Source organism: Microtus pennsylvanicus, chromosome 1, assembly GCF_037038515.1.
Source record: "Microtus pennsylvanicus isolate mMicPen1 chromosome 1, mMicPen1.hap1, whole genome shotgun sequence".
Classification (NCBI taxonomy): domain Eukaryota; kingdom Metazoa; phylum Chordata; class Mammalia; order Rodentia; family Cricetidae; genus Microtus; species Microtus pennsylvanicus.
The window spans coordinates 141853905-141923833 of record NC_134579.1 but is presented as its reverse complement, the minus strand read 5'-3'; the positions used below and the strand labels follow the sequence as shown (position 1 = coordinate 141923833).

At 51.3% G+C, this 69929-nt stretch overlaps 4 protein-coding genes across 4 annotated transcripts in view; 3 read left to right on the top strand and 1 right to left on the bottom strand.

Annotated features, from left to right (window-relative positions):
* Gipr (gastric inhibitory polypeptide receptor) overlaps positions 1-5225 on the bottom strand; it is an 8803-nt gene extending 3578 nt beyond the window's left edge. The window contains exons 1-8 of the mRNA XM_075958701.1: positions 5163-5225; positions 4686-4782; positions 4057-4164; positions 3452-3555; positions 2756-2859; positions 2472-2616; positions 535-694; positions 277-337 (exon numbers count right to left, since the gene is read on the bottom strand). Coding sequence (XP_075814816.1) covers positions 277-337; positions 535-694; positions 2472-2616; positions 2756-2859; positions 3452-3555; positions 4057-4164; positions 4686-4782; positions 5163-5225 — 842 coding nt within the window. The remainder of the gene's footprint in view (positions 1-276; positions 338-534; positions 695-2471; positions 2617-2755; positions 2860-3451; positions 3556-4056; positions 4165-4685; positions 4783-5162) is intronic.
* A 10798-nt stretch (positions 5226-16023) lies between these two features.
* Positions 16024-45846, top strand: Eml2 (EMAP like 2). The gene is given in 23 exon segments (XM_075990063.1): positions 16024-16209; positions 16212-16334; positions 18725-18943; positions 19035-19158; positions 19259-19366; positions 21400-21428; positions 21922-22051; positions 24363-24512; positions 25745-25814; positions 25896-26006; positions 29535-29630; positions 30786-30920; positions 32792-32891; positions 35651-35805; positions 35908-36033; positions 39932-40063; positions 40508-40575; positions 40929-41017; positions 41211-41308; positions 41864-41951; positions 42339-42434; positions 43167-43297; positions 45441-45846. Coding segments are annotated over 23 exon segments (2550 nt in total). The 5' UTR covers positions 16024-16163; the 3' UTR covers positions 45567-45846.
* A 6409-nt stretch (positions 45847-52255) lies between these two features.
* Positions 52256-63547, top strand: Gpr4 (G protein-coupled receptor 4). The gene is made up of 3 exons (XM_075990053.1): positions 52256-52362; positions 61042-61142; positions 61653-63547. Exon 3 carries the CDS (start codon positions 62365-62367, stop codon positions 63454-63456), a length of 1092 nt encoding a protein of 363 aa, XP_075846168.1. The 5' UTR covers positions 52256-52362; positions 61042-61142; positions 61653-62364; the 3' UTR covers positions 63457-63547.
* A 5384-nt stretch (positions 63548-68931) lies between these two features.
* Positions 68932-69929, top strand: part of LOC142859730 (optic atrophy 3 protein homolog) — an 18541-nt gene continuing 17543 nt past the window's right edge. The window contains exon 1 of the mRNA XM_075990039.1: positions 68932-69199. Coding sequence (XP_075846154.1) covers positions 69058-69199 — 142 coding nt within the window. The 5' untranslated portion in view covers positions 68932-69057. The remainder of the gene's footprint in view (positions 69200-69929) is intronic.

Genomic DNA, 69929 nt, shown 5'->3' with positions numbered 1-69929 from the left:
GTAGAACTGAGATACACAAATCTCCCCACCCCCAGCCACATCTAATCAGGCCGGGTCCCTCACCAGGCCCTGCCCACCCTCTTTAAGGCCCACCCACATTTCTTTAAGTCCCACCCACCCTGCTTTTCTGGAGACCTCCTAAGTCACCTTCCCCAGCACCTAGCCTCTTTAGACCCCGCCCACATTCTCCACCTGGTCCCGTTTCCACCCTCCCTGCCCTGATCCCACGTAGCTCCGCCCACAACCCAGGCCCCGCCCCTAGGCCCTGCAACTCACCGCGTATTCTCCAACAGGTACCTGACGATCACCCAAGGAATGACGAAAAGCACGGGGGCCCCTGTGCAGACCCCGATCCCCGCCCCCCACCCCGCCGCAGCTGTCAGCGTGCACACGAGCCCCTTTTCAGGCCCAAGACCCGCGGAATTCTTCAACGAGGGGGTGGGAGGGGAAGGCAACGCGGATCGGTGGGACAATGGGGGAGGCGAGTTGTACTGGGCTGGACAGAGGGTTGAAGGGCACGGAGTTAAGGCTCACCCCAGCCAAGAAGCAGGTAGCAGCGGAAGTTGCCCTTTTCTGAGCCTCCTACGATCACCAGCAGATGGTGCAGGTACACACCCTCCACCAGCAGCCAGGTGTAGTTGGCACCCACGCAGTACTGGGTCACGATCTGGGCCGTGCGGCAGGCAGCTAGGGCCTAGGGAGCCATCAGACAAGAGAAATCAAGGCAGAGAGGTATCCCCAACTCTTTCACCAGCAGCCTCATCTCTATTTTATTATTTGTGTGCATTCCTTCGTGTATGTGGTAGTAGGTCTTGAACCCAGGGATTCCTGCTTGTTAGGCAGGGGCTCTACCACTGAGCCATACCCCTGCCCCTCATTGGGGGACTCTAGGCAGGGACTCTACAACTGGGTTACATCCATTCCTCTTCTCTTTGAGTCAGGATCTCAATACATTGTCCAGGCTGTCCTTAAACTTGTTCTGTAACCCAATAGGGTCTTAAAATGTCAATTCTACTCAGATTCCCACATTCCTGGGACTACAAGAGCTTCTGACCAGACAGGGCCCGTCTCCATCTCTTTCTTGCTTTCAGATGTTTTCCCATGGGTCCCCAGCAGATGGTTTATCTCACCTTATTCCCTTTCTGTTACGGACTCTCCCACACTGACACCCTAAAAACTGGCGTTGTCTAGTTCATCTCCACAGTGTAGTACCCACAGAATCCCAATAACTAGCCTTTGCCACCCTAGCTCCTAAGAACTGAACTCCTGCACTTAAGAGCACTGGCTGCTCTTCCAGAGGACCCGGGTTCAGTTCCCAGTACCTACACTGCAGCTCACAACTATCTGTAACTCCAGTTCCAGGGGATCTGACACCCTCTTCTGGCCTCTGGGGACACCAGACATGCTCTTGGTGCGCGCACACACACACACACACACACATTTACATGTAATACATATATTTAGGCAAACAGTCACACGCATAAAATAAAAATAAAAAATTTGAATGTTGCCGGGTAGTGGCAGCACACGCCTTCAATCTCAGCACTGGGGAGTCAGAGGCAGGTGGATCTCTGAGTTCAAGACCAGCCTGGTCTACAGAGTGAGTTTCACAACAGCCAGGGCTACCCTGTGTCAAAAAAAAAAAAATTTAAATGCCAGGCTATGTGACCACAGGTGCAGGAAGAGCAGAGACCTTTCAGGAGTGGGTTCTCTTTGTCCATCATGTGGGTTCTGGGGATTGAACTCCAGTCATCAAGCTTGCTATCCAGTGCCTTTATGCACTGCGCTATCTAGATGTGCTTTTTTTGTTGCTGTTATTTAATGTATAGAGGTGTTTGCCTGCATGCGTGCATGTCTCTGCATCACATGAGGGTCAGAAGAGAGCACAGATCCCCTAGAACTGGAGTTAGATGGTTGTGAGCTGCCATGTGGGTGTTGGGAACCAAACCAGGGTCCTTTGCATGAGAGGTCTGTGCACTTTACCACTGTGCCATCTCTCCAGTCCTGGATGGATGACGCTTAGTCTTTCATTTCATTTTCCCAGCACTGGGCTCTCCTCCAAGACCCTCACATTTCTTTAAAAAATTATTAAAGTCCTATTTTTTTATACATCTGTTGACAGCCCTGAGTTTCACCTTCCTATCCAGGAACAAATTGGTACCTTCCAAATCCCCCTCACTGGATTTTTGGTTTTGTTTTTTTTCAAGACAGGGTTTCTTTGTAGCTTTGTAGCCTGTCCTGGAACTAGCTCTTGTAGACCAGACTGGCCTTGAACTCACAGAGATCCACCTGCCTCTGCCTCCTGAGTGCTGAGTGCTGGGATTAAAGGCCTGAGCCACCACCGCCCGGCTTCTCCCCATTGTTTTTTTCCTCCCATCCTGCTCCCATACCCTCTGTACACGGTGATGAGGAAAGGTATGCTCGCAGACGGGAAACATCTTGGTCCCACCAGAAAGGAGAAGATGGAGTACCTGGCTCCACAGGGTAAGAGTCTGATCCTCTGTGTAGCGGCCCAGTGCAGGCAGCAGCCGGTCTCGGGTGAGGATGGCCGCTGCCCGCAGCATGAAAGACGTGAACAAGTTCATGTGGATGTAATTACGAGTGCAGTGTAGCCGCCTGGAGGATTGGAGAGACGAAAGGGCTGAGAGTCCCTGCAGAGCTGTCCTCAGTCATCCAGAGGCCCTTTCACCATCCCCTAGCCCTTCCCCTAGAGCCACCCCCTCTCAGGCCTACCACACCCAGGCTGGGGGCGCACCTGAACAAACTTAAGATGAGGAGGGCTAGCAACAGCGTGGCCAGGGACAGGGAGTAGCCGACTGTATACACGACCTGCAGGCGCTCCAGGATCAGTCTTTGGTCCTGGTGGAGACATGGAAGGCAAGAGAAATCATGACTTTTCCAGCTGGTCCAGAGTAGAAGGCAGGGCTGCCCAGCAGGCTCCCTGCCCCCAGCCATAGCCTGTTCCCTGTGGGGAAAGTGCCGCTTTGTTCTCTGTCCTTTCAACGTGAAGCATCCTGATTTTCTCCTTGAAGCACCGCTTGTGCTATTTTTTTTTTTATGAGACAGGGTTTCTCCATAGCTTTTTCGTTCCTGTCCTGGAACTAGCTCTTGTAGACCAGGCTGGCCTCGAACTCACAGAGATCCGCCTGCCTCTGCCTCCTGAGTGCTAGGATTAAAGGCGTGCGCCACCACTGCCCGGCTATTTTTTTTTTTAAACAGGGTTTCTCTGTAGCTTCGGAACCTGTCTGGGAACTCACTCTGTTTAGACCAGGCTGGCCTCAAACTCACAGAGATCCGCCTGCCTCTGCCTCCCGGGTTGGATTTTCATTACTAACAACCCAGAGTTCTACTCTGTAGAAAGAGGTGTCAAGTTGGGCCTGAAGCTCCCGAGGTCTTTTTGGTTTGCAGCTCTCCCCAGATACCCTAACCTGAATCCTTCATCTCTTCTCACCTGAAAGGCCCCATTCGTCTCTGGACTCTCACACTGGGTGTGATCTCTCCAAGACCCCCACTGGCCATCACTGCCACACTGGCGGAAGACATAGCCTGCAGCCACTATGGGAACATAAGGGATGGGATCAGAAAAAGGGGCATGGAGTGGTTCACCACAGTAATCTTGACAACTGGGAGGTCGAGGCAGGAGGAATGCCATGAGTTCAAGACCAGCCTGGGCCCTGGAGTTCGCTCTGCAGGTAGAGTTGTTGGTAGAGCCTGGGACCACAAGTTGAAAGGATTACTGTAAATTGATCTCTTTATTTTATTTTATTTTACGTGCATTGCCATGAGTTTTTCAGACCCCCTGGAACTGAAGTTAAGGACAGTTATGAGTTGCCATGTGAGTGCTGGGAACTGCCATCATCTCTCCAGCCCTAAAGTTGATCTCTTATCGTCATACCCCTTAGCATGTGCATCCATCCATACACACAATAAATTAAGACAGGGAAAATAAAGTGTGTGACAGAGCCCAGAGGACACAGACATTAGGAAACACCAGGTTTGACAGACAAGGTCACGAACGGGAGCAGGAGGGGTTGGGTGAGCTGCCCGGCACCTCACCGTGGCGATACCAGGGCAGATACCAGGGGCAGGGCACCTGGGCAGTGGTGTTGGCGGCCGCGTAGTCCCAGCAGACGTACGTGTCGAAGGACCCGTTACAGACCACGCCTGAGGGAGAGGGCGACAGAGCCAGAGGCTAGAGTAGAGGGCGGTCCTAATTTTTCTTTCTTTCACACCTCCAGGTTGCTATCCCCTTAGAGGGCACAAGCTCCTCTCACCAGACCTCAAACCCTTGCCTCCTCCCAGTCCCATCGCAGGCTCCTTTCACCAAACAAAGCCCAGGCCCGTATCATGATTATTTCGTCTAGAAAGTTCAGTTATCAAACTCCATCCAGACCCTGCCCATTGGAGTGCAGGGCCCGCCTACGACCCTTCCCACTTCCCCTCCCTGGAACTGGCTCTGTAGACCCAGGCTGGCCTCGAACTCACTCACAGAGATTCCCCTGCCTCTGCCTCCCTATGCTGGGATTAGGATTCTTTTATTAAACTGAATCCAACCCGGGTCATCACCGCTTACCCGAGCCAAACCCCACCCCACACATCCTCGAAATCGCCCAGATTTTTCTTTTCAGCCGCCAGCTCCTTCTCTCAGCCCCTCCCCCCCTGCTGGCCCAGCCCTCTAGTCACACCTGAGGGAGGATCTGCAGCCTCCAGGGCCTCCTGGCACTCCCTGCCGTAGAGCTCCCAGCGCTGGTACAGCTCCGCCGTCTGTCCCTCAGAGTCTGTCTAAGAGGAAAGGGAAGGGAGGAAACCCCCCTCGACGAGGACAACCCCCTTCCAGGCAGCAAGCTCGGTTGGGAAGGGTCAAAAGCACTCATTTTTAGAGATTTGGAGGGGCTGTCCAGTGTTTTACACAGTACTCCTGGGTGGCTTAGAAATCTTTTCGATGGAATCGGGGTGCCTAGAAAACCGCCAATGGATCTGATATGGGAGACGGCAAACTTTTCAGAGAATCAGAGGAGGGTGGTAGGTGGACCCCACGGGAGGACTTGTATGAGCAGAAACTACCAGACTGCAGCGTGGGGACGGGCAGCCTCAAAACTCTCTTTGTGATAGGGGAAGGCTTAAAACCCTCCCGGACCACCGGTGTCTCTCTAGCTCCTCACCTCCGCCCTCTGGAGTGGCAGCCCCCACAGACACAGCAGCAGAAGCCGAAGCCTCAGGGGCATCCTTGAAAGGTGATGGAGACTCGGCCACGCGGAGGTGGTTGGGTTGGAGGGTCCCAGCGCAGAATTAACACTTCAGCCTCAGCCAGCGTTCACCTGCCAGATGCACATAGAGTCTGAGGCCACCTCCATTTCCGCACGTGAGGATTTGGGGTGGGGCAGTACTAGGCGCGGCTTCCAGTGGTTAAGTGGGGCTGAGATCAGCTAAGCGGTTCCCAGGCCCTCCTAAGTGTTGCTGAGGCAGCCTAGGTAGAAGGGAGGGGTGTTTGCTGAGGGGCCTTTTGCTGTAGAGCGGTGACAGGCAGAAGCGTTGGTGTCACCCAGAGGCTAGACAGGAGAGACTCGGGAACCTGGGACCTTCTGGCGGGTGTGGGGATGGGAGGGATAGAAACCATCAGTCAAATCTAGAAGGGAACTTGAAACGACCTTTTGAGTTCCCATCCTCCCAGTGCAAAGCGTTTTTAAAATTAGATAGCAAACCTTCTTCTAAAACTTTCTTGGCTTTGGATATATAAAGCCCAGAGTCAAAGAGACAACGTTTTCCCAGCATCCAAATACTGAGACATTAGACTGTGGGTTTCTGACTTTAGCGTGCTAAACGCTCTCTGAAAATTTTTCTAACCACAACCATTACCCACCCCCACAATGCGAAAGTGGGGTTTCAAGAGGGAATCTCAGATCTCTAGGAGAGAGAGAGAGAGAGAGAGAGAGAGAGAGAGAGAGAGAGAGAGAGAGAGAGAGAGACTCAGGAACAATGAGAAGCGCAGGAGAAAGGAGAGCAAATAGCAAAAAATTACAGAAAAAAAATGTGGGCTGGGAGACAGAAAGAAGTGAGTGGGGACAGAGAACAGGAAAAGAGTAGAAATAAGCCCATCAAAGAGGCAGAAAGAGACAAAGGTAGAGATAGAGAAACAGAGGCAGGGAGAGATAGACCCCAGGGCAGTGTCTTGATGAGGAACCCCTTACCTGTGCCCAGTCCCGGCTCCCAATCTCCTTCTGCCACAGCTGCCCTGCCTCGCCAGCCTGAGCTCTGCAAGAGGTGACGGGCGCCCAGCAGCCTGGGGTGTTGGAGGGGGGCGGGGTCAGGGCGGAACAGAGAACGGGAACGGGGAGCTCTAGGGAAGAGTGGGAACTGGGGAGCAGGCACGTTTATCACAGCCACTCTGTGTCACGTAGGAGCAGCCACACAGTTATGGTCCGCCGACTCCCCCCCCCCCCGCCCCGCCCCGCTCCAGCCATAGAACACACTATCCCTCCCATTCAGCCATTCACACAGTCTCTCACAGGATTCCAAACGCGGAGCAGGAAAACGGCAGAGACTCGGAGTGCGACTCTGTGAGTAACAAGTTCACTCACAGCTACATAAGCGGGACACGCTGAGAGAGCCAGCCTTTCACCCACAGGGACACGTGGCTGTGTGCCCAGGGCCGTGGACATTTCACAGATATGCATCCAATACTCCTAACACCATGGTCTTTCTGTTGTCATTCTTTGGTGGACGGATATGTGTGTACATGTTCATGTGTAAGGGTGTGAGGGCCAGAGGACAACCTCTGACGTCATTCCTGGGTGCTGTCTACTTTGTTTTGGTTTTTCAAGACAGGGTTTCTCTGTGTAGCCGTGACTGTCCTGGAACTCACTCTGTAGACCAGGCTGGCTTCGAACTCACAGAGATCTACCTGCCTTTGCCTCCAGAGTGCTGGGATTAAAAGGGTGTGCCATCACACCTGGCAGGTGCTGCCTACTTTGTATGTATGCACATATATATGTGTGTGTGCCCAAATGTCCTCACAAATGTGGGTGCCAGAGATCAGCCTCTGGTGCCCGTTTTCAGGTACTGCCCACCTTTCTTTCTAAAAAAAATGCACATATACATACACATACATACATATACATATGTATGTGTATGCATATATATGAGACACACACACACATACATATATATGACAGGTTTGCCTGGCGGTGGTGGCGCCACCAGCACTCAGGAGGCAGAGGCAGGAGGATCTCTGTGAGTTCGAGACCAGCCTGGTCTACAGAGCTAGTTCCAGGACAGGCTACAAAGCCACAGAGAAACCCTGTCTTGAAAAAAAAATATGAGACAGGGTATCACTGTTAGGCCTGGCTGGCCTGGAACTCACTCTGTAGACCAGGCTGGCCTTGAACTCACAGAGATCCTCCTGCCTCTGCCTCTCCAGCACTGGGATTACAAACACACTACCCAGCTTTACTTGCTGCTGAGAATTAAACTCAGTCTCTATGTATGTTAAGGTGCATTGCAAGCACTTTAGCAGCTGAGCCATCCATGGCCCCAATCCTTAACTCGTTGGCTTTGTTTTAATTTTACGTGTGTCTTGCTTGCATGGATGCTTGTGTACCACATTCATGCAGTACCCAAGGAGGCCAGAAGAAAGAGGGCACTGGAACTGCAGCTACAGATGGTTGTGAGCCTTCCTGTGGGTGCTGAATACTGAACTCTGGGTCCTCTATAATAGCAGCCAGCGCTTTCCAGCCCTGTTTTCTTTGTTTGCTCTTCCTTCCTTCCTTCCTTCCTTCCTTCCTTCCTTCCTTCTCTCTCTCTTTCCTTATCTCTCCCTTTTCTTTCTTTCTTTTTCTTTTCTTCTTCTTCTTCTTCTTCTTCTTCTTTTTTTTTTTTTTGGTTTTACAAGACAGAGTTTCTCTGTTATAACAGCCCTAACTGTCCAGAAACCCACTCTGTAGGCCAGACTGACCTAGAATGCACAGAGATCCGCCTGCCTCTGCCTCCCAAGTGCATGCACTGCCACCCTGCTGTTTGCTGTTTCTTAATAAAACAGAGTCTTACTATATAAACCAGGTATCCTCCAACTTTGGATCCTCCTGCCTCAGTCTTTCAAGCGCTGAGATTCAGATTTAAATTGAAAGGCGTGTGCAACCACGTCTGGCTCCCGGGACCACTATCAATAAATAGCACAGACACCACACTCAATAGAGCGCATCATGTCAGATTAGTGGCCACTAGTCTGTATCCCCCAGGAGGACAGGAACTGGACAGCTGAGATGTTACCCAGAGCAGGACCTCAAGCAATGGAGTGTTCAGGACACAAGTGTGTGTGTGTGTGTGTGTGTGTGTGTGTGTGTGTGTGTGGTGATTCACACAGCCATTCAGTCATCTCTCAAACCAAGCTGTAAGTCACACACAGTGTCACACACATCCACAAACACTGTCACCCTGTGACACAGATTACAGTATCCCAGAGTCTACACCACTGTTCTGGCCACACTCACAAACCTCAGACATCCCGTGTAGGTTCCGGGGATGGAATTCACATCATTAGGCTTGATGGCCGGCAACTTTATTCACTGAACCATCTTGCTGGCCCACGTCACTTTTTTCATTTTGTGAGAAAGGATGCTATGTGGTCCAGGCTAACCTTGAACTCATCTTCCTTCTGCCTCCTATTGCCAGATGCTAGACTTTCACCTGGGGGTCACCACTTCCAGCTGAGGTTCCACAGCCAGTCATACAGTTACCTGCCCACACACTGTGATTCCCACTGCCACACATTAACACGAAGTCTTGAAGTGGTCCCAAGGTTACAAGAACCTACATATCACCCATGTTTTTACAATCTCTACTTCTGGGATCTTCCTTCACCCCAGATACAGGGAACATCTGTCCATGGAGCGTAGGATGGGGAGACTTGGAACCAACTACAAGAACTCGGTGTCTACATCTCCCCCCAATACACACCGCCAGTTCAGGCTGCTCTCTTGGGATCTGTTGATAAGTAGGACAGAGGCAAGCCTGCCCATTTTGCAGAGGACAAGCTGAGGCCCAGAGGCCCCAGGAAGGGCAGGGGGTGGCCTGAGGTCCGCATCAGAAGCAGGGAGCAGGGAGCATGGGGAGGGTGAGGGTCCCTACCGCCTGGCCCCTGGGGGCCTCTGTGCTCTCTGCTCCACATTCCTGGCGCCATGTGGATCCTGGGAAAGTATCTGTTCCTGAAGTGGAGCGTGAAGAGGGTCTGAGATTGACGAGCACCTCGTGGACAGCTGGGGCTGGGAGATCCTCTTGGGCTTCAAGAGAGCAAGGGCATGAAGGTCACTGGACTGGAGAGGGAGGAAGGAGTGGGACTGGGGTGCTCAGAGGGGCAGTAAAAGAGCCCAAGTCCCAGAAAGATAAGGAGGGGAAAGATAAGAGGCCAGTGGTGGTGCACACCTTTAATCTCAGCACTCGGGAGGCAGAGGCAGGCAAATCTCTGGGAGTTCATGCCAGCCTGGTCTACAGGGTGAGTTCCAAGACAGTTAGGGCTACACAGAGAAACTCTGTCTCGAATTCCCCCAAAAAGAAGAAGAAAAGGAAGAGGAGGAGAGAGATGAAGGATGGGGAGAAAAAGAACTTGGTGTGCAGATTGGGGCAAGAAATCCTGAGTTTGAGGTCAGCCTGTACTCCGTAATGAGACAAAATTTCAGAGAGAGAAGGGGAGAGAGAAAGGATGGAAAAGGGGAGGGAAAGGAAGAGGAGGAGGGAGAAGGGAGGAAGAGAGATGGGAGAGAGTGAGCCTGAAAGATGGTCTTGAGGGGGCAGAGACCCCTCCTCTACACCCTCCTTGAGAAGCTATAGTAAGGTGCCCATGTTCCTGTCAGTCACCCCTTCCCCCATGATCCTGTAAGTAACACTAACAAAACTCACTGAATCACGGCAAAGAAACCCACAGCGACACACAAGCAGAGGGAGGATGGTCAGAAACAGGAAAGACGTGAGTCAGGAGACAGGGTGAATACAACCAAAACACATTATATATGGACATGCATATATATATATATATATATATGTGTGTGTGTGTGTGTATACATATAGCTGTGTATGATTAACATCTGCTAATAAAAATCTTAAAAGGGGCTTGTGAGATGGCTCAGTGGGGAAGTGTGCTTGCATGCTTGCCACCAAAGCTGACAGACGACCTGAGTTCAATCCCTGGACCCCATATGGTAGGAGAGGAGGAACCCACTCCACTCCCACAGCTTGTCCTCTGACCCCCGCTCATACACAGTGGCAGATCCACAATGGCACAGAGACACACAGATAAACAAACACAAATATATGTATATTCAATTTCCAAAGATGTTCCTGAAGACAGAGAGGCGTCCTCATGCCCTCCCCCCAGTGTCCACTCTAAGTGAACACAGGGCAGGCTTGTAGGACAGGAGGGAGAGGAGGGGACATCTGTCTAGGACCTTGACTGGCTCCTGCCCAGCCCCGTCCTCTATCTAGGGTCCTTGGCATTCTCTCCTGAGCTACTCAGCTGCTCCCAGGCTGCACCATGCTGCAGCAGCCCACCCTTACCGCCCGCTCTTCCCTGAGACTTAGGCCCTTACTACACTCTGCTTGCTTCTCCTGCATACTTGGCTCTTCCGGTCTCTAAATATAGCCTGTTTCTCCCAGCGGCCAGCCTATCTTCTCTCTGCTGGTCCTCCCCACTCTTCTTGCTCCCTCTCCCTCCCTCTCTCTTCTTCTCCCTCTCTCCTCTAAATCCCTCCTGTCTAGGGGAGCATAACAGAACACCAATGCCAGCACTCTGGAGGCTGAGGCTAGGGGAGCCCTGTGAGTTCAAGGCCAGCCTGATCTGCATAGCAAGTGCCAGGTCAGCTAGGGCGACATGGGGAGACCCTGTCAAAAGGACCAAACAAAACCCCTGGATCTCTCCTTTCTCATTTTCTCTAAGCCCATTCAGGGTTTCTGTCTTTCTGAATGTAGGTACTTTTCTCTCGTACGTCTCTTCAGTCTCTCACTTGACTTCTCGGGTTTTTTCTATCAGTCTTCCTCTTGCTTTGAATCAGTCTTTTTTGCTTGTCTTCTTATTGTATTTATTATTGTTATTATTGTTGCTGTTCTGGCCCTTGTGCATGCTAGATTAGTACTCTAACAGCGAACCACACCCTCAGCCCCTCATTGGGGGATTCTAGTCAGGGGCTCTACCACTGAGCCACACCCCAGCCCCTCACTGTGGGATTCTAGGCAGGGGCTCTACCCCTGAGCCATGACCTCACTGAGGGATTCTAAACAAGGACTTTCCAGTTAAGTTATAACTCTTACCTCCCACCACCCCAACATACTTATAGCCCAAGCTGACCTCAAAATCACCTCAGTCCTCAGCCCCCTCTGAGATTCCAGGCATTAGCTACCACAATTCATTCGTCTGCTTTAAAATCTGCTTTATTTAATTTTGCATCCTGGGAATGCAGCCCAGGGTCCCACACAAGCAAGGCAAGCTCTCTGCTTCTGATCAGGCTCCACCCTGGGCCTATTCTTGTCTTCTAACTTCCCTGAGTCTCTCCTTCCCTTCCTGTCTTGTCTGTGGGTGTTTGTCTGCTTCCCTCCATTGTTGCTGGTCCTGGCTTTCCTGGCTCTTGTCTTTTGTCCCTCTGGCTTAGAGCAGTGACCAGACAGTGCCCCAACTTTGGAAGTGACAGTAGGGGGAAACTAGAAAGCCTGTCTTTCCCCCCACGGGGCTGCCCAGCCAAGCAGAGCTGGAGGGCATCAGGCAGGAGCCTGGGGTGCTGGCAGATGGTGCAGGGGAAATGAGGCAGAGAGATATGGGGAGAGGAGGCGCCCCGTGGGGCCTGAGGCCAGGAATGGGAGGGAGAGATGGCCCCTGAGGTTTAAGACTACAGAGATATGGGACTTGAAGGATAGAGAGCTAGTGAGAAGCAGAGAATGTGATAGGGGCACGAAGACACTCTCAGGGAAACATGGCCACTCACTTGAGGAGCTCCAGAGGCAGAACCTCAGAGAGAAGAGAGGCCAGGAGGCCAGAGTCAGAAAGATGGTTTCACAGTGACAGAGAGCTAGAGCCTGGACATCTAACTCAGCCACACACAAGGGATTCCTGGAGGAAGGAATCCACGGCAGGAAAAATGGAAGACAGAAGAGACCCGGAGAGACAATGTCAAGAGCTTTGGGATGTGGCTCAGTGGATAGCATGCTTGCCTAGCGTGGGTGAAGCCCTGGATTCGATCCCCACCAACAACAACCAGCTAGTGCAGATAATCCCAACTCCGGGGGTGGGGTGAGGGGTGGAGCTGGGAGGGTCGGAAGTTCAGGGTCATTTTTGACCACTTAGAGTGTTCGAAGACAGCCTGGCCAACATGAGTCTCAGTCTCAAGAAAAAGTCAAGGGTTGAGTGAATTTCAAAGAGATAGAACCTCAGAAACAGGAAACCAGGGAGATGGGGATCAGGCCAGACAGAAACTCAGAGGGAGGGCACCTACCGAGAGGGAAGAACAAGGAGACAGAAATATGACAGTATCCAGAGAGGGACGACAGGGAGAGACAGAGTCCAAAATGACAAGACTGTACCAATGCCCCAAAGTCAAAAACCGAGGGAGTTGAGGCAGATGCAGTCAGCTCCCCTTAGCCTCTTCCCGTCCTGGGGGTTGCCGGTATCCATAGCGACCGACCCAGATCCCCAATGCAAATATTGTCCAGGCCAGAAGCAGCCGCAGGGCTGTGTTGACATAATGTCTCACTGGGTGGGGTGTTGGCCCTAGAGGCCAGAATGGCGGGCAGACAAGAGCGGCTCTCGGCTGGGGCTTTGTAGATAGATAGAGCCAACCTCCCTTCACTTCCAAATCCCCCAGTAAACTCCCCTTCACCCTACCCCAGTGGCTGAGTCCAACTATCCCGTACTGCCCCCTGGTGGCGGTGCTCGAGGCTGGGCTGTCCCTACAAGCATGGACGTGGAAACCTGGGCTGAGGGTGTAGTCCAGACCAAACTTCCCAGAAGAAGAGGCAGGAGGATTTGTAGATTCTATATTCCGTATTCTAGATGAAGACGCCCAGAGAGGGGAAGCCTCAGGAAAAGAGCTCATGTACATTGCCAGAGAGTGCCCCTGACAGCCAGTTTCAAAATGTAATTTCCAGACTGTGAGAAAGCACATGTTCACCTGGAGAAGAAATTAAAAAAATAAAAATAAATATTCTATCTACCCCCACCCGCCTCCTCCAGCGCAGGGACCCCCTCCCAAGCCTGGCAAGGTCCTTGACATCTCCCTGTGAAAGCACTTAGGAGAGAACAAACTCCATTAGCTGTACCCAGACCCAGCACACGGAACACTTCACACCCAAACGCTCATCCAAACTGCTCTTCTCTTCTGGGAAATGGATCTCCCTCCCTCCGCCATAACCTACCAACCTCAGTTCCAGGCCTTACTCCATCCTCTATGCCCAGGATTTGCTCCCCTCCCCCACAACATGGAGCCCAAAATTCGAACTCTCCTAGGCTCCCAAAGTGCCCTTTCAAGAGGGCCCTACCCATTAACACAGTACGGTCAGTCTTATTCCACTGTGTTTTGTTGTTTTTGTTGTTTTTAAAGTTTCTATTGTGTTTATTTATTTATTTATTTAGGTTTTTTTCAAGAAAGGGCTTCAAGAAGTCTTGGCTGTCCTGGAACTCACTCTGTAGACTAGGCCAGCCTCAAACTCAGAGATCCGCCAATGAGTGAGAGTCTGACAGGTGACTGCATGGCACCTGCTGGCCGTTATATACTGTGTGTGTGGTGTATAGTTATTACTAAGGATGTGTGCGTGTGTGTGCATGTGTGCATGTGTGTGTGTGTGCATGTGTGTGCATGTGTGTGTGTATGTGCATGTGTGTGTGCGTGCGTGTGTGTGCATGTGTGTGTGTGCGTGCGTGTGTGCATGTGTGTGTATGTGCATGTGTGTGCATGTGCGTGTGCATGTGCGTGTGTGTGTGCGTGTGTGTGTGCGTGTGTGGTGTTGGGAATCAAACCCAGGGCATCAAACTTGCTAGACAAGGCAGGGTCTCTACCACTGAGCCACACCCCAGCCCCTCACTGGGGGATTATTTTGGTTTTTTTTTTTTTTTTTGGTTTTCTCGAGACAGGGTTTCTCTGTAGCTTTGGTGCCTGTCCCAGAACTAGCTCTTGTAGACCAGGCTGGCCTCGAACTCCCAGAGATCCGCCTGCCTCTGCCTCCTGAGTGCTGGGATTAAAGGAGTGCGCCACCACTGCCCGGCCTTCACTGGGGGATTTTATGCTGTTCCTGTGTGGATGAGTCATGCCTCCAGCCCTTAGTCTTTAGAGGCAGTCTCTTTATGTAGCCTGGGCTCATCTTGGACTTGTGATCCTCCTCCAGAGCGCTGGGGTCATAGGTGTGTGCCATCATACCCGACACTTAGGAAGCATGTTGAATGAGGGAAGGAGGTTGGCATGACTATATACATCACCTGAAACTGAGGCTCAGGCTCACACAATCGGAATGTGGCAGACATGTACCCAAATATTAATAAATCTGGTTCCTAAAGCTTGCTGTGTGCCCAGAAGTGAATCCCCTTCTGCTCTCAGCCTTCCTCCTCTTCGCGGCATCTGGGCTCCACTAGGAAAGGACCTTGCTGTTGAGCCTGAGGACCTTGCCTGATGACCTGAGTTCAGTTCTGACTCCAACACCCACATGTCTACGTGCACACAAGTGAATAAGTGTACACATCAAGAACAAAAATATTGTCTGGAGGTGGGATCTTGTGGTATATGCCTGGAATCTCAACACTGGAGTGGTTGGTGGTTGGAGACAGGAATATGAGACTCATTAGAGTTTGTAGAAACTCTAACTCAACAGAGAGCCACCTGCCTTTTCCTCCCAAGGGCTGGTATTAAAGGCATGCATCACCACCACCAGCCAGGCTGAGCTCCCAATCCCCCCTCCTCGTCTTAAAACAAAACAAAACCAGAAGTGAAGGGGCAGCACAGTCCTGTAACCCCCAGAATTTGGGAAGTGGAGACAGGAGAATAAAGATAAAGCGTTCAAAATTGGCCTACATGAGGCTACACAAGACCCTGACTCAAAAAAGCCACAAAAGCTGGGCATGGTGGGGAGGGTTTTGCCAGTAAACACTTGAGAAGCTGGAGTGGAGGCAAGCCTGGGCTACCTACATAAGGGGGCAGCCTGTCCTCGCTCATATATACAAAACAACAAAACAATGCCAATTGAACCCCGTGGTCTGGGTCATGACTTGGAAAAGGCGATCCCATCTTCTTTAAATCTATTGTAAGGTTTTGTACCCCCTCCTTCTCTCCTAGCTCCGCAGTTTCCGAGACTGCTCTGACTGACACCGCCAGCTGGTCCCAGGCTTTACAATTGGGTCTCTGTCAAAATACGGACTGGATAAATCGTTGGTGGGAGACTAGGACTGTAGGGGCGGAGCTAAGGGCCTCGATGGCTGAAGTGGAAAGGAAAGTTCGGGAGGGGCTAATCGACTTGAGGGGAGGGAATCTAAATTCTGGGGGCGGAGCTCACCCTACCAGAGAGTCTGGTCCAAGTTTCTGGTCCTTGGATGTTCAGGGGGTGTGGCTAATTGTTCTAGGGGCGGGAATAGAACTTTAGCTGCTTCTTGATTTGGGGGTGGAGCTAATAGCCGTTGGGGGCGGGTCTAGATCTAATAAACAAGGAATGAGGACCTGGCTAGGATACAAGCTCAGGTTATAGGATAACCTGTCATATTTGAGATTTCAATGTCAGGCTCTGGTCGTGCGAAGGGACTTATGGGAAATCATATAAAAGATTTCAGGGAGGCTTTCGGGAATAGAGGAGTGTCTTCTTTTACCCCATCCTCCTTCCAGAACTGGGGGCGACACTTCGGGATGCAAAGCAGGAAAGACCCTGCCCCTTCAAGCCCACCCGCATCCCTATTGGCGGAGGAGCCTGCGCGACAGACTCTTATTGGCTCCTAACGGGAGAGAAGGGGGAGTGTAGAGAGAATACACTCCGGTTGTGGGAGGGGCCAGACAGTACCTAGGGGGACCCGGACGCAGCCAATCCTGACCTGAAGACTGTTGGGGGGGGGGCTGACAGAGCAATCTCTCGACCCCCTTTCTGGGCATCCTAGGGGATGACCCCAGTGCCAGGCTCAGAGCCGGCCGCCTGATGCTGGGTGGGCCGAGCTGGGGATGCTGGAACGAAGGGCGTTGCTATGGCAACGGGAGGCAGGGCCTGGGGGGGGGACCGGGCCCGAGCTGGGGCTGCGGGGGCCGGCGGTGGCTGTGGCGGGGCAATGGCGGAGCGCGGCCCGGCCTTCTGCGGCCTCTACGACACGTCCTCGCTGCTGCAATACTGCAACGGTGAGAGCCCCCTTCTCAGTTCAAACCTTGGCCCCACCCAGGGTTGGACCTAAGGCTTCCTTCCCCAACCCTTTTTTTCCAAGTCCTTATCTCCTCCCTTGTGGGAGATTCCTCCTTTCTCCCTGTCAACAGACTCCTGACCCCAGAACAAGGTCCTCCATCTCCAAAGCCAGGATCCTGCTCCTCCCACCCCCACCCCAACATACACCTGCTCCGAAGGTAGCTAGACAGAGAGAAGGGGAAAGATCCTGGAGGTGCCTATGTCGGGAAGGAGAGTAGGCCTGCGGTGGGGAATCAACTGAACCTGGAACTCTTTCTGGTCCTCAACCTTCTGGGACCCTCTGTGTTCGGGCATAGCAGGGGGAAATGCTGACTTGAGGGCTGGCCATGGGACCAGTAAAGCGCCAGAGGACTCTCTGTCCACTATTTCCCCCAACGTCAGTGCTGCCCCTCCCACCCATGAAGAATCCTTTTTCCCTAGACAAATGTGTATGCCACCTGAAGGGCCATTTTGGTGTTAGGGGAGCTGGGCTGCAGGAGTGGGGAAATAAGAGAAGTGAAAAGTGGGTGCTGGTCTCTGGGCCAGGGCAACAACCAAGAGCTTGAGTCATGGGGTGGGACCATCAGACCAAGAAAGGCCTCAGATCCAAGCTGGCCACTCAGGGTCACTGTGCCCCCATGTCAATCATCTCGGAGTTTGGAGGTCACCCCTCCCCCCAGGAACACACCCTTGGCTAGGGACCCCTAGAGTTGGCAGAGGACCTAGAAATGTTCATTTCACCCCCCTCTGCCGTCTAAAGGTTAAGGATGATAGGGTCTCTGAGGCGGGATCAAGTTTGGGTTCTGCCCCTGATAGAAAAAGAAAAACTGTGTCCTGAACAAGTGACTGGGACCTTCCGGGCTTTAGTTCCGTTGCAGAAGCAGAGACCACTAAAGTCATCAGAGTGGAGGAGGGTGGGGGTGGGAACAGTAGCTACCATGTTTAATGGTTCATCTTATCTGGGATTTCTGTGGGAAACACGGTAAGTGCAGAGCCCAGCTCTCGTGTATTTTCAATTGTAATACTATTTATAGTAGGTAGAAAATGGGCTCAACATAAGGTTGTTCGATGACTCCCACCCCTTACTGACTGCGTGTATGGCCCTTAGCTTGTCTCTTATTCCACCTTTTTCAGTTTCTTTCTTTGCAAGGATCGCCACGGGACCCTAGAACTTCCTGATAGGGGTCTCAAGTCTCTGCAGGCCCTTTCCCTTCGACCTGGAGAGCCCCCTCTCCCATATTCCCTCCGAAGGTCCAGACACAGGACCTACGAAGCACTGGATGGGTGGGGGTAGGGGACAGAGTGGCAAGGCCGGGCAGGCGATTGGACCACGGAAGGAGTAGGAGGGGAGGGTCAGGAGTCTGCAGTGCAGGAGTCCAACGGACAGGCGGGGCTGGCCTAAGGGATACAGGACTCGGGATGGCAAGTGCGACCTCCGAGCCGGGTTACTGTTCCTGCTACCACCTTTACTTGGAAGGGGCTGGAAGCCAGGATCTCCTAGATTCTCTCAGTAATGAGTCTGGGTAGGAGTGGTCCAGGAGGGAGGCAGAGGAGGGCCGCCTGCCTAGAATCCCCCTCCCTGGTGGGAGGAAGGACGGGAGGGGTAAATGATGAGGGAGTCATTTAAACTGCAGCAATGGGTTGAAAAGGAGAAGGGGAACTAAATCTGGGTAGGGGTACAGAGGTAACATAAAGTGGGGGAGGGGTTGGAGGACAGAAACTCTGGGCTGGGGAAAGAGATCGTGTGTCATCTCTGCCCTGCAATCCCCATGTCGGCCGCCAGGGGTCACAGAAGGTCTGTCTTTATGGCTTTTTGGAGGGTCGAACTCCTTGGAGAGGGGAGAAAAGGGAAGAGAACACCACAGGACCTTTTGGCTTGAAAGTCTTGGATACAGCGAGAGAATGTTGGTACCCGTGACAGAATATTGATATTCGTCAGAGAACGTCGAGGGCGCGTTCTAGAACGTTGTCACGGGGAGTGGGTTGATGTCATCTTAAAGTGCTGATATGACTTAAAGATATTTAGCATCTTAGTCACAGAATCTCAAAACCAAAGTGAGGCCCTGGGATTGGTGGACTCTGCCTGAGGAAAAGGGACTTCCCCCAAGGTCGCATGGCCAGGGCACTGTGGCAGAGAGAGGAGGTGGGGATTTCCTTCCTCCTTGCCGGAACCCTCTTCGTGGGCCCATCTCCAAGCATCCCCATCGAACCCAGGTTGCAGGAAAGTCAGAGAGCTTGGCTGGTCCTGACAGTCCCTGAAAAACGGAACGGACGCTCCTGGTCCTTGAAGGCCCCCACACCATCTTCCCCCGGGTGGTCCCCTGCAACCCGTATCTCCTCCGCTTTCTAGATGATAATCTGTCCGGCACCAGTGGCATGGAGGTGGACGACCGCGTGTCGGCGCTGGAGCAGCGGCTGCAGCTGCAAGAAGACGAGCTGGCGGTCCTAAAGGCGGCGCTGGCGGACGCGCTGCGTCGCCTGCGGGCGTGCGAAGAACAAGGCGCGGCGCTGCGCGCGAGGGGCACCCCGAAGGGCAGGGCGCCCCCACGTTTGGGCACCACCGCCTCGGGTATCCTGGTTGGGGTGGAGGGTGTAACGAGGAGGGCTGGAGGCACGACCTCACGCTCATCATCTTCCGTGCTCTAACCCCATCACTCCAGTGTGTCAACTCCTGAAAGGCCTTCCCACCAGGACTCCCCTCAATGGCTCCGGACCCCCGCGTCGCGTGGGTGGCTATGCCACCTCTCCATCTTCCCCCAAGAAGGAGGCAAGCTCTGGGCGCAGGTAAGGCAAGAAAAGCAGGTCTCTGGCCTCCTCTCAGACTTTGCTGGAGAACGCTGCACAATCATCGCGGGCTCTGCCCTCATCACTCTGGTCTTTTCAGCAGCAGTCGCCGCTACTTGTCGCCTGAGCGCCTGGCCTCTGTACGTCGCGAGGATCCCCGTAGTCGAACCACATCTTCCAGCAGTAACTGTAGCGCCAAAAAAGAAGGGTAAGTTTAAAGGTGGGGCGTCAACTTAAGACAAGCAAGAGAATAAGCGCATGGGGAATTAACGTCAAGCCACGATGTTATAACCTAGAGTGGGGTGAGCCTGTTCGCAAGGTGGGAGCGCAATACTGGGGTAGCCTGGTCAAAAAGGAAAGCCTGGAGGGATGGAACTAATATTGGGAGCCCAGTCAGCATTGGGAAACGGAACTGGAACCTAAGAAGGCCTGCGTGGTCAATGGGTCGATAGAGGAAGCTAGGGAGGAGCCAGGCGCATGGGTGTGGCTATTAAGATAAAAGAAAGTTCCCTTTGATTCTCAGGGTGGAGTCAGGGCTCAAGACTCAGAGTTTCTGTGGGGAGTGTAAAAATCAGAAGTAGGGGAGTGGTTGGGATTTGGGTGTGTTAGTGGAGTTAGCGTGGTAGAATCAAAATCTAGAGTGGGGGACAGACGGGAACCCTACTTGGGTAGAAGCTACCTGGTATAAGTGGGTGTGGCTTAGGGATGGGCGGGCCTGTAAGTGGGCGTGGCCCAACCTTATGGCGGTAGCTTGGAGAACTGGGGGATAGCTTGGAGCGGGTCCTGTGAAATTGATGGAATCAGGATGCCTAATGAGACCCCCCCCAAAATGAGGTGGGACAGCTATCTGTTATTAATTAAGAGGGAAGCAGGGAGTGGCCATGGTTTAAGCTTGTAAATTACAGCAGAGGCTGAGGCAAGGGGAGTGCCCGAGTTTCAAAGCCAGACTGGGTTACACGATTATATTGTGCGTTCAGTCCAGCCTGGATTACAATGAAACCCAGTCTCAAATTTATAAATAAATAAATAAATAAACTTCAAGAGGGGTCATGACTCTGATCCCAGGACTTGGTAAGAGACGGGAGGATCAGGGTTCATAGTCATACTCGGCTACTTACCGAATTTGAGGCCAGCCTGGGCTACTTGAGACCTTCTCTTAATAGAGACACAGACACGGACAAAGTCAGAGCCAGTCCAGGACTAACGGGTGGGTGGGCGTGGTGGTCAGGTAGCTAGGGGCGGAGTCAAGGTGTAAGGGTGGAACCATGGCACAGCAGGAGTGGCCAGGACTTGAGAGTAGACTACAGCAAGTCTGAAGCAGGTTTCAAGTCGTCTGAAATAACAATAAACACGCCCTGGGTCAGACACTTGGGTATATTAGCCACTATCAACCTCTCAATCGCACTGGGAAGTGGTTTTTCTATTCCCGTTTTTTGAAACGAGGAAACCGTTGTTTTAGAGGTTGGGCAACTAGTTCATACTTCTAGAAAGAGGGGAGATCTGAGCTCAGGCAAGCGCGTCTCTGAGTCAATGTGGTCAGCCTTCACCTACCCTTCACCCTACCCAAAGGGCTTGGTGTCTGGACTCCGTGGGCCGGGCTATTGGACCGGGTGGCACCTGGCGCCTGCAGGGGTCCGCTGCGGGGGGCGGGGCAGGGGCGGTGGCGCCGGCGCCTCCCAGGGCCGGAAGCGGCGGGGCCGGTCCCGGCTCCACCTCCGACCCGAAACTCCGTCAGCCGCCGCCATGAGTAGTTTTGGAGCTGGGTGAGACCCTCTCGTAGCCCCCCCTCCTCCCTCCTACTGTCCTTTCTCTCCTCTGGAAGAGGAGGTGGAGACACGCCCCTTCCTCTGAACAATTCTTTGCTTTCCTGACTGCTTGAAGTTTGGGGTGCTGGGGGGAGGGAGGCGAGGGACGCTGGGAGCATTTTGCCTCCTGGGAGGGAGGGTCTCTAGTGACCACAGTCTTCCAGGATCGCGAGCCTGCCGCTTCGTACTGTGTGACCCTTGGCGGTCTCTGCCTCTCTGGGCCTGTGTCTTAGGCTCTTCAAGCTCTAACGAGCAAAGCACAGGGCCTGCAGAGAGGTAGCGCTCCGCTCCTGACTCGCCTGGTTATTCGTTGGAGGCCCGCAGAGCCAAGGGGTTTGAGGGGTACTTCCTCTCCTATCTTATCTGCCTGCTAAAACACCCATTTTCTTCCCTCCCCTCTCTCTCTCTTTTTTTCTCCTGCATCTTTTCCTGACAGGAAAACCAAAGAAGTTATCTTCAGCATGGGTGAGTGGGGAGGGTGGGCGTGGTTTCACTGACTGTAGCCTGCCAAAGACCTGGGGTCCTGGCTACTGGGCCTTTGCCTGTCTGGCTTCATTTTATCCACCAGTTAAAAAGAAAAAGAAAGAGAGAGAGAAAGGAAGAGAGAAGAGGGTGGGGAAAGGGGGCAGAGGGAGGGAGGTGTGGTCAAAGCCAGGAACCCTGCATTTGGGAGGCTGAAGGCGTTTTGGAGTTGAAGGAAGGCTAGCTCGGGCTACATAAAGAGATCCTGTCTATATATAATGAACTGGCTGCGGCGGCTCACACTTGTAATCCCAGCACTTGGGAATCTGAGGCAGAAGGATCACCTTGAGTTCCAGGCCAGCCTGGGCTACACAGAGAATTCCAGGCCAGCTGTAGAGACCCTGTCTCAAATAACAATAACGACCTTAGTAACGTTCTTGGAGTGGGGACAGGCCTAGGGCTGGGTGGAACCTGACCTCTGAGGCTGTCTTGGCAGAGGAGGGGTCTGTGAAGATGTTTCTGAGAGGCCGCCCGGTGCCCATGCTGATCCCAGACGAGGTGGCACCCGCCTATAGCCTGGACACCCGCTCTGAGCTGCCCTCCAGCCGCCTAAGGCTAGACTGGGTGTATCCTTTGGCTATGCTGTCTGCCCTCTTGGAAGACAGTAAATCTCAGTGAGGGACTTTCGGGAAAGAGGGGCCTGAGGCAGGGGTCTCTCAGGCCCGTTTGGGGGAGGTGGGATCAGCTCAGGGAGCCCAGAGAGAGAAACAGAATGGCTGCAATGACCTCTGTGAGTTACTCATCCGGGGAATATTTGGCACTTGCTTGTGAGGTAGGTTGTTGAACTCCCTGTTAGTCAAGGACGATCCTTAGCACTTGATCTTCCCTGCCTGCACCTTCCAAGACCTGGGACTGCAGAGTAAGAGCGCATCACTGCACCCGGCTCTTGAGTATCAATCAGATAGATGTCAGCCACCGTGATCAGTTTCCCTGTGGATGGTCTTCACAGATCTCAGCTTAGGAGTGGAGAGTTGGGGGCTGGGGCACATGGGGTAGCCCTGGAACTCTCTTTGTAGACCAGGCCGGTCTTGAACTCACAGAGATCCTCCTGCCTCTGCCTCCTGAGTGTTGGGATTAAAGGCATGCGCCATCACCGCTCAGCTATAAAAAATATTTCTATGAGAAGTTTTCAGTGCTGGAGGGCTATCATATCAGGGAGTCACAGTTCTCAAAAAAACAAACAAAAAAAAAAAAAAACAAAAAACAAAGGCTGAGAATCCAACACCCAGGAACCAGCCAGAGAAGAATTAAAGGAAAAACCTTCCAGACTAAGAATGCCATGGGTAAAATGACTGGGTGGCCGCAGTGAATTTGAACCGCTTGGGAAACAGAAAACAGCCTTAGGGGGTGAGCTGGAACTGTCTGTCCTGCTTCTGGCTGACTGTGACCTTGGAGAAGTCACCTTCCTCCCTGTGCCTCAGTTGGTTGTTTCCTCTGAAGACTGTATTTTTTGACCTTAGGATCCCAGGACTGTGGGATTATGGGTAAGAGGCAGGGCTTGGGAGGCTGCATTTTAGATGGTTTGTTGGATAAAGCTCTTGTTTCACAAGCATGAGGACTGGAGTTCTGATCCTCTGTACACTCATAAATGCCGGGTGGGCATGGTGGTAGCCTGTGATCATGAGGTAGAGTCATGATTGTAGGGGCAAGCAGGCTAGCTAGCTGGAACTAAACTCTGGATTCAGTTAGAGTACCTGCCTGAATGAAAATGAGAGTGACTGAGGAAAACATCCAAAGTTAAATCAGACAGCCACAGATGTACACACACATTTATGCATACCTGCACACACTCATGCAGACATGTGTGCATACAACACACATATACACGCAAGAACATTTTTTAGAGATGCTGGCTCTATAGTTCAAGAACCACACATAGAGATGGATAGAACTCAGGTAAGTGCTATACAAGCCACTGAGCCACACCCCAGCCCCTCACTGGGGGATTCTAGGCAGGGGCTCTACCTCCTAGTCTCTCACTCATGGAGTCAAGGTAAGGTAGTTTATCTCTAGGTAAGTTTATCTCTTGCCTTAGCCTTCTAAGTGCTAGAATTACAGGTGTAATTCCCACAGCCAGCTCTCTCTTCTCATAAGGCACTGTTACTAGGTTTAGGGCCTATGCATATCATGTGGGATGACTTCATCCTGAGATCCTAATCACATTTGTAAAAATCCATATTTCATCCATGATTGCCACAATTGATGGGGAGGGTCAAGTTGGGGACCTAGCAAAGCGTGGTGACTTTAGACTGTAATTGCAACCCTGAGGAAGTTGAGGCAGCAGGATTGCTGCCAGCTGAAAGGCTAATCTGTGCTACTTTGTAGAATAGTGTTTACAAGCAAACGGGGCCGTGGAGAGAACTCAGTTAGAAAGTGCTTGGTGTGCAAGCGTGGAGACTCAAGTTCCATCCACAGCACCACAGAAAGATGAGACATGCTTGTGGCTACAGTCCCAGCACTGGGTGGGGTAGAGGCAGGAAGATTCCCCGGGGCTTGCTGGCCAGCCAGTCTAGCTGAATCTGTGAACTCCAGGTCCCACAAGAGACACTTGTGTCGAATGAAGATGAAAAAATAAATATAAAGCTGGGAAGCAGCTGGGGAGCACACCCAACCTCTAGCCTCTGCAGCTGGGGAGCACACCCAACCTCTAGCCTCTGCAGCTGGGGAGCACACCCAACCTCTACCCTCTACAGCTTTCTACGGTTGTGAATGTAAGCTCATATACAAACACACAAACGGGAACTTATATTTTGGGAACACCATGGTTCACCCTGCAGAGGTGGGGTGGAGACAGGAAAACATTCCAGTGGCCTTATGACTCCCAGTAAGCCCAGAGGTACGGAACAGGTTCCTTAACCCAGCCCTGGGCGTCTGCAGCTATGGCTATCGAGGCCGGGACTGCAGGGCTAACCTTTACCTCCTGCCCACCGGGGAGGTGGTGTACTTTGTGGCTTCCGTGGCTGTGCTGTACAGTGTGGAAGAGCAGAGACAACGACACTACCTGGGGCACAACGACGACATCAAATGGTGAGTTAGGGAAGAACCCAGGCTTGGGCGTTGATCCAATCTGTACCTCCTGGGGCTCTTTCCACATGGCTGCCAACATGGAGTGTGGAGCAATGCCAGCTCTGCACAATGAGAGCACCTGCTACCCCGGGTGGAATCTAGTGGGAAAATAAGCGTATATAGTGTTTGTTTTTTTTTAATGTGCATTGGTGTTTTGTCTGCATGTATGTCTGTGTGAGGGTGTCAGATCCCCTGGGACATTAAAGTTACAGATAGTTGTGAGCTGCCATGTGGGTGCTGGGAATTGAACCCAGGTCCCCTGGAAGAGCAGCCAGTGCCCTGAACCACTGAGTCATCTCTCCAGTCCCTTTGGTATTTATCTTTTTTGTTTTTTAAGTGTGTACGTGTGTGTATGTGCCTGTTTGTATGCACACCATGTTTGTGTAATGTCCCCATAGTTTATCCGTAGTTACAACAGGTTATCAGCTGCTCAGTGTGGGTGCTAGAAGCCAAATCCAGGTCCTCTGGGAGAACAGCAAATGCCCTTCCACTGAGTTCTCTCTCTAGCACACGAGCTTTTATTTTCTCTATTGTGGAAGGGTCTCTACTTAGCCCAGGCTGGCCTGGAACCTGCGGTGTAGCCAAAGCTGGCCTTGAACTCATGACTCTCCTGCCTCAGCCTCCCTAGTGCCGGGATTGTATAACATGCCTGACAGTTGTATCAGATAGACTGATGCCCTCACCCAGTGTTCCAAGTTTTTGCTTCTTTGAAGAAAGTGACCCAGCATTTCAGGTATTTCCGTGTTGGGATTTAATGTTTTCATAGGCACTGTTTTTAGGACGTGCCTGAGCTGGGTGGAGTCAGGAAGGTCAGAAGTTCAACGTCATTCTCAGCTTTGCAGCCAGTTGGCAGCCTGGGCTTCATCAGATACTGTTTCAATAAACAAATGAAAGATTTCTTTCTTTCTTTTTTTTTTTTTGTTTTTGTTTTTTTTTCCAGACAGGGTTTCTCTGTGTAGTCCTGGTTGTCCTGGAACTCACTCTGTAGGCCAGGCTGGTCTCAGACTCAGAGATCCTCCTGCTCCTGCCTCCTGAGTGCTGGGATTAAAGACTTGTGCCACCATGTCTGGTAAACATTTTTACAATTCATGTTTGTCGAGCAAACAGCTTAACCTGCTGAGGAAGGCTCACTGCCCCTGTGAGTTTTTCCCTCCCCATTGCTGAATGTTCTTCCTCTGTTTCTCTGCCCCCAGTCTGGCTGTCCACCCGGATATGGTCACCATTGCCACAGGACAGGTGGCAGGCACCACAAAGGAAGGCAAGGTATCTGTAGGGAGTAGGCACTGCACAGAGGGACTAATGGAAACTAGACCCTTAGAGTAACTGCGCTTCTCTTTTCTGCAGCCTTTGCCACCCCATGTTCGTGTCTGGGACTCGGTTTCCCTGTCTACCCTCCATGTCCTCGGCCTGGGGGTGTTCGACAGAGCTGTGTGCTGTGTGGCCTTCTCCAAATCTGTAAGTCTTTGGCCTACTCCCTTCAGAAAGCACTTTCCTATGGGGGAGACTATACCTCATTATGACATCACAATGAGGTCATACACTCCTTCAAGTTCCAGGTCTTGGGGCCTCAGGCCTGTGACCCAGAGCCCAGCATGTGGCACAGTACACCGGAATCACAGCACACCCTTCTTCTCCATTGGCTGACTCCCGTTGGGTTATTTTTTGCCTGAGCATTCTGGAAGGTTCCTTATCTCTCAAGGTTTCAATCCCAGCACTGAGGGCCTTGCACCATCCACTTCCCCCATCAAAGCGGAAGTTAAAGTAATCTTCCTGGAATTTGTGGAGCACTTCGGTGTTGATACAACTGCCCTCCTCTTCCATTCCCATGATTGATTGAGTTTTTTTTTTATTGAATGATAATTTTATTTGAAAGTGTTGCAGGTGGATTGGGAAAAACAAAAATTCTACTCCCCAAAGATAGTTTAAGAAACACTGGGTTTGGCCGGGCGGTGGTGGCGCACGCCTTTAATCCCAGCACTCAGGAGGCAGAAGCAGGTGGAACTCTGGGAGTTCGAGGCCAGCCTGGTCTACAAGAGCTAGTTCTGGTACGGGCACCAAAGCTACAGAGAAACCCTGTCTTGGAAAACAAAACAAAACAAAACAAAACACTGGGTTTGTGGGGTACATGTTCATGATCCCCACAGTGTGGAGAACAAGGCAGGAGGAGCCTTGGCTATGTGAGACTTTGTCTCAAAACCACAGCTCAGTTGGGTGTGGTGGGATATGCCTTTAATATTGGCCTTCTTAGGAGGCAGAAACTGAAGGATCGCTGTGAGTTCAGGCAAACTTTGATTATATATCCAGTTCCAGGCTAGCCAGGCTGCACAGTGAAACCCTGTCTCAAAACACAACAACAAAATATCAGGCTAATCTATTTCTTTTTAAATTTTTTTGTTTGTTTGTTTTTGTTTTTTGAGACAGGGTTTCTCTGTGGTTTTGGAGCCTGTCCTGGAACTAGCTCTTGTAGACCAGGCTGGTCTTGAACTCCCAGAGATCCGCCTGCCTCTGCCTCCCAAGTGCTGGGATTAAAGGCGTGCGCCACCACCGCCTGGCTTCTATTTCTTTTTATTATTGTCATTTTATTATGATGATAATTATTTTGAGACAGGGTCTCACTATTGTAGCTCTGGCTGCTCTGAAACTCATTGTGTAGACCAGGCTGGCCTTGAACTCACAGAGATCTGCCTGCCTCTGCCTCCCAAGTGCCTGGCTTTGTATTTTTTAAAGGATTTATTTTTGGTTGTTCTCACCTATGTGTGGGTACCTGCATCCATATCCAGGAAAAAGCATAGATGCCCTGGAGCGGGAGTTACAGGCTGTTGTGAGCCATCTAACATGGGTGCTGGGGATCGAACCTGGGTCCTCTGGAAGAGCAGCAAGCACTCTGAACCACTGAGCGTCTCTCTAACCCCCGGTTTTGCTTTTATTTTTAAAGTTAGCATGTAAAATAATGAGCCTGCTCTGATATTTTCAATGTCTATGTCACTGTGTCTAGCCCACGCTCAATCGCCTAGGACCTGCGGCTATCCTTCCCAAATCAACTTTATATTATCTTTTTTCAAACACTTTTATTTATTGCGAGTGTGCTGGCACATGTACATACACCCAGTGCCCCAGCATTCCCGTGGAGATCAAGAAAAACTGCTGGGAATTTCTTCTCTCCTCCTGCCATGAGGGTCGTCCCAGGGGTGGAACTTAGGTCAGGCTTGGCGGCTGGCACCATTACCCACTGAGCCAGCTTGCCAGCACCACCCATCCAAGTCCGACAGCCAACTTTGATAATGGCTGGATTTCATGTACATAAAAGCCATTCCAGGGATGGGGGTGTGGTCCAGCGGCAGAGCACTTGCCAAGTCCGCACACTGCCCTGAATTCCATTTCCAGCACCAAATGGGGAGGGGAAGAAAAAGCAATGAAAAAAAAAATCACTCAGGAGGCAGAGGCACTGCCTGGCTACATAGCAAGCCGGAGGGAAGACCTGTTTCAGCATCCCTCATTCTGTGATAGTGCAGAGTAGATGGGGTCAACAAGAATTCTAAGTGTGGAGGGCTGGAGAGATGGCTCAGTGGTTAAGAGCATTGCCTGCTCTTCCAAAGGTCCTGAGTTCAATTCCCGGCAACCACATGGTGGCTCACAACCATCTGTAATGAGGTCTGGTGCCCTCTTCTGGCCTGCAGGCATACACACAGACAGAATATTGTATACTTAATAAATAAATAAATAAATATTAAAAAAAAAGAATTCTAAGTGTGGGAGCTGGAGAGGTGGCTCAGTGGTTAAGAGCACTGACTGCTCTTTCAAAGGTCCTGAGTTCAACTCCAAGCAGCTACATAATGGCTCACAACCATCTGTAATGGGATCAGATTCCTTCTGGTGGGCATGAAAACAGAACACTCATATACATAAATAAATAAATATCCAAGTCTTTTTAAAAAAGAAGAATTTAAATGTATTTATTCACTTTGTGTTTGTGGTACGTACATGTGCACCGCATGTGTGGAGGTCAGAAGACAGCTCACAGAAGTCAGTTCTCTCCTTCCATCTATGAGTCCTGGGGATTGAACTCAGATCGTCAGGGTTGGCAGCAAACACTCTTACTTACTGAGCCATCTCACCAGCTCATATCCTGCGCAATCAAGTGAGACCCTTTGTCAAGCAAAGATGGATGGGGGCTGGGGTGTGGCTCAGTGGTAGAGCCCTGCCTAGAATCCCCCAGTGAGGGGCTGGGGCGTGGTTCAGTGGTAGAGCCCCTGCCTAGAATACCCCAGTGAGGGGCTGGGGCGTGGTTCAGTGGTAGAGCCCCTGCCTTGTGTATGGCAGGTTCCATCCCCACTATCACACAAAAAAAGATTTATTGTTTTGGATTTTTCAAGACAGGGTCTCTGTGTAGCTCTGGATGTCCTGGAACTCACTCTATAGACTATTTCTGACCTTGAACTTAGAGATCCACCTGCCTCTGCCTCCTGAGTGCTGTGCCACCACCACCCAGCTAAAATATTATTCTTATGTAGGGTAAAAATACTTTACTAGTGTTATCTTACTTTCATCTCCGCGTACTGTGATAAAATAGCCTGAGCAAAGCCACTTAATAAAGGGAAGGTGAGGAACTAGGAGCTCGACGCTGCTGGCGTTGCTCCCACGGTCCGGAGTGGAGAGCACTGAGTTCAAGTATGCACTCATGCTGGTGCCAGCTCACTTTTTCCACAGTTCAGATTCCCCTGCCTAGGGCACGCTGCTGCCCACAGTGGGCGGTTCCTCCCATCTCAAGATAACCCAGGTGACGCCCCTCAAACATGCCGGGAGACCAGCCTGATCCAGACAGCTCCTCATTGAGACTGCCTTCTCAGTTGACTCTATCAACACTGACCAACGCAAATGTGCCTTATATGTCATGCTTATGAAGGTCTTTGCACAGGCAGCTGGGTGAATGAGCTGGAGTGGGGTGGGGGAAGGTATCCTAACCCACCCCTCTGTCTTCCACAGAATGGGGGCAACCTGCTCTGTGCAGTGGACGAATCCAACGATCATGTGCTCTCCGTGTGGGACTGGGCCAAGGAGAGCAAGGTGGTGGATAGCAAGGTGAGAAGGCTTGCCTTTCATGTCCCCTCCCTGTGAGTGTCCTCTCAGGACATGCTGGGCCATACGGTTGGGAATCTGCAACTAGACTCATCTTAAATGGGGGCTTTGGTGTCATCTGTTGGATGACTGTGCCGACGGTGACTGCTCTGTGAGCGTTGGGTCCTTCCAGTGGAAAATGAGGTCAACAGTGGTGTCCTCCTCACAGGAGGTCGAAGGCTGGGCATCATGGATGGGGCTCAGTACAAAGTTAACTGTGGTATGAATCCCAGAATACAGGGGGAAGCTGAGCAAAGAGATCGTGAGTTGGAGTCTAGTCTGGGCTACATAACAAGACCCTGTCCCAAGAAAAAGAGAGATAGCCAGGCATAGTGGCGCATGCCTTTAATCCCAGCACTTGGGAGGCAGGTGGATCTCTGTGAATGCAAGGAAGCCTGGTCTACACAGTGAGTTCCAGCCCAGCCAGGGCTGCATGGTGAGCCTCTGTCTCAAGAGGTGGGGTGAGGTGGCTGGAGAGATGGCTCAGAGGAATAGAGCACTGGCTGCTCTTCCAGAGGTCCTGAGTTCAAGTCCCAGCAACCACATGGTGGCTCACAACCATCTGTAATAAGATCTGGTGTCCTCTTCTGTACTGCAGGATACATGAAGGAAGAAACCTATATACATAATAAATAAAAATCTTTAAAAAAAAGAGAGGTGGGGTGGGGGTGGGGAGACATGATCAGGACGTAAGATATTTGCCTATAATCACATGCCTGCGCTGAGAGCAGAAAACCGGATTCTAGATGGGGGCCCCTCTTTCGGAAGGATAAGGGATAAGGGGATAAGAGGTGGTGTCAGGAATTAGACTTGTGACCTGGGTTCTAGACATTGCTGTGATGCAGCTGTGTAGCCTTAGGCAAGTGTTTATGTTCTCTGAACCTCATCTATGAGGGAAGCACTAATGGGCCTCATCTCCCAGAGGACCATGGGGATTAAGCGAGTTTTATAAGTGCTCAGCTTAGTGTGTAACACAGACTAGAGGCTCCCAAAGGGCCTGCTGGTATACTCCCTGTTCCTGCAAGCGGGCTCACAGGGCAGGCCTATGGGATGGGTAAGGCGTGGTAGTCCTGGTGGCTTTTAAGTCCTCATTCAGAATCTGTCCTGACCCCCTCCAAGTGCTCCAATGAGGCCGTGCTGGTGGCCACCTTCCACCCCACTGATCCCAGCCTGCTCATCACCTGTGGGAAGTCCCACATCTACTTCTGGAGCCTGGAAGGAGGAAGCCTGAGCAAGAGGCAGGGCTTGTTTGAGGTGAGTGCCGGGGATTGGTGGACGGCCAGGCAGGGATACCCAGTGGGATAGACAGTCTGGAGGGCTCCAGGGGTAGCCGTGTGGGGACACTGCCAAACCTGAGTTTCTTCACCCCTCTGAGAGGGAATCCTGGTGAGCTCTGGTGTGTGAGGGTCCAGTGGCTGAGAGCACAGATGCTCTAATGGAGATGCCCACGGCTGGGGAGTCACAGAGAGGAACTGCAGGGAGAGGGGACTCTGCAGATAAAGTGCTTACCATGAGTACATGGGACTGGAGTCCCCAACCAAGTGAGCATGGTGGCACACCTACAGCCCTTGGGAGGGGACAGAGAGGACTCCCAGGGCAAGTCAGCTAGCTAGAGTAGCTGAATCTGTAAACTCCAGGTTCAGTGAGAGCTCCTGCTTCAATAGAAATATGTGAAGAGCAATCAAGGAAGACATCTGACATCAACTCCACATGTACACACGTGCACACACATGTGAGCACACACTGCACACTCACATAGCACAGCAACATGCATGCGAACACAATAGCACACCCACCCACACATGTGAACACACACACACCGTACAAGCCTGGCAGGATGGCATGTGTTTATAATCCCAGCACTGGGGAGATGAAGACTGGCGGATTCTTGGCCCATTGGTCTGCCAACATCGCCTACTTGGCAAGCCCTGGAGTCCCAGTGAGAGACCATATCTCAAAAAGACGGTGAGGGGAGCCAGGCTTGATGGATCGCTGGGTCGTCAAACATGCAAAGTGTTCTGGTGGAGACTCAAGTTCCCAGCAGCCATATCAGGAAGCTCCCAGGAATCCAGCGCCCGCTTCTGCAGGCACCTGTACTCACTGGCATGTGCCCACACACATGTGAGCGTGCACACACACACACATAAACACACATACACACACACAATTTTTAGATAATTAAAATACAAATCTAAAGAAAAACAAAGTTACATAGGCAAGATGGCTCAGCAGTTAAAAGTGCTCGCCCCAAAGCCTGACAGTCCCTGGAACATACATCACAGGAGAGAACTGACTCCCACCGTTGTCCTGTGACCCCCACAAGTACATGCTGGCACAGTGTGTCCATACATACACCCATTTACCAAATAATCGTATAGAATAAATAAAAAGCATAATGAGATTTTTTTTCAAAACCAAATCAACATACCAGGTGTGATGTCAACACTCCTTTAAACCCTGTGTCCTGGCACCTGGAGGCAGAGGCAGTTAGATCTGTATGAGTTCAAGGCCGTCCAGGACTACATAGTACAACTCTGTGTATAAAAAAGAAACAAACAAAAATAAATAAATAAATAAATGGGCAAACTGGAGAGATGGCTCAGAGGTTAAGAGCACTGATTGCTCTTCCAGAGAACCTGGGTTCAATTCCCAGCACCCACATGACAGTTCACAACTGTCTGTAACTCCAAGATCTGACACCCTTATACAGACATGCACACAGACAAAACACCAATGCAAATAAAATAAAAATAAATAAATCATTTAAAACAAAAAAGAAAAAGAGCCAGGCGGTAGTGGTGTACATTTTTGATCCCAGCACTTGGGCGGCAGAGGCAGGCGGATCTCTGTGAGTTCAAGGCCAGGACTACAGAGCGAGTTCCAGGACAGGCTGCAAAGCTACAGAGAAACCCTGTCTTGAGCAACTGATAATGATGATGATGATGATGATGATGATGATGATGATAATGATGATAATAATAATAATAGAAGCAAAAAGCAAGGTGAATGGCTTCCAAGGACCAACAACATTGCTGTCCTCCAGCCTCCGTATGAATGTGCGTGTATACTCACCCAGACATGTCCGGTGACACTGACGCCTCCCCTTCTCTCTTTCCACACTGTAGAAACACGAGAAACCAAAGTATGTGCTGTGTGTCACCTTCTTGGAAGGTGGCGATGTGGTCACTGGAGACTCTGGGGGGAACATCTACATCTGGGGCAAAGGTCAGTGTCAGTACACTAGTTTGGATTCTCACCTCTGTCTTTTCTAGCACCCCTGGCTGAATCTCCCTTTCTTTAACCACCCTGTGTGGCACGAATGTCAGTAGAGAGTAAATTTCTCCTCCTTTCCTATGTGTGTGTGTGTGTGTGTGTGTGTGTGTAAGAGTGTGGAGGCTTGAAATGGCTGTCAAGAATCATCCTTAGCCACCCTTCTACCGTATTCATTGAGGCAGGTTTCTCAATCAAACTCAGAGCTCATCGATATAACCAGTCTCACTAGGAAGCTTACTCTTGGATCCTCTGTCTCACTCCTCCAAGACTGGGCATTTGAATTCTGGTTATAAAACTTGCACGGCCAGCACTATAACCATAGAGCTATCATTCTAGCCCCACTCTAGGTTAAATTCTCTTTTCTTCTTCTTTTTAAAATTATTTATTTGGGGGCTAGAGAGGTGGCTCAGTGGTTAAGAGCACATACTGGAGCCAGGAGGCACCACAGTGGCGCATGTCTTTAATCCCAGCACTCCAGAGGCAGAGGCAGGTGGAGCTCTGTGAGTTTGAGGCCAGCCTGGGCTACAAAGTGAATTCTAGGACAGCCAGAACAGTTACACAGAGCCTGATTTAAAAACCAAAAGAGAAAAACAACACATACTGCTCTTCCACAGGACATAAGTTTAACACCCAGCACCCATCAGGTGACTAGCAATCACCTGTAACTCTTGCTCTGGGGATCCAACTCCTCTGGCTTCTGCAGCCATTTGCACTCATGTGTGCATGCCTAAGCATGCATACATGCATGCACACACACACGCGAGTTAAAAAATAAAAATAAATCTAAAAATTCTTAATGATGTATATGAGTGTTGTGCCTGCCTGTATGTGTGTGCACCATGTGCATGCAGTACTCACCAAGGCCAGAAGAGGGTGTCTGATCCTCTGGAACTGGAGTTATGGATAGTTGTAAGCCACCATGTTGGTGCTAGGAACTGAACCCAGGTTCTCTGCAAAAGCTACAAGTGCTCTTAATCTCTGAGCCACCTCTCCAGCTCTTAAGATAAATTCTTATTTTGCAGTTCTAGCATCCTTGGCAAGGCTCAGCTCAGGTGTCCCCAACTCTGTAAAGCCATTATTGGTTCCCAAAACCTTATTCTCTGCTGGTTTCATAGTAGCAGCAAAGGCCCAAGTATAAATGTGTGAAATGACTCAGCCACAGCCAGTGTGTTGTGTGAATAATTGGACAGAAGGCTGGGTGGATTTATGTGTATGAATGGAAAAGTGGGGGAGGATGGGTGGATAGTGGGTGGATTTGTGAATGGGTAGATGGGTGATGGACAGGTGGATGAATGGGTGAGTAAATGAGGGATTAAGGAACAGGGGTGGATGCATGGATACATAAGGAATGGATACACTGATGCACGAGTGTGTATGTGGGTGAATGAACGGATGTACAACAGATGTCCTTGCCTGGGCACCGAGTCATCCCAGACCCCTATAGTCCCCTCAGCAGCCCTTAATCCTTCCTACTGTACCTATTTTGCAAGAGAAGGTTCTTCCTTCTGCTTGGATAACTTTTCCATCCATTTGTCCAAGGCAACATCAGCTCAACCCTTAAATCCTTAATGAACCATCCCTTCATCCATCCAACCCCTCACTCAGCAGGCTGGAAACCCCATACAGGATTTCACACAGTCCCGGTGTCCCAGCATGGTGCCAGCCACCTTGTGTCTTCACTGACTGGTGATGGCAAGTTTGTCTCTGCCATTGACGTGTGAGCCCTCTAAAAGTGTGATATGAGATTGTCTTGGTCCCGCTGTGTTCCCAGATGAAACTCAGCCCAGTGCAGCTAAACTTTTGTTGGTGGAATGGGTGGATGATGAGCGAAGAGACGGCGGATAGATGGGTGGAAAATGAGTGGATGTTTAAGTGGAGGGAAGGACTGACTGACGGATGGGTAGTTTAATGAAGTGAGTGAATGGATGAACGATAGTAGGGGTGGATGAAATGTTAGATCAGGAGATGGATGAATAGGTGGGTGGATTTGTGAATGTGTAGATGGATGATGGACAGGTGGGAAGTGGATTAATGGAGAGACAGAAGAAGGCGTGGATGGATGGGTTGAATGAGTGGGAAGATGGATGAATGGGTGGATAGATGGACCAATGGATGGATGGATGGGGTGGGTAGATGGATGGATGGATGGATGGATGGATGGATGGATGGATGGGTAGATGATATATTGATGAGTGGGTGGGTGAGGTGGTAAATTGATTGATGGATCAATAGATAGATGAGTAGATGAATGAATGGGCAGTGGTGGGTAGAAGGAAGGAAGGATTGGCTGCTGGATCATTAAATAGAAAAGTGTAGATAAATGTATGGGAGGCAGATGGATACGAGGAAGAAAGAAAGGACTGATGGACTAGGAGATGGATGGATGGATGGATGGATGAGTAGACAGATGAATCTGGCAGAATTAATATGTGATGAATGGGGAGACGGACAGGTGGCCGACCATTAGATAGTGGGGAAGCCATGGAAAGGTATGTGAGTGGATAAACCACAGGATGGATGGGAGAGTTCAGACGATTCAGTGGGTAGAGGATAAAGTTCGTGGATGGTGGGCAGATGGATGGTCAGTGGGCAGAAGAACCAAAAGAAAGACAGATGAGTGAGCAGGTGGCTGCTGGCCTCACAGCTTTAGGTAAGGGTTCAAGAGAGGAACAGCCTTCCCATGCCAACTCCCATGCCCGATCCCCCCACAGGTGGAAACCGCATCACCCAGGAGGTACTGGGAGCCCATGATGGCGGCGTGTTTGGGCTCTGCGCCCTGCGGGACGGGACGCTGGTGTCTGGAGGGGGCCGCGATCGTCGGGTGGTCCTATGGGGTTCGGACTACAGCAAGGTGCAAGAGGTGGAGGTGAGGATGTGGCTGATGGGGGACGACTTCGTAGGATCCTAACCACACATGCCATGCCACTCCACCTCACATGTATCCTATACACACATCTACCCAACTCAGGTCCCGGAGGACTTTGGCCCTGTACGCACTATAGCAGAGGGCCGGGAAGACACACTGTACGTGGGGACCACCCGTAACTCCATCTTGCTTGGCTCGGTGCACACTGGCTTCTCACTGCTTGTCCAGGTGAGTGACTCTCCAGTTCTGTTCCTGCCCCTAAATGTACCTCCTACATCCCCCCTGCCAACACTGTCATCACTGTTGCCCCTTGTCTCCATTTCTTCCCCTTCCTCTTCACATCCCTGCCTCATCCCTTTCTCCTTGGCCTGAGAAACCCCATTTCCCTTCCCTTCCATTGTCTTGTTTCACCTCGGACCCAGAACTCCCCAGAAGGGTTACCTGCCTTCTAGAATGGGTCCCTAGCACCCTTGCTGCCAACTAGATTGCCTCTTGCTGATCTGATTGGGGATAGCATCCTCTCACCTGGTTGATAAGTGTTCTTGCAGATTGTCATATTGTTGTGTTAGTCCTATACCCCTCAGGGGTCCAACTCTTAGAAAGCTTTACCGTGGGCCTGACTTTATTAATCCTCTCTCCCCTCTCCTCCTCTTTCCTCTCTCCTCCTCCTTTCTCCCCTTCTCTTTCCCCCTCCTCCTTTTTCTTTTCCTCCTCATTTTCCCTTTCTTTATGTTTTTTTTGTTGTGTTTTTATTTTTAATCTTTGAAATTTGGATTTCATGGAGCCCAGGCTGCCCCCCAAACTCACAACAGAGCCAAGTCTGCCCTTGAACCCCTGACCCTCCTACCACTACCCCTCAAGCACTTGGATTACAGGTGTACACCGCCACCCTGGGCTCCAATTTCTTCTTGTAACTCAGATGCCCACTCCTCCCTCCCTGCTGTGCCATACTCAGTTAGAAACCCACCTAGTAGGAGGCAGTATAGCTTAGTAGTTTGGAACTCAGAGTCTGGGACTTGGCTACCTGTAAAGAAATCACAACCCTGTCACTCATCACTGTGTGATACCGGATCCGTGAATCACCGCTGAGTGCCGCAGAGATGGGGAACGTGACTGCATGAGGATTTGCGAGGACCCTGGGTCACTTCACCATAGCATACCATCGAGACTGCTGTCGGAGTCAGAGGAGCTACTCACAGTAGTGAGTCCTAGTGACTCTAGCTCAGTGGTCCCCTTCCCTTACCTGATCCTTGCTGTTTTTTTCCTCTGCACTTCTAGCTGACATCTGTGCTGCTACATTTATATGCTGCTCTGGCCTTGGTTTGGCTGGGGAGGTGGCTCAGCCTGTAAGGTACTTGCCTAGCAAGGGTGCAGATCTGAGCTTCATCTGCAGAACCTGTACTGAAAGCTTGGTGTGGTAATGTGCATGTAATCCCAGCATGGAGGAGGCAGAGGCAGAAGGAGCCCTTCTCAAAGGAGTGGACAAATTCCCAAGAATGACTGTACCCCAAAAGATAGAGGAAAGCAAGGCCAGCAGGATTTCTTTTTATTGTTGTTATTAATGTGTGTGGATGTTTGCCTGTGTGTGTTTGTGTCCCACATGTGTGTAGTGCTTGCATTGGCCAGAAGAGGGCATCAGATCCCTTGGAGCTGGAGCTTCAGGTGGTGTAGATGCTGAGAATAAAACCAGGGTCCCCTGAACAGCCAGTACTCTTAACCACTGAGCCCTCCCTCCAGCCCCAGAATTTTTCCATCATTGATTTGTGGGTTGGGTCTCACTGAGTATCTGGGATAGCCTAGTAGTTGCTGTATAACAAGCGTAGCTTTGAACATCTGGCAGTCTTCCTGCTGGGCTTACAAGTGTGTGCCACCACATCTGGCTTGAATAGCAGGACTTTCCTGGAGCAGAAAAGACCCTTAACAACCTCTAGGAATATTTAGTTAAATATATATTTGTTGTTTTGAGACAGGATCTTCCTTCCTTCCTTTCTTTTTTTTTTTTTTTTTGAGAGTGTTTCAAGACAGAGTTTCATAGTTTCATTGTGTAGCCCTGGCTGTCCTATAACTTGCTTTGTAGACGAGGATAGCCTCGAATTCCTGAGATCCTCCTGGCTGTGATGCCCAAGTGCCGGGATTAAAAGTGTGCACTGCCAACGCTGCCTGACTTGAGACAGGATCTTTCTATATAGCCCAGGCTGGCTTCAAAGTCAATCTTGCCTCAAGCTTCCTAGCTGTTCAGATGTACAAGTGGGAGCCAGCATTCCCAACTGTATTATTTATATATTAGTAATATGTGTTAATGTAGCATAATTGTGATTGATTTATAATATCAAATCACAATATCAATTTTGCCTGGGGCTATTTTCGGGGCTAATAATTACTGGTCACTTTTATTTTCTGAGGACCTTCTTTAAGCTAGCCTGTTTGCCACTTTCATTTGTTTCTTTCATGTAGTGCTGGGAATAGAATCTAGGGCCCCAGATATGCCAGGCAAGTGCTTTTCCACTGAGCCACGCCCTCAGCCCCTCACTGGGGGATTCTAGGCAGGGGCTCTACCTCTGAGCCACACCCCCAGCCCCTCACTGGGGGATTCTAGGCAGGGACTCTACCACTGAGCTATATTCGCAACCCTTTTGGTTCTTTTGGGTTTTTGTTTTTGTTTTTTGACTTTTGAGACAAGATCTTGTATAGCCCAGGCTGGCCCTGAACTAGCTATCTACCTGAGAATGACTTTGAAGTCCTGATCCTCCAGGTTTCTGTTACGGTGCCTGGTTTGTGTGTAGCACTTTCTAGTCATGTTCTGAGGGAGCACAGCAGTGCTCTGAGGAACATGGGGTAGCTGGCCACATTTTAGAGAGCAGGAAACTGAGGCTCCCAGCCGGGCATGTGGCATACACCTGTATTCTCAGCAGTCAGAGGACTACACAGTTGGAGGGTTTCTGTGACCCAGCCTGTTCTTGACAAGAAAGGGAAGCCCTGTCTCAAAATCTCATAGGGCTAGGAAGATGGCTTGGTTGGTAAAGTGCTTGCTGTATAAACTTGAGGACCTGAGTTTGATTTCCCCAGAGCCCATATATAAAGACTGAGAATGGAAACATGCCTAAAATTCAAGAACTGGAGAGGCTGAGGCAGGCTGGTCCTCGGGGCTTGCTAGCCCTCCTGCCTATCCAAGTTGGTGTGTTCTAGGTTTCGAGAACGACTCTGTTTGAAAAGTAATGGAGTAGAGGCCATTAGGTGGCTCAGTGGGGAAGGGTGCTTGCCACCAAGCCTAACAACCTGGCTTCGGTCCCTGGAAACTTCATGTGGAAGGAAGGTGTCGTGCAGGCCTTGACAATACCCTGACACCCACAAAGTAAATAATGCATAGATAAAGGAGCAAGAGATAAAGATACTTAACGCCCACTTCCGGCCTCTGCACTCAGGTTACACATGCACACACACACACACACACACACACACACACACACACACAACACTGAGGTTCCAAGGTGAGGTCAGCTGGCTAGGTGACTGGTTCCTCTGTGTCCTCCATGTGACCTTAGATGTCCCAGCTCTGTGACTCAAGACAAAGTCTACTAGGTTTTCCCAGATCCTTAAGGCTGAAGTCTGGGAGGTGTCTAGCCAGGGTGGATGGAACCTGTGTGGCCACTGAAGGCACATTCTGAGCCACCCTCCTCTCCCTTCCATTCTATGAAGGGGAAAACAAAGGTTTTGTGGGAAGGGACAGGATTTGCTTCAAGACACGGGGTAGCCAGAGTCAGCTCCCATCACAGGAGAACATGCCTGCACAGAAGGGGATTGCCGGGTCCTGGATGCTGGTCTAGCACTTTCTTTCTTCCTTCCTTCCTTCCTTCCTTTCTTCCTTCCTTCCTTCCTTCCTTCCTTCCTTCCTTCCTTCCTTCTTTTTTTCTTCTTTTTGGTTTTTCAAGACAAGGTTTCTGTGTAGCCGTGGCTGTCCTGGAACTCACAGAGATCCGCCTGCCTCTGCCTCCTGAGTGCTGGGGTTAAAGGCATGCGCCACCACCGCCCGGCTAGTGCAACCTTTCTTTCTGGCATCAGAGCTGGCTAGGGGAAAGACCAGCTTTGCCGCCTCCTTCCTGTCATCTTCTGTCTCTCCCTCCTGCAGGGACACGTGGAAGAGCTGTGGGGCCTGGCCACGCATCCTAGCCGGGCTCAGTTTGTGACCTGTGGGCAGGATAAGCTGGTGCATCTGTGGAGTTCAGAGGCCCACCAACCCCTGTGGAGCAGGACCATTGAGGTAATGGGATGGGAATGCAGACATAGGAGTCTGCAGAAATTGCTGCTGTTCGGACCTCGGGGCTTAGCACATCTGGATGCTACACATGATCTCTTTAAGAAGGGTATCTTGCCAGGCAGTGGTGGTGCACACCTTTAATCCCAGCACTCAGGAGGCAGAGGTACTCAGATCTCTGAGTTCAAAGGCCAGCCTGGTCTACAGAGTGAGTTCCAAGACAATCAGGGCTACACAGAGAACCCTGTCTCAAAAAACAAAAACAAAATGGAAAAAAAAGGCATCTTGCCAGGCAGTTCTTCTGTTAGCATGCTCAAGAAACGGGAATGGCCCCTGGTGGTTTCTGGAAGGCATGGGAGAGCAGAGAGGACCTCAGGCTATGCTAGGTTCTGAGGCTAGGGAGTACCTAGATGGTCTTTGGGACCCCACCTTTTTTCTCTTCCTTCCCAGGACCCTGCCCGTTCGGCTGGCTTCCATCCCAGCGGCTCTGTCCTGGCAGTGGGCACAGTGACCGGCAGGTACTGCTGAACAGACCAGATCTTTACCAGTTTCTTTTTCTCTTGCCCTAAAGCCCTTAGAGCCCCTCACATTCTAAACCCACTGCTTCAGTCCTAAGGGCCTGCCTGTAGCCCCGCCCCTTGCAGCCGGTGTATCCCCGTGTGGGGCTCTGCTCACCTATTTGAATGGCATGGACTTCTAAGTGGCAGGAGGACAGAGAAGAGGAAAATGTTGTTCAGCTCTGTCCATCCTAGCCTGACCCCCTGACTCCCCACTCCTCACTGTCTGGCTCCATCCAAGGTAGCCTGGTCCCGCCCCTCAATTCTGCCCTGCCTTAACAACAGCTCATCCCCCACCCCCCACTCCCTTCAAGGTGGTTGCTACTGGACACAGACACCCATGACCTGGTGGCTATCCACACAGATGGCAATGAGCAGATCTCCGTGGTCAGCTTTTCCCCAGGTAGGCCTGGGATCCTGGTGAGGCAGGGTCGTTGGGGGTGAAATGCAGACTGGGGGGTGAAAGGCTACAGTTCCCCCCATGGGAGGGGCTAGTCATGGGGGAGGCGGAGCCTGGGACTGTGGAGGAGGGGATGAGTCTGGGAGAGAAGGGGGCAGAGTCTGGGTGCCTCCTCATAGCCCCTCCCCCTCCCCAGACGGGGCGTACCTGGCTGTGGGCTCCCACGACAACTTGGTGTACGTGTACACGGTGGACCAGGGTGGCCGCAAGGTCAGCCGCCTGGGCAAGTGCTCGGTGAGTGGGCAGTGGTCCCCAGCCCGCGCCACCACCCCAACCTGTGGGGTGCAAAATTAACCATTTTTCTACCCCAAGGGAACCACAGCATCAGAACTCAGCTGATTTTTTTTTCTTGCCCTGACTATGTCAAGGTGTCTCAGATGGCCCCCATCCTCATCTCTTACTGTGTTCTAAGTAGCCCCTTTGTGAAGCCCAACCCTCACTTTCCAAGCCCCGCCCTCATTTGTAGCCCCGCCCCTGCATCCTAATCTCTCCCTCCATCCAAAGAGCACCTCTGTGTAGCCATGCCCACCATGTTCAAACCCCACCCCCTGTGTGGAGTTTTCCCCATTGTCTGAGCGCTTTTTGTCAGCCCCACCCGTGATGGTCTGGCCCCGCCCGTAGTAGTCTGGCCCCGCCCCTACTCTCAGAAGGCCTTTGTATCCTCCCCCCCACCCCCAGCCAAACGTGTTCTCACTCTGTATATTTTGCCTCCTAATCCTGACTTAATCCATCCCCTCTCCCTGACTCAACCCTCTCCTTTGCTCTAAGTGACCCTTGCGTCCCCTGCAGGGCCATTCCAGTTTTATCACCCACCTGGATTGGGCCCAGGACAGCACCTGCTTTGTCACCAACTCCGGAGACTACGAGATTCTGTACTGTGAGTTCTCTGACAGTGGCCAGATTGCTTTCTTTTGCCGCTTCATTTGCATATGATTTACATACAGCTCCTGTTTCCTTGAGCTAGTCTGAGCTGATCTGATTTGGAAATTAGCAATCTCTAGCTCGTGATTTCTTTCCCAGTGCATCCTATTTTCCTTCTGCTTTAACAATGAACAGAAGATTTTTTGCAGAAGGTACCCAGCTCAGGTTTTGGCATGTCAGCTCCAAAAATCCAGCCTTCAGCTGGTCCACACAGACAGAAATAAGCTCAGGGACCTTTGTTTTGACCCCTCTGTCTTGGACCTCAGTGCTAGTTTATCTGGGAAACAGACTGGTTATGGCAGATCTTCAGGCCCTGAACATCTCTTCCGATTGTCTACGCCAGGGGATGCCGCCACCTGTAAGCAGATCACCAGCGCAGATGCCGTGAGAAATGTGGAATGGGCTACCGCTACTTGTGTGTTGGGGTTTGGGGTGTTCGGTAAGTTCTGGAATGAGGAAGGTCCCACTGAGTACTGGAGCTCTGAGAAACCCTCACTAACTGGGTGGTACTCTCGAGGAAGGGCAGAGCGAAATGACCACTGAGGTCCCTCAGAGCTGTAATGTAATGAGACCGAATGCATAAAGCACCTGGCTCCGAGGGCTCCATGCTGAAGCTCCGTCAGGTCCGCAAGCCGTCATCCCAGGCGGCAGGAGCACCATTGGCCTGCAGGAGCAGTGCTGCTATAGCACAGTGATGATGGTGGTCCCAGCTCTGCTCTTCTGCAGCTCACAGTGCAATGAAGAAGGCAGCCGCCCCTGAGACAGTGTGGCTGTACAGGGAACTGGCTGGGGGACACATTTGATGGCACTGCAGAGGGAGTATTGGCCGAAGCCTTTGAAGTTAGGAGGATCTATCTCCTGGAGGGAGAGCCAATTGGGCTGAGACCTGGTGGGTCAAGCCACGCCCCAGCCCCTCACTAGGATTCTAGGCAGGGGCTCTACCACTGAGCCACACCCCCAGCCCCTCACTGGGGGATTCTAGGCAGGTGCCCTACCACTGAGCCACATCCCCAACTTTTTTCTTTTTTTAACTTTTTGAGACAAGTTTCAATAAGTTATCCAGGGAGGTCTTTAACTTCTTCCTTTTGCTTCCCATAGCTGGATTTATAGGCCTGTGCCACCATGCCCAGTAGTCAGGCATCTTTCATCCCTTCCCTTGTCATGTCTACAGGGATCTGGCCTGAGGGGGCAGATGGCACAGACATCAACGCTGTGGCCCGCTCTCATGATGGGAAGCTGCTGGCTTCTGCTGATGACTTTGGCAAAGTGCACCTGTTCAGCTATCCCTGCTGTCAGCCCAGAGTAAGTCTCTCTGGGGCCTGAGGGGTGGGAGCTGGCACTATTCACTCCTTTATGGGGATGAGAGCTCAGGCTTGCTTGAAAGTCCCTATATAACAAAGGGTGACCTCAAATTCCCACCAATTCTCCTGCTTCTTTCTCCTAGAGCTAGGATTAAAGATGTGTGCCATTAAGCCAAGTATATGTGTTGCCAGAGGTAGAGCCCAGGTTTCCTGGACCTCTCAGCTCCTCCCTAGTCTGATGTTCATCTTTTCACTTTCTTTAGGCAACTCATTCCTCTCTGGGCCTCAGTTTCCCATATCTGTAGGAATGTCTTAACTGCCCAGGGTCCTTCATAGGGTTTTGAGCCGCAGTCCGTATCTCTGAGGTTTCTGAGTATTTTCTCTGTACAAATGATCACCTACTGTGTGCCTGGGCAAACAAAATCTCTGAGGTTCCTGTGCATGCAAAGCACACCCTTAATCCTAGCACTCGGGAAGCAGAGGCAGGTGGATCTCTATGAGTTCGAGGCTAGCCTGGTCTACAGAGCAAGTTCCAGGACAATTAAGGCTACACAGAGAAACCCTGTCTCAAAACAAAGCAAAACAAGACACCATGAGGCTATTGCCCTAGACTCTAGGGTTCCCAGCAACGGTGATTTCCGTACAGGCCGAGAACAAGGACCAGCTTCTACAGAACCGAATTCCCGGAGCTGCTAGGGACTGCTCCTGCTACAGAGCTACCCTTTTCTCTTACTGAAGCAGAGTTAGGATTTAATGAGGATATTTTAATGTAATTTAAGCATGAGGGAGACACTCAAAAGAAAGATACATCTGAGAACATGAATTTGGCCTTCTGACTTCTTCTTCTTCTTCTTCTTCTTCTTCTTCTTCTTCTTCTTCTTCTTCTTCTTCTTCTTCTTCTTCTTCTCCTTCTCCTCCTCCTTCTCCTCTTCCTCCTCCTCCTCCTCCTCTTCTTTTTCTTCTTCTTCGTCTTCTTTTTTGTTTTCGTTTTGCTTTGTAGACCAGGCTGGCCTCAACAGAGATCTGCCTGGCTCTACCTCCCAAGTGCTAGGATTAAAGGTGTGTTCCACCATCACCCGGATACTTCTGGGCTCTTCAAAGAAGAGGAAAGTAAGCCATACCTGACTGTGGGCATGCGTTCCTCATAGAGACTCATCATACCCCACTCTCTCTATATACATAATGGGAACTGATTCAGTACAGGCAGGTTATATCTTATATCTATCCTTTATCTATCTTCAGTGCTGGGGATAAAAACAAGGGCATCATGCATACTATGCAAAGGCTACCCCTGAGCTACACCCCAGCCCCTCACTGGGGATTCTAGGCAGGGGCTCTACCACTGAGCCACAGCCCTAGCCCCTCACTGGGGGATTCTTGGCAGGGGCTCTACCACTGAGCCACACCCCCAGCCCCTCACTGGGGGATTCTTGGCAGGGGCTCTACCACTGAGCCACACCCCAGCCCCTCACTGGGGGATTCTAGGCAGGGGCTCTACCACTGAGCCACACTCCAGCCCCTCACTGGGAGATTCTAGGCAGGGGCTCTACCACTGAGCCACACCCCAGCCCCTCACTGGGGGATTCTAGGCAGGGGCTCTACCACTGAGCCACACCCCAGCCCTCACTGGGGGGATTCTAGGCAGGGGCTCTATCACTGAGCCACACCCCAGCCCTCACTGGGGGATTCTAGGCAGGGGCTCTACCACTGAGCCACACCCCCAGCCCCTCACTGGGGTATTCTAGGCAGGCACTCTATCACTGAGCCACACCCATGTACAAACGTGTACTCTAATACACATATTTGTGATTAAAAATTAAGCCAGGAGGTGATGGCGCAAACCTTTAATCTTAGCGCTCAGGAGGCAGAGGCAGGCAGATCTCTCTGAGTTTGAGACCAGCCTGGTATACAAAGCGAGTTTCAGGACGGCCAGGGCTACATGGAGAAACCTTGTCTTGCAAAGCAAACAAAAATTAAAAGGAAGCAAGGGGATTGTGAGCTTTAGGACTTCCTGAAGTATAGAGTAAAAACTTGTAGCTCACACATAAAAAAAAATGTTAATGTCTTTGAAGAAGAAAATGACAGTGGCCTCCAGGTGGCATTTTTCATCTGACCTCTTCCTTTCACCTGTTCCCTTCTTACAGGCCCTCAGCCACAAATACGGTGGACACAGCAGTCATGTGACAAATGTGGCCTTCTTGTGGGACGACAGCATGGCCCTGACCACTGGGGGCAAAGACACAAGTGTGCTACAGTGGCGTATAGTCTGAAACAAGGGTGTGGGGCCAGAGTAGAGTCCTGTGCCAGGACTGAGTTCTATTTTTGGGAGATGTCTATTGCGGAGTAGAGTAATATATACCCAGAGTATGTCTATAGAGAGCGGCTTATGGGGGTGGGCGGGTGAGTGGACAGACAGGAGTCTCTATTTATCTGGGTGGGAAGAGTGGGTCACCATGCCTTGGGGAAGCCATTGGTGTTTGGTTTAGGTGGGTTTTTTTTTTTTAAGTTTATTCTTTTATATTATCCAGAAATACAGACTTATGCACTGAGCTGTCTGGAGTCTTGGTCTGTGTATTTGGTATGTGTGGGAATTGAAAGGTGTGTGTGTGTGTGTGTGTGTGTGTGTGTGTGTGTGTGTGTGTGTGTATTGTATAGGTCAGAGGTCAAAATCAGATGTTGTCCTCAATTGCTCTCCACTATATTGTTTGGTTTTCTGAGACAGGGTTTCTCTGTGTATTCCTGGCTGTCCTGGAACTCTCTCTGTAGAAAAGGCTGGACTTGAACTCAGTGAGATTTTTGGTGGAAGAAGAGAACCAACTCCTGAAAGTTGCCCTCTGACCTCCACACCTGCACCCTGACACACACTCATGAGCTTGCTTCACTTCCACACACACACAAGACATGAATGAATAAGGAAGTGTCATAAATGAGAATACATTATTTACAAATAAAAGGGCTGGGAGTGGTGGTCCGGGCCAGTCAGGGCTACACATGGAAGACGAAGAAGGAGAGGGGGAAAAGAAGAGTGGGGGAGAGAAGAAGGAAAGGAAGGAAGGAAGGAAGGAAGGAAGGAAGGAAGGAAGGAAGGAAGTCTGTATTTCTTTCTAAGTCTAAACAATGAGGCGATCTCTTGGGAGGGAGGGATGAACACTGGACGTCATAAAATGATGGCCTCCTCTTTTAAAAAGCCTTTTAGATTTATTTATTATTTATATAAACAGTACTCCATCTGCATGTATGCTGCAGGCCAGAAGAGGGCACCAGATCTTATTACAGATCTGGTATTTGAGCTATCATGTGATTGCTGAGAATTGAACTCAAGACCTCTGGAAGAACAGTCAGAGTGCTCTTAACCTCTGAGCCCTCTCTCCAGCCCCTTAAACTTTTTCTCTTTCAAGATAGACACTCCCTGTGAAGCTCTGGCTGGCTTGGAACTTCCTATGTAAACCAGGCCTGCCTTGAACTCACAGAGATCTGCTTCTAATTCCCAAATGCTGGGATTATAAGTATACACCACCATGTCTGGGAGCAGTAGAGAAATATACCCAACTAGTCTGAGAGCATCGCCCAGTCAAAGGCTGGTCAAGAATAAAATGCTCCTTACATTAATCAAACAAGTAAATGAATTCCATAAGCAGCATTTATAAATGGTGTGTATGTATGTGTATATGAGTATATATATGTGTGTGTATATATAGTGTATGTGTGGATTTGTGTATGAGCACATGTGTATATGTGTGTGTGTGAGTATATGTGTGTGTGCAAATACGTATATGCCTTGCATGAGTAGTATGTCTGTGCATGAATGCATATGTATATATGTATACATGTGTATGAGCTCATGAGTGTATATATGTGTATGTGTAATTGAGTGCATATGTATGTGAGCGCATGTGTGTGTGAATGTATATGTGTGTATGTATATGTGTGTGAATGTATATGTGTGTATGTATACATGAGTATATATATGTGTGTGTGTGTGAGTGCATGGTTTTGGATACACTGGTAACCAAGACAACCTCAGCACTACCTCATGACAAGGAAGGTTTGAGCAGGAAGGCACACCTGTCTCAGAAGATGCTGACTCTGACTAGAGAGAAGGTGATGCACGCAGAGGACTCACAGAAAGGGGCGAGAGACAGACCTTAACACAGAAAGATGAAGAAGGAAACGTCCCAGTGGAAGCTTGGACATGTGTTGTCTCCTCCCAATAAACTCAAATAAAGCCTTCTTGGGGCTCCAGCCACCTGCTGGCTCCTGTCATGGGCCTTGAGGACTCGGGGCAGATCTGTGTCTGTTTTACTGACTTTGAAGCCTGGGTGGGAAGGGACAAGATTGCCCTCACTTTTACTATCTCATTGCCCAGTGCTGATGTAGAAGCAGGAACCTGGGCACTGAATGACAGTGAAGGTGTGTTTGAATAGCTGAGTGTGTCTATTGAGTTCAGACTCTGGGCAGGGCCTGGGGAGATGGCTCGGTCTGTAAGGTGCTCCCTGAAGGGCAACAACAGTCTTGGGGAGTTCACTTACATCCCCCTTGCAAAAGCTCATCCCTGCTGGGCTTTTTAGACTGCGTAATCCCTCATACCGGGATCATGTCCCTCCCCCAGTACCCAGCCACTCCCTACCTGTTGTTACATGCAACAACAACTCCATCCTAACCGCAAATGGGGGCAGGAGAGGCTACAGAGGGAGGTTCCATCTGCAGGAGAGCCCTCATCCCTCCAGGGTAAACACTTGCTGGTGCAGCCTGTGGAGCACCCACACCCATTATAACCTCTAACCTGTGCCCTTTGGGACACCCCAAGTCTCACTGGTTCCCCATAGGAACTTTAGTAGAATGTGCCTCGGTTTGTCTTGGGGCCTTGGGAGGAGGGGTAAACCTTGCTTATGTCTTCTCCCAGGAAGGAGTTTTAGCAACACCACGAAAGCATGAGGTCCCAAGTTCAGATCCCGGGCACCCATGTGAAGAGTTGGAGGGTGAAGGCAGAAATCCCAGGGTAGCTGGGGGTGAACCTGAACTTTTTTTCTTTTTCTTTCCTTTTTTAAATTTTATTTATTTATTTTGGTTTTTCGAGACAGAGTCTCTGTGTAGCCCTGTCAGTCCTGGAACTAGCTATGTAGACCAGGCTTGCCTGAAACTCAGAGATCTGCCAGCCTCTGGCCCACGAGTGCCAGGAATTAAACGTGTGAGCCATCACTGCCTGGTAAGCTTCTAGGCTTTTAAAGGCCTGTTTTCTGGCATTCTTGTGTCAAACCCTTCTTTCCTCTCACAGTCGTCCTGCCGTCAGGTCCTTCCCCCCCCCCCCATCCCCAACCCCCACAGATTAACTTCCAGACTCCTAGTAGTTCTGGGCAGGTGATAACTGCTAACAACCGCTTTTCCCTGAGGGCTCTTGATGCTTCGTCGACCCCTTGTGGTCTTCTTTGGATCTGCATGTGAAGCTATGCCTTGAAAGTCAGTTGGAAAATTGCTGGTAATTCTCCACGCATCCCTTCAGAGTCACTCTTGCCGTTCATCTCCCTGAGCTGGTTCGTGAGCGACTGCCTTGTGCACGGCCTCTACCCAGCGACTGTCTTTTGCCTTCTCTTATGCCTCCCAGTCCAAGAGTAGGGGGAGAGAAAGTTTCCATTCCGCGGTCTGCATTGGCACTCCAAAGGCTCGCCACAGGTCCTCTCCAGTTTCTAGCTGTCTTTCTAGAAACTGTCCTGTAAATGCTCCCAGCGAAGCTCAGAGAAGAGTTGTGTTTTGGCTGCCACGAGTTGGAATGATGATTTGAGACAAACTTAGGGTGCGCCAGAAGAGGAGGGACCCTACCCCCACCAGGGGGCACTCTGACCTGATCTTTAATAAAAGCTCACACTTGTAAATCCCAGTACTCTGGGGTGGAGGCTGGAAGATCAGGAAGAAGATCCGAAGCTGCGTGTGAGGTTCGAGGCCCGCCTGGGCTGTGTGAAACCACGCCTCATCTCTTAGGGTTTATATAGGGTAGCCATGACTCTTGCTTGGACCTGTTCTTTTAACTCGCCAGAATTGTGAGCGAGGTCTCCGCTTGGTGATTAACCCTCTATTTCCTATGTCCTTCAAGTTCCTGAAAGAAGGGAATGATACGGTTTAGAGAGATGAATGAGGTCACCTGCCCAAGGTCACACAGCAGTAGCACAACAGCCCTCTCTTTTTATTTTAAGTTACTTGATTTGTATGAAATTGTAGAATGGGAGAAAAGTCATCCGTGGTTATGAAGAAAGAGGATACCGAGGAGATGGCTGTGAGTCAAGCGTTGCTGTGCAAGCATGGAGACCTGGTGTGGGACTGGAGAGGTGGCCCAGCGGGTAAGAGCACTGGCTGTTGAAGCACAATTAATAAAAACTCAGAGACTGATATTGAGGTCCAACCTGAAGGTCAGAAAAGCAAAGCAGCCAGCCACTGGCTCTTACCTCAACCTCAGTCTGAAAATGGTGATCCTGCTTCCAGGAATCCTCAGAATGAGACTGTGCCTGAGAGCTGTCTCCACCATCTTATATTCCTCTCTAGTTCTGGGTTTAAGGGTGTGCACCACTACTGCCTGGTGATTACTGGGAATCAAGGTGTATGTCCGTCCTTGCTGCCTGGTCTGTAAGGCTGGCCAGTGTGGCTGTTTTACTTTCCCAATCCCCAGGCAAACTTTATTTATTAAAATACAAATGAAATGCCACTATTACAGGCTGCACTCCTAATGGACACAGGTTCAGTTTTCAACACCTATACTGCTGCTCACAATTGTCTGTAACTGTAGTTCCAGAAGATCCAAGCCCTCTTCTGGCTTCTACAGGCACTGCAGGTACATAGTGTATAAGGACAAAACACCCACATATATTTAAAAAAAAAAAAAAGCAGCCCAAGAGTGGTGGCACACACCTTTAATCCCTGGCACTTAGGAGGCAGAGGCAGGCAGATCTCAGAATTTGATGCCAACCTGGTCTACAGAGCAAGTTTTAGGACAGTGAGAGCTACACAAAGAAACACTGTCTCAAAAAACAAAAAACAAAATAAATAAACAAAAAAACTTTGTATATTACAGCTGTCGAGATGACTTTGTAAGCAAAGTCATTTGCCAAGCCTGAAAACCTGAGTTTGACTCCTTGAACCCACGTGAATGTGGAAGGAGGAGCTGGGGTGTGGCTCAGTGGTAGAGCCCCTGCCTAGAATCCCCCAGTGAGGGGCTGGGGGTGTGGCTCAGTGGTAGAGCCCCTGCCTAGAATCCCCCAGTGAGGGAATGGGGTATGGCTCAGTGGTAGAGCCCCTGCCTAGAATCCTCCAGTGAGGGGCTGGGGTGTGGATCAGTGGTAGAGCCCCTGCCTAGAATCCCCCAGTGAGGTGCTGGGGGTGTGGCTCAGTGGTAGAGCCCCTTGCCTTGAAGCCCCCAGTGAGGGGCTGGGGGTGTGGCTCAAAGGTAGAGCCCCTGCCTAGAATCCCCCAGTGAGGGGCTGGGGGTGTGGATCAGTGGTAGAGCCCCTTGCCTTGAAGCCCCCAGTGAGGGGCTGGGGGTGTGGCTCAAAGGTAGAGCCCCTGCCTAGAATCCCCCAGTGAGGGGCTGGGGGTGTGGCTCAGTGGTAGAGCCCCTGCCTAGAATCCCCCAGTGAGGGGCTAGGGCTGTGGTTCAGTGGTAGAGCCCCTGCCTAGAATCCCCTAGTATGGGACTGGGAGGGAGGCTCAGTAACAGAGCCCCTGCCTAGGGTGCATAAGCCCATTGGTCCCACCTTCTACATCACTTAGGATAAAATATGTAATTTAGAATCTGTAAACATTACTACTGTTTTTTGAAGGGCTGTATGCCAGGTGGACCAGAAGTCCTTGTGTCTATAATAAACTCTCAGGACTGATCTGTGCAGGAAGTGATGACCATGATAAAAGGGGCAAGGCAATTCTTTGGAGCACTTACACACTCCCTGAAAATAATGGGGAGTTCAGTACTAGGCAACAGACACATGGCAGCCATCCACCCCAACACAAGAGCAGCCTGCCTCTTCCCAGCCAGGCTGAGAAGGACAAAGAAGACCATAAAGTGCAGTCTCGACCAAGTGAGAGGCTGAGGTGAACTGTGGGGGACATTGAGCTTCTAGAGTGCAGGCTGGGGTACCCTGGACAGCCCAGTAGAAACATTTTAAATATACAATCTTCTTATTTGGCCTCAAACTCTCAATTATCCTCCTGCCTCAGCCTCTCTAGGGCTGGGGGATTACAGGCATGCACCACTTGCTCAGAATGACACCGTCGTCCAGATTTGACCTTATATTCTCTGTGATGTGACCTGCTGGACAGTGCCTCACCACTTTGACTGCGGAGGAAACTGAGGCCAGGCCTATGATCTAACTCACACCCCCACACCCCTACACCCCCACACCCCCTCCCCAAGGCTCCTTCCATTTGTGGCCCTGATGTCTGAGGTGGACACTTAACAGATTGCCATTTAAGCTTTTGCATTTTTACATTTCTTTATCTGAGGCGGCTTGGCCCGTGACAGTGTGGAGGTCAGAGGACAGCTTTGCAGGAGCCATTCCTCCATTTGGGTCCAGGAAACTGAGTTCAGAGTTACCTCCAATTGCCTCCGTCTGCTGAGATATCTCACTGCTCCCTTAACAGACCCCGTTGTCCTCAGTCCCTTAGAGGGACATAGAGAAGGTTATGAACTGAGGCTGGCAAGGAGGGGACTCTCCAAAGACGGGAATGTCAGGAAGGAGGGTCCCAAACCAAGCTTCCCTTCCCAGAAGCAGATTTACATTGAAAGTGTGGAGCTGGAGAGAGGGTAACTAAGGGGTTAATGGGACGCAGCCTTGAAGCAGCAGGTGAGATTGCCAGGGTTGAGTTCTTTATAAGGGTGGGGGAGCTCGGTGGGGTGCAGGGGAACGGCAGAGGAGGGGTTAACGGGGGCGGGCCCGGCTGGGGCGGGGCTTGGGCTCCCGACTCCAGCCCGGGGCCAGGGGTTGTCGCTGTCTCCTGCCCCGCGGGGGCGCCCGCCGGGTCCCGCTCTGCGCAGAGACCGGATAGGGTCGCGGACGCCGGTCGCCCAGCTCAGCCGTCGCACAGGTGGGTGCTGCCCCTCCATTCCTAGTCTTCCCCTTTCCAGGTTCAAGACTTCTGGGTGGCCGCTCCGATGCCTCAGTCTCCCCGCACTGTCTCCTCCCTGCCACTCAGCTCTGCAGATCTTATCTTTCCCACATCTCCTTCCTCTCCTCTCCTCCTCTCTCTGGGGTCTCTCTCTCTCTCTCTCTCTCTCTCTCTCTCTCTCTCTCTCTCTCTCTCTCTCTCTCTCACACACACACACACACACACACACACACACACACACACTCACTGAGAGAGAGAGAGAGAGAGAGAGAGAGAGAGAGAGAGAGAGAGAGAGAGAGAGAGAGAGAGAATTACCAAACAATTCTTGGAGCTCACTTTCTTGCTCACATTGACCACAAGCTCACTGCAATCCTCCTGCTTCAGCTTTCAGAGTAAACCGGGATTATATGTGTGGGTCACCACACCCGTTCCACCCGCTGGCATTTGTGGGACAACCCCAGGCTAACAGGTTTTCCTTGAACTGGCCATCCTCCTGCCTCAACCCCCTAAATGTTGAGGCTGTAGGTAGGTGTTCTTCAGCAACAATCCCGGGCGCTCTACTTCCTTAGGGTCTCCCTGTCTGCTTCTGGGTACCTTCTGCCCCAACCCTGGCCTTCGCACCCCCGTTTATGTGCGACCCCTCCTTCTCTCCGCACATCCCCAACTCTTTATCCATCGCATTTCTGTGAGACTCCTTCCCCCACCGGGCTCTCTGATCTTGTTGTTCTCTGGTGCTCTCACGCTCCTGTGGCGGCTCCAGCCTCCCTTGTCTATCTGTAGTCTCTCCCTGAATCCTACAACATCGCGGAACTTATTTCCTTCAGGTAGTGAGGCCCTTTAGGATTGGGGTAGGGGTCAGTGGGATTGCAATCCCAGACAAATGGACTGTGAGTGACACCATGACCCCAGTGCCCTCTTTGTAGTCACCCCGTGGCTTCTGAGGTCACACCTACCCCACCCTCCTGTTTCAGGAATTCCTGGCTGGGGGGGGGGGGGAGTTAGACTTCCTCCACTACTTCCTCCCTTCCAGGATTTGGCTGGGTCTCTGTTAACCCCTTCCTGCTTTGCCTTACTCCCCTTCCCTTGGACTGAACTCTGTACCCCACTCCTCGACTAGGGAAAAGGATGGATCCAAACTCTGTGTGTGTGTGAGAGAGAGAGAAGCTGGATGTGCATTGGAGGCCCTGGTGAAAAAGATGGTGAACACCCCTGCAGTCTTTCTAGAGCCTCTAATGAGCTGCACCCCCCCCCAACCTACCTAAAGGGCTCCCTACAATCCCGGTCTCTGCGGCTGGACTTGTCTTCAGGTTTGGGCACCACTGGGATCCTCCTGGGAATCTATAGGTGAGACAGGTGGAGGAAGGGTTCCCAAACTCGGATCACCCAGGAGCCCTGGGGCCTGGAGTGTGGCACCTGCCAGTTACCCTAGCATGTGGAAGCTAGAGACAGAGGATAAGAGTTCCGGGCGACCCGGCTATATGACACCTTGTCTCAAAAAAAAAGTCTTGTAGTGGCACGTGTAACCCAGGCTGGCGTGGGGGAACCTTGGTCTGAGTCCAGTCTGGGCCGAATGAGACCCTGCCTTCCAGTCTTTGAATGGTGGGACCTAGGATGCTGAGACCCTCTGAGACAAGCACAACCTGTTGGCTCGTGGTATTCACGGCTGGATGCTACAAAAGACATGTGGGAACCATGTAGGCCATGCCCCTCCATTTTACAAGCGGGGAAACTGAGGCCCTAGAGCAGAAGTGAGTTATTGCCAGCCCCGGGGGTTGGGACTCTTGTCCGCAGTAGCCTATAGCCGGAGACCTGGGTTCCCTTGGCCATATCTGGATACCTGGATTCTTGGACTAACGCTAAGTCGGATTAATTCGGGCAATGAGGTCCTCCACTAAGTGAGTAGGGAGTGGTGCCAGATTTGGGTCTGGGTAGCTGGTGGCGAAAAGGGAGAGTTTGCAGCGGAGCAGAAAAGGTATTTCTGAGGGCTTGCAGGTGGAAAAGGGAAAGGGACCAGAGGTGGCCTGCTGGGCTTGGGGGAGGAGTTTCAGGGGTAAAGAGACAAACCGAGGGGATTAACTCCACCCCTGTCTCCTGACACCCCCCCTCCAAGCCCACTCAAGGTTCAACCAGGACAGGGCCTATAATTTGGTTTGTGTCTAGACAAATAATAACTCAGCTGGTGCGAAAAGGGAGGGACGAGGCCAGGCCGTGAGCAAGGGGTCAGAAACAGCATGGCTTCCTAGACTTTCTCCCTGAGGTGGGAGAATATCGTTTTGGGGGGTGGGGGTGGGCAGTTGAAGGTGATGATCAGCTATTCTGACCCCACGCCCGGCCTCTGTGAACTTTCAGCTGCCCGATCTCAAAATTCATTTTTTTTAAGTCAGAGTAAAAATGGGGAGAAAAGAGGAAGTGGGGTTCACCTATTTACAACGCGTTCCCATTTCTGCAAAGAGTGAAAAGGGAAACGTGTATTCATTTGCTGGAAAAAAGATAAAAATCACCCAGAGTTTAATAATAGATTATGAAAGTCATAGCGTGTGTTTTATTTTTTTAATTTTTTTTTGAAATCATAGAGGGTTCTAACAATAGAACTTCAGAATCTTGGGCCGGGAGACGCCTGGAATATTGGAAACTGACAAGGGTGCGTGCTGGCAAAAGCGAGGATAATAATAACAGAAAGCAAAGAACCAAGGCTCTAGAATGTTAGAACATTCGACCCCAAACAGGGCTGGTCATAAAAACCTCGGGACTTGAGAACCTTTGGATTCTAGAATGTCAGCAGGGTAGTTCTAACAGTTCCACATTCCTGCTGGTTGGTGTGGGCGTAGCAGCCAGGGTAGGGGTGGGAGAGAGACGCTCCTTAATAGAAATGGGGAAACTGAGGCCCAGCCAGGACATGGAGAGTCCCGACTGCACCCCCGTCACCGTTTCCGCCTGCTGCCACGGCACCAGGTGGGCAGCGAGACACGCTGATCATATTTCAGCTTTAATGAGCCGACCGGAGCTGGCTGGTCCCCTGGGGCCTCCAGAATGGGGAAGATTGGGAGCCCACGGTGGAGGGAAAGAGGGGGAGCCAGCCTAGTGGCTTCGGAAACAAAAGTGGTGGGTGGGCTAAGGGGTGGTAATGGGGAGGCTCCTATCGTTTCTTTCTCTTGGCTTTTCAACCCTCCATGTCTTTGAATCTTGCAGGATTGGGGGGCATGGGGTGTCTTGTAAGACCAGGGATTTTTTCTGATTTTAGTGGCTGAGGTCTGCAGGGGCTTGGGGTTCAAGCTAACCTTTCCTGTCTCCCACAAATATTGTGTCACACTTAAACTTATCCTTCCTGCAGGAACCTGAGCTTGGGGGAGCACGACTGTAAAATTTGGTCACGCACCTCCCCAACAAAGATTCACTAAGGTTAAGATAACATTGACTCCAACTGGGGCTGGGCAAGAGGTGAAGGGGCCACTTCAGCCACGGTGGGTCAGTGTGTGTGTGTGTGTGTGTGTGTGTGTGTGTGTGTGTGCAAGGTGAAGGGCCACTCCAAGCATGGTGGGTCGGTCTGTGTGTGTGTGCAAGGTGAGTTCTAATTTGGGATCTAGCAGAGGATATTGGTGTCTTCACCCACACTCAGTTTTGAAGTCTGAACCCAAAGCTTACTGTTTGCACTAGACTGCCGAGCCAGCCAGCCCCTAGCACCCACCTGCCACTATTCAACTCTGCGGCCACAGGCACACAGGATTCTGGGCTTTTAGTGGGTGCTGTGGATTTGAACTCAGGTCCTCTTGCTTTCACAACGAATGGTCTTACCCACTAGCCATCTCCCCAGCCTCCGCAGTCACTTTTATAAAGGTCCCTATTTGGTGTGGTGGCGCACGCCTTAAATCCCAGCCCTCAGGAGGCAGAGGCAAGTGGATCTCTGAGTTCAAAGCCAGCCTGGTCTACAGAGTGAGTCCCAGGACAGCCAGGGCTACACAGAGAAACCCTGTCTCAAAAATAAGATTAAATAAATAAATAACAAGAGCAGCAAAAAACCCAAATTCTCATTTTTGACAGATTTCCAAAGGGGTCTGAAGCCCCTAGAAAGACAGGAGAACGGGAATGAGAGGGAAAAAAAAGAGAGGGAGACACCTTTTAGCTCAAAGGAAAAACAGCTGGAACTCAGTTTCCCCATATGCACCAGGAAGAAAGAGCTTCCTGTCCCAGCTCACCACTTGAGCCTGTACCATGGACTTCTAAGAATCAAGGTTCTGTGATGACTTGGGGGTGGGGGAGTTACGGTGGCCAGATGTCGGGCAGGGAAGAAGAAAGGTCGGGCTGTCCGTCTGTCCGTGCCTTTCTGGCCAATGCCTAGCTTCCCTATGACTCAGGTAGGCTGAGGACAGGGTGGATACCAGACTCTGTTCCCTGGGAGGAAATTGGCAATGGGAAGTTCATTTCCGTTGCCTGCCAGGAATGTTTGCTGCAGTGTACCCGTTCCAGTCTCAGCAGGGACCTGGGGCTGTGTGTGTGTGTGTGGGGGGGGGTGTTCAGGGGACATGCAGCTCTCCATCAAGGGCTTTTGTGTGGGTGCTGAGAATCTGCACGCAGGTATCCCCTTGCACTCTGAGTCACATCCCTGGTCCACTAATTTCTTTCTCTTTACCTTTTGAGACAGGGTCTCATTTATCCCAGGATTCACCCCAGGGCTCTATGCATGCTAGGTAAATATTTCACCAGCTGAGCTATATGCCTAGACCTCTTTCTTTTGGTGGGTCATGGGGATTGAACTCGGGACCTCATGCATGCTAGAGAAACACTGTGCTGATTGAACCACACCCCAGCATCCACTGTGAGACTCTGGGCAAGCGTTCTAAAATTGCACTATATCCCCAGTCCCAAATACTGCACATTTTACTGACAATTTATTTTTTTCAGAGATGTCCTTGTGTGATGTGGTTAGGATAAAGAACGTACCTGACTTCTGCAGAAATTAGGACTTCTAGAGGCAAAGGATCCCCTTGATGTCACAAGAGGAAGGAGGGAGAGATGAAAAGAGAGATGGAGAGGGAGGCAGAGAGAGAAGAGAGGGAGAGATGAAAAGAGAGTAGGAGAGAGAGGGGAGGGAGAGGGAGAGATGAAAAGAGAGATAGAAAGAGGGAAAGGCTCTGTCTCTGCCTCCTTCTCTATCTCTCTTTTCATCTCTCCTCTCCTCTCTCTCTCCCTTTCTCTCCATCTCTCTTTTCATCTCTCCCTCCTTTGCCTCTAGAAGTCCTAATTTCTGCAGAAGTCAGGTACGGTCTTTATCCTAACCACATCACACAAGGACTTCTTTGAAAAAAATAAGGAAAGGGAGAGGAAGATAGAGAGGGGAGAGAGAGACAGACAGAAGAGAGAGAGAGAGAGGACAGAAAGAAGGGACAGACGAGGCAGAGACAGAGCAGGAAAGGTTTAGTGAAGCCAGGCGGTGGTGGAGCACGCCTTTAATCCCAGCGCTCAGGAGGCAGAGGAAGGCGAATCTCTGAGTTTGAGGCCAGCCTGGTCTACAGAGTGAATTTCAGGACAGCCAGGGCTACACAGAGAAACCCTGTCTTCAAAAAACAAAACAACAACAGTAAGGACTTGGCCTGAGTGGGAGGTTTTGATTGACGGTGGACTGGGCTGGTTCCCATTTGTTTACCCAGGAACAAGCCCTTCCCATTCCATCTCCAAAGGGCCTAGAAGTTTCCACCTCTGGGGTGGAGATGGTAGATGTCTAGGGACTGGCTTTAGGGATCAGGACACAGCCTGACCTTTTCAAGTCAATTAGGAGGCAGATGGATCCTGTCCTTTAATCTCCCAGCACACAACTTCTTCCCCCTAGGTCTCCCCAGGACTTGTCGATGCCTGGGGTGCAGTGAAGAAGGAGGAGAGCCATGGTGGGAGGAGGGCTGGAGGGTGGCATGCCCTCTCCCGACTTCTGGAATGACTTCTGTACCCAGGGACTTGTTGAGCACGACTGAGTGCAAGGCCATGTGACACTCAAGGTCCCTGTCCCCAAGATACAAGTGCTGTGAAGGAATAGATGGTTGTGATGGTGGAGGAGACTCGTGAAGTCAGGAAGAGAGTGTGGAGAGATCCGTGGTGAAGGAAGTTCATTGGCTTGGAGAGTGCTTAAGGGAGAAGCTGGTAAGGCAGCTCAGGCTAGCTGGGAAAAGTCTCCTTCCTTACCTGTACCAAGCACCAGGACTTTCCGTTTTTTCCCTTAAGTCCATTAGTTTATACGGCAGCTAGAACCTAGGACCATGCACATACCAAATCAATGCTCGACCACTGAGCCATGCCCCTCACTGGGATTCTAGGTAGGGGCTCTACCACTGAGCCACACCCCAGCCCCTCACTGGGGGTTCTAGGCAGGGGCTCTACCTCTGAGCCATGTCTTTTGCCCCTCACTGGGGGCATTCTAGGCAGGGGCTCTACCACTGAGCTGCACCCTGGCCCCTCACTTGGGGATTCTAGGCAAGAACTCTACCACTGAGCCATGCCCTTTGCCCCTCACTGGGGGGGTTCTAAGCAGGGGCTCTACCACTGAGCCACACCCCAGCCCCTCACTGGGGGATTTTAGGCAGGGGCTCTACCTCTGAGCCACACCCCAGTCCTTCACTGGGGGTTCTAGGCAGGGGCTCTACCTCTGAGCCACACCCCAGCCCCTCACTGGGGGATTCTAGGTAGGGATTCTACCACTGAGCCATGCCCTCAGCCCCTCACTGGGGGCTTCTAGGCAGGGGCTCTATCAATCACTGAGATACTCCCCCAGCCTCTTGGAAGCCTCTGGAGGTTCATGAAGAAAAGAACAAGAGCGGATTCCTTTAGCAACGTCTTCCTGGCCACCTTGGGAAGTGAATTGAGGGAGGGAGAGTGGCAGGACAGATGCTGTCCCAGGCTCCTGAGCAGCGAGGGCAGCATAGAGCCAGCAAGAATTTAGAGAGCCAGGCATGGATCAGGGTCCATCGGAAGGTAAAGCAGGACAGACTTTCCTTGGGAAAAAGAAAGACGTAGACTTCTGGGAATTTGCTGTGTGAGTCCAGGCTCATTCCTTGTCCTCAGTGGACTACAGTATCCTCCTCTGCTCTCTCTCTTCCCCTCCCCGCCCCTCCCCACCTCTTTTGAGGACCGGAGACAGGTGTTCTGTGCCGAGGAGAATGCCTGGAGGAGGAATTCTGAAATCCATTTCACTCCTTTCACCATGTGGCTATGGGGATAAAGCTAAGGTTGTCAGACTTGGTCGCCAGCGCCTTCCCTGACATAAGCCATCACACGGGCCCCTCAAATGGTGGTTTTCAAGTGTGTCCTCAGAATTTTTCAGATGTGACTTTTCAGCCTCCACATTATTCCACCCAGGCCACATGGACTTGCTCCTTTTACTATCTTAGATCGGATTTTCATGTATGATCTCATTTTTATGGTTTTCTTTCCTTTTTCTTCATGACAGGGTTTCTCTGTGTAGTCCTGGCTGTCCTGGAACTCACTCTGTGACCAGGCTGAGCTCAAACTCAGAGATCTGCCTGCCTCTACCTCCCGAGTTTAAAAATGCTTTTAAAGCTGGGCCAGGTGTTGCTCGCCTCTAGTCCCAGCTCTCAGGCCAGCCTGGGCTAAACAGTAAGACCCAATTTCAAACAGTCCAACAAGCCAGCCTACAGAAGGGTAGAGGCGATAGCCTGGTTGGTAGAGTGCCTGCCTAGGATTCCCAAGGCCAGGCTAGCAGTCCCACGTCTGTGCACTCCTGTGAGCTGAACACTGGAGGAGGAGGCAGGAGGAGTGAGGAGTTCAAGGTCATCCCCAGTGAAGTAGCAAGTTCAAGGCCAGCCTCAGCTGCAGGAGACTCAGAGCTCAGCAGTGGTGGAATTTAATCCCAGCACTCAGGAGGCAGATGCAGGCAGACCTCTGTGAGTTTGAGGTCAGGCCTGGGCTACAGAGCAAGTTCCAGGACAGGTCCCCAAACTTGTAGAGAAACCCTGTCTCAAAAAACCTGAGAGAGAGAGAGAGAGAAAGAGAGAGAGAGAAAGAGAGAGAGAGAGAGACTCAGAGAGAGAGAGACTCAGAGAGAGAGACAGAAAAAAACTAATGTACAGACCATCAGGGGCTTGGTGCATGAACATTCTCTGCTCTAAACTTGTAGAGCATCCCAGAAAAAAAAAAAAAAGGAAGGTAGTGGATGGATCCAAGGTCCTCACTGGGACAAAGGGAAAGGAGAAGGCTGTGAGGACCCCTGCTGACGTTAGCCCCAGGCTTCTCCAGGTTTCCTGACCCTGACCTTTCCAGAGTCTACATCTCCTGCTCTGTCCCACTGTCAACCCCAGGGCTCCTTTGTGTCCAGGGGACTAGAAACCGAAAGGCAGGCTGGGAAAAGAATTGAGAGTCCCACTTTGAGCATCAGGACCTTGGACAGGTCTGGAGGCACCTCTGGCTTCAACTTGTCAAGTTCTCTCCCCCCTCTCCCTTCCTCCCTCCCTCTCTCCCTTCCTCCATCCCTCCCCTCTTCTGCTCTCACTCTCTCCCTCCCTCCATCCCTCCTCCCTCTGCTCTCCCTCCCTCCCTCCCCTCTCTCTGCTCTCGCTCCCTCCATCCCCCCAACCCCCACCCCGTGTCCGCATGTTTGCTATGCTACACATGTGGGCTTCAGAGAACAACCTGCAGACTTGGTTATTTCTTCCACAGTGTGAGTGCCTGGACTCAAACTCAGGTCGCAAGGTCTGGCAGCTCCTTTACCCGCCGAGCCATCTCCACACACCTCACCCTCCGCTGCTCTTCTGAGACAGGTTTTCTTATTTATTTATTTATTTATTTATTTATTTATTTATTATGTATACAATATTCTGTTTGTGTGCATGTCTGCAGGCCAGAAGAGGGCACCAGACCTCTTTACAGATGGCTGTGAGCCACCATGTGGTTGCCGGGAATTGAACTCAGGACCTTTGGAAGAGCAGGCAATGCTCTTAACCACTGAGGGTTTTCATGGCTTCAGACAAATGTGTGGGGAGTATAACTGAACTCCTGACCCTCCTGCCTCTACCTTCTGACTGCTGGGATCTAAGGCACGGGCCATGTGCTCAGCATGTTAGGTCTTTAAGATGTGTTTGGGAAGCACCACTGTTGTCTGACACCCCCCCCCCCCAGTCCCCTGCTCTTAGGAATCTATTCCTTAGGGTGGTACTCCAGCAGTTTTTGTTGGGATGTCCCCTTTCTCTTCCACAGGAATAATGGGACGGTATGGGGGAGGCCAGCATGGACAAACATGCCTGCTTCCCCACTGTTTTCTCTCCCCACAGACCTACCCCCCCGCTCAGCTCTCCATGTGGTCGTGAATGGGACTCCATCTCCACCCCTTGAACTCCTCCAGCAGCAACTCTTCCGAGTTCTTCTACCCACAGTCCTCCTGTGCTCCACAGCTTACTCATCTTCCTGTTTCCAGCATCCCTTCCCACAGTCCCCAGCCTTAGCCAGTCCTTCCTCTTTGTCCATCCCCAGAGGACACTGTGGTGACTTTACATAGTTCTCTGCTTCCTGCTGGCATCCTAGCAGATGCAGTACTCCAAGCTGCATCTTCCCAACTCAATGCTCTCCTGTGTTATTTCCTGAGTCTTCTAGAACATTCCATCCCATTGGTACTTAATCGTGCCCATGCTTACTCCCTAAGACCTCAGTGAGCATGGTACCTGTGGTGTCTTCAACTCCCCCATAAACACTGCCTTCGTCTGTTTTTTTTCCTGTGCACCCATCTTTATGTCTGATTGCTTGCACAGACACTCCCATTGACATTAGAGCCACTTCTTGTCCAACCTTCATCCTGTCCTCTCAAGTTGTCCTTTTGCTTAGCCTTCCACAAAACAAACCTGGAACTCTGTCCTCGTGAACCATCTCCTATGATGTTCCCCTGAGCCTCCAAAGAGGGGGCTCAGGGGGCCCGATGGCCTCCCGCCCCCCGTGGCCCTGTAGCCCCAGTGGGCCAGGGGAAGAACCTAGGAAGCCCCAGCGCCCAGGATGGGCAACCGCACTTGGGAGGGCTGCCACGTGGACTCTCGAGTGGACCACCTCTTCCCGCCATCCCTCTACATCTTTGTCATCGGGGTGGGGCTGCCCACCAACTGCCTGGCTTTGTGGGCGGCCTACCGCCAGGTACGCCAGCACAATGAGCTAGGTGTGTACCTGATGAACCTGAGCATCGCAGACCTGCTCTACATCTGCACGCTGCCGTTGTGGGTCGACTACTTCCTCCACCACGACAACTGGATCCATGGCCCTGGCTCCTGCAAGCTCTTTGGCTTCATCTTCTACAGCAACATCTACATTAGCATTGCCTTCCTGTGCTGCATCTCGGTGGACCGCTACCTGGCCGTGGCCCATCCGTTGCGCTTTGCCCGCTTGCGCCGGGTCAAGACAGCGGTGGCTGTGAGCTCCGTGGTTTGGGCCACCGAGCTGGGCGCCAACTCGGCACCGCTCTTCCACGACGAGCTCTTTCGAGATCGTTACAACCACACCTTCTGCTTCGAGAAGTTCCCCATGGAGAGCTGGGTGGCCTGGATGAATCTATACCGTGTCTTCGTGGGCTTTCTTTTCCCCTGGGCACTCATGTTGTTGTGCTACCGCGGCATCCTGCGGGCCGTGCAGAGCAGTGTGTCCACGGAGCGCCAGGAGAAGGTCAAGATCAAGCGTCTGGCTCTGAGCCTCATCGCCATCGTGTTGGTGTGCTTTGCACCCTACCATGCCCTCCTGCTGTCTCGAAGCGCTGTCTACCTGGGTCGGCCCTGGGACTGTGGCTTCGAGGAGCGAGTCTTCTCCGCCTACCACAGCTCCCTGGCCTTCACCAGCCTCAATTGTGTGGCCGACCCCATCCTCTACTGTCTGGTCAATGAGGGAGCCCGCAGTGACGTGGCCAAGGCCCTGCACAACCTCCTGCGTTTCCTGGCCAGCGACAAGCCCCAGGAAATGGCCAGTGCTTCCCTCACCCTGGAGACACCCTTGACCTCCAAGAGGAGCACCACCGGCAAGGCCTCCGGAGCTATCTGGGCAGTGCCTCCGACTGCCCAAGGGGACCAGGTGCCGCTGAAGGTGCTGCTGCCACCAGCACAGTGAGCTCCATCCTCATGCCCCACCCCTCCCTGCTGAATGCAAATGTATGTAAATATGAGCGTGTGAATCTTCGTAAAACAAGGGGGGAAACGTGTTTTTTGTGTCTTTCTCAGTCATCTTCCACCATGACCCCCAATGATTCGCTTTAACTGGCAGGGCCTGATGGGGGGAAATGACACAGTCCACATCAGAGTGCTCCCACAAGGGAAGTCAGCCTTGGAGAGTTTAGGATGAGGTGATAATTAAGCCAACTGTTTCTAATAGACAAAGACAGAAGAGCCTGGCTGATGGTACAGACTTGTAACCCAGCTACTTGGTAGGCTGAGGAAGGAGGACTTGGAAGTTCACGATGTAGTTGGACCACAAAGTAAGACCCTGTCTTGAAAGACTAAGCACAACAAAGCCTGGGAATGTAGCCTAGCCACAAGTGTATAGCTAGAATCCCCCAGTGAGGGGCTAGGGTGTGGCTCAGTGGTAGAGCCCCTGCCTAGAATCCCCCAGTGAGGGGCTGGGGTGTGGCTCAGTGGTAGAGCCCCTGCCTAGAATTCATGCTGGTGAGAGTAATTCTTTCCTGTGTTTTAGAGAAAGAGTATGGTTGTTTTTTTTTTTTTTTTAATCCCAGTCTGGATTGAGCTCATGGTCCTTTCTCAGCTTCTCAAATGTTAGTCTTACAGGAGTGAATTGCTGTGGTGCAGAGTTTCTGAGATTGACATGAACCGCATTCTCTCAGTCTGAGACCTTGCAGGACAAGGGGTGTCAAAAGCAGATGAGGGCCACCCGGGCAGACTGGTTTAGAGAGGCGGCTCAGGACAAGGACAAAGTGAGCACAGCAAGACAACTTTATTTACATTTATTTATTTATTTATTGCAGGGTGGGGGTTCTGCCGCATCATTCCATGGCAGTCAGAGGACAACTTACGAGTGTTGGTTCTCTCCTTCCATGTAGAAGCCAGGGACTCAAACTCGGGTCCCCAGGCTTGGATAACAGCCTTCACCTGCTCAGTCATCTGCTGGCCTCTGCTCTCCCCCTCATTTATTTTGGTACTAGGGCTCCTCCCATTGAGTACTCCTTGGCTGAGCCACACACACTCTCTTCCCTTAGTCTTGATAAGATGCCCAGGCAGGTTCTGGGCTCTCTTTGTAGCCCATCCAGGCCTTGAACATCTGATCCTCCTGCCTCAGTTCTTGAATAGCTGGGATGATGGGCCTTCACCACCAGGACCAGGTTGGGTTTGGTTTTTTTTGTTTTTGTTTTTTTAAAAATATTTATTTATTTATTATGTATACAATATTCTGTCTGTGTGTATGCCTGCAGGCCAGTAGAGGGCACCAGACCTCATTACAGATGGTTGTGAGCCACCATGTGGTTGCTGGGAATTGAACTCAGGACCTTTGGAAGAGCAGGCAATGCTCTTAACCTCTGAGCCATCTCTCCAGCCCCCTTGTTTTGTTTTTTAAACAGATCTCACCAGCCTGGTCTACAGAGCTAGTTCCAGGACAGGCTCCAAAGCCACAGAGAAACCCTGTCTCAAAAAAAAAAAAAACAAAAAACAGATCTCACTGTGTAAATCTGGCTGGCCTAGAACTTGCTATGTAGAGCAGATTGGCCTAGAACTCACAGAGATCCCTCTGCCTGTCTTGTGAGTGGCAGGATTAAACAGTGTGGGCCACCACGCCACTGGGACCAGTTTTTAGGATTTGTTTTGAAGGAGGACTTTGTGGAAAAAACACAAAGGTCTAAAGGATTATGTAACTTGAGCCCCTGGCCCATTCTGGGAAAAGGGTGCCCAAGGGGCCTGGGCGGAAAGGGCCTCTGGGAACCAGTCACTCAAGAGGCTAGAAGGCAAAGGGAGGAAGGTCTTACGGTGAGTCAGTGCTGGGGCCACCCCAGGCTCCCTGTTTCTCCCATATCTGTGTCTATTCCCACGCCCCAGGGTGGCCAGGGCTGCCTGACTTAGCTTATGGTGTCCCTTCCTCTTTGTGGCTTAATGGGTCATCCAGATGGCCGTGGCAGTTCCTCCACCAAGCAGGAGGGGGAAAGGAAGGGTTCAGCTCTGATTAGCCCTCAGGCAATGTCCGTATGATGTAGAAATAGGCCCCTAAGATGGGAAGATCTCTCTCTCTCTCTCTCTCTCTCTCTCTCTCTCTCTCTCTCTCTCTCTCTCTCTCTCACACACACACACACACACATGCAAGTGCACACACATCCACATCCCAGAGTCCCATAGAACCCTTTTCAGAGAACAGAAGAGAGGCTTGAAGAGAGGAATGGGGGTAAAAAAGCACTTAGTAAAGAGGAGTGGAGTGATGGGGTTTAGAAGGCACCAATCTGAGAAGAAGATGGAGCTATCTCTGCATGGTGGTGCAGGCCTGTAATCCCAGGACTCTCCAAACCAGTGCAAGAGGATTGTAAATTTAAGGCCAGACTAAGCTATGTAGCAAAACTGTCTTCTTTTTTGTTTTGTTTTGTTTTTTGAGACAGGGTTTCTCTGTGTAGCTCTGGCTGTCCTGGGAACTCACTCTGTAGACCAGGTTGACCTCAAACTCAGAGATCTGCCTGCCTCTGACTCCTGAGTGCTGGGATTAAACAGGTGCGCCACCACTGCCTGGCAGAGACTGTCTTCTCAACAGCAGAAGACAAAACAAAATGTACTGAACACCTACTTTGTTCTGTAAGCTGTTCTGAATTGAGGACTCAGCTAGAAAAGAATAATTACATATAAATTTAGAAGTTTGCTAAAACCTTCTCGGGGATCCTAGACTCCCTAGTAGGCCCATCAGCAACAGGGATTAGGAGATGGCCCTGAGCCAAGAGGTGGTGGCACGCCTTTAATCCCGGTCCTCAGGAGGCAGCCAGATCTCTGAGTTTGAGGTCAGCCTGGCCCACACAGTGAGTTCTAGGACAGCCAGGGCTATACAGAGAAAGCCTGTCTCGAAAAAACAAAACCAAATCAAACCAAAACAAAAAGAGGACCCTGGGCTGGGACTCCAGGAGCCCCGTGTCATTACCCTGATTACCATGGAAGCCTGGGCCTCAGTTGGGGAGTCTGTGGAATGAGACGAGGGGGCTCTGAGAGAGGACTCAGTGGGTAAAAGTACATACTGCTCTCCCAGGGGAACCCAATTCCATTCCCAGCTCCACATCAGGTAGCTCACAAACACCTCAAATACTAGCTCCAGGGCTCCAGTGCCCTCTGCTGTCCTCTATGGGCACTGTACTCATGTGCACACTTCCCCCTCCTTGCACACACAAATACACACAATTAAAAATGAAAATGAGTGGGAAGACGTTGTCCAAAGTAGATGATGAACCTCATTCAACTGCACATTTTCAGAAGGGGTCCTGGAAGAGCTGTTCTTCATAATCTGGACATTTGTCATAATTTAGACATCTGGGTGGCACATGCTCTCCCCCTCTGATGGCTAGTCCTGCTTGTCAACGTGACTATAACTAATGAATCTAGAAACGAAGGGCACATTCGTGATCTGGATCTTGAGGCAAGAAGACACAGACCTTTAATCTGGGCCACACCTTCTTCTGGAAGCAGTTGTAAGGACAATGGAAGGAGGAAGGGCTCGTCTTTCACCTGCTTGCCCCTGCCTCATCAGCCCACCCATTCCTCCTTTGGGGTCCCTGCAGAGCAGCTGAGACACCCAACCTCATGGGACTGAGCAGCTACTGATTCTTGGACTTTCCATTTACGACTAGCCATTGTTGCACTCAGCCTGTAAGTCATTCCAATACATTTAAATTCCCCTTATCTACTCATTCCACAAATCCTGTGACTCTAGAGAGCCCTGGCTGGTACACCCCCTTCTTTCTGTCCAGTAGTAGGCATCAGACACAGGGTCTTTCTTGCAAAAGCTAGACAAGCACTTTGCCAAATCCAGTTATACCCAGTCCCTCTGACGTACATCATATTTATTTTTGTACATTTTGAGTCAGGACTCACTGAGTCGCCCAGGCTGACCTAGAACATTCCATCCTCCTGCTTCAGCCTCCCGAGTGTTGCCATGACAGTGTGACACCAGGCCCAGCTGCCATTAATATAAAGCCTTGGTCCTCCGCTGCAGGAAGTTGAACAAAGACACCAAGGGAGAAGACCGGGGTCCTCTGGCTATGTCCCCAGTGTTTCCCTCTTGCTAGCTACCACTCTTCTGCTCCTATGCCTCCTGTCCCTTCTGGTCCCCAACTACCCATCCTCACGCCACCATCCAGGAATTTCTCTCAATTCAATCCTGACTTTGTTTATATGATTTTGCTCCCTGCTGGGTAAGGGAGGACAGTCTGGGACAAGTCCTTAAAGTTCCTTCCTCAGACAGCTCCCTGGGGACACTTACCCTCCGCAGGAGGAAGCAGGGCTGCTTGAGAACCAATGGCAGCAGCCAATACTGCAGGCTGGGGAGCCCTGTGTCACCCGGCTGGAACTAAAGACCAAGACTACTGTGCACGGGGCGGGGAGGGCGTCTGTGGGACTTGCACTTCCAACATCTCCATATGTCTCTTCTTGTGCTTTACACTCAGGATTCACACACCAAGCTGGGGACACAGCCCACCTTGCTCAGAATCACCCAGGGACAGGTTTGAGGTGTGACTCAGCGGTAGAGTCCTTGACTAGAATCCTCGAGTGAGGATCTAGGCCTCCTCAGTGTTGGAGCAGGTGGCCTAGCACGGGAAAATGTTCCGGGATCCATCTTCAACTATGAAAACAAAGGAAGATGAGGAGTTCCAAGGCCAGCCTCGGCTATACAGTGAGTCCGGAGTGAGGCTAGGCTACCTGAAACATAGCTTTTTTTTTAAAATTTGTTTTTATGTTCATTGGTGTTTTGCCTGCATGTATGTCTGTGTGAGGGTGTCAGAAGCCCTGGATCTGGAGTTAGACAGGTGTGAGCTGTCAGGTGGGTGCTGGGACTTGAACCTGGGTCCTCTGGAGGAGCAGTCAGTGCTCTTGACCACTGAGTCATCTCTACAGCCTCTGAGACCCAACTTTTTAAAAAATTATTAAAAAAACGTAATTTAAAACTGATTTCCTGAGGGGTTTGAGTCACTCCTCCAACTTCAGAGGAGAGTGAGTAAAGCGGCCAGGTCTTTGTGACTACGCGGTGAGTCTCCTCGCTCCCCAGTGAGCGCCCTAACCCGCGGAGGAAGCTGTACCCGGGACTCATTAGACTTAATTGGAACTTAACGAGGTGCCTGCTATGGGCTGGGACGCCGACTCGGTACGTGACATCACGCAGGAGCGTGGTGACGTCACTACGCCGGGAATAGGGCCCCGGCCACGCTCCCACGAGCGGCCGTTAAACGGCACCGCCCTCTGACGCCTCACTTCCGCTGTGTATTTGCATATTTAACGAACGGACGTCGAGGCGTCGACGCGGTGACGTCACAGAGCGCCCCTGCAGAGAAACACCCTTTTTCTCTCCCTCCCACCCCGCACCCCCCCCCCCCCCCCCGCGAGCGTGCAGACGTACGTAGGTACGAAGGCGAGTCCCTCCTTACGCAGACACGCACGGCCCACCGGCGGGCGGGAGCGGAGCGGCGAGGTCAGCGGCGCCCCGCCCAGTCAGCCAGCAAGGTTGCGCGTGCCCAGGGCGACCGCCAAGATGGTGGTGGGCGCGTTCCCCATGGCGAAGCTGTTCTACCTGGGCATCCGGCAGGTCAGCAAGCCGCTGGCCAACCGCATCAAGGAGGCCGCCCGCCGCAGCGAGTTCTTCAAGACCTACATCTGCCTGCCCCCAGCCCAGCGTGAGTCTCACCCCGCGGTCCCTAGCCCTTCCATTCTTGACCCCTCTCTCAGGTGGTTGCTCAGGGGCATGGCTTCCAGCCCTGACCAATCCCGGCGCGAACCGGCAAAACCCTAGAACCAATGGGGATGACTTCTGCTAGAGGGGCATGGTACTTGTCCAATAGCGAAGAAGGGCGTGCGGTCAGGGGCGGCACCGCGCCTGTTGTAATGCAGACCAATAGGGAAGAGGGTTTGTGGCAGTTGTCGTCTACGAGAGCCAATAGGATGAAGGATGAAAGCTTTCGGGTGGGCTTACCTGTCACTAGTTAGGGGCGAGACTGACAAGCCTACTAGGATTTCTTGCCTAGCTATTCTTGACACTTTACTCCGAAACTCCATCCTCTTCCTAAGTTTCCCTGCTGCCCACTGGGTACTTGCATATCATTCTGGGTTTAGAGCACGGTACTTATGACTTAGTTTTTCTCTGGACCTGAGTTAGGGGCGTGATGGTGATAGTGGTGGAATCTGGGGTCCTGGGGAGCCCTGCGACCTGGCAAAAGGATGAACCCAGAGTAGACATCCATCCGAGTGTTTGTGAGTTTTCTCATACCCATCCATTCGTTCGGTAGCCGCACCGTGCAGGCCGTTTGGCTGGGCACTATCAGATATGGTCCCAAATATGGCAGCGGTATTACAGAACTGTCAGGGACCGTGGGCAGTCTGGAGTTCAGAGCAACCGGGTGAGCCAAG

Excerpts from the sequence above, each read along its gene's own strand:
- Gpr4 (XM_075990053.1), top strand. The coding sequence starts at position 62,365 with ATGGGCAACCGCACTTGGGAGGGCTGCCACGTGGACTCTCGAGTGGAC.